At 32.2% G+C, this 72,089-nt stretch overlaps 1 protein-coding gene across 1 annotated transcript; it reads right to left on the reverse strand.

Moving 5' to 3' along the window:
- Window positions 1–27,349: 27,349 nt before the first annotated feature.
- LOC129940643 (angiotensin-converting enzyme-like) lies at window positions 27,350–29,760 on the reverse strand. Its single transcript, XM_056049034.1, has 6 exons — window positions 29,588–29,760; window positions 28,983–29,523; window positions 28,260–28,924; window positions 27,971–28,188; window positions 27,768–27,896; window positions 27,350–27,704 (listed from the first exon to the last, which is right to left on the reverse strand). The coding sequence occupies exons 1-6, from the start codon at window positions 29,639–29,641 to the stop codon at window positions 27,527–27,529; spliced, it is 1,785 nt and encodes a 594-aa protein (XP_055905009.1). The 5' UTR covers window positions 29,642–29,760; the 3' UTR covers window positions 27,350–27,526.
- Between the last annotated feature and the right edge of the window lie 42,329 nt (window positions 29,761–72,089).

Below are 72,089 nucleotides of genomic sequence, written 5' to 3' on the forward strand. Positions count from 1 at the left end.
AAAAGTTTTAGTATTGTTTTTTTATGGTTTTTATTTTTTGTAAAAAAACTGTCAATTCGAATTTTTCTCAAAATTTTGACGAATGGTGAAGACAATATTTCTTATTAGTTTAAATTAGCTGGAAATTTTTGAAAAGATATTTGAGTCGAAAATCAATTTTTACCAACTTTTGTTAAATTTTTTTTTAAGTTTTTATTTTTTGTAAAAAAACTGTCAGTTCGATTTTCCTCAAAACTTTACTGACTGTTGAAAAAAATATTTTTTAAAAGATGAGAGTAGTTTTAAGCCAATATCGCAAGGTGTTGAAAAGATATTTCAGTCGAAAATCAATTTTTACCAACTTTGATTTTTTTTGTTTAAGTTTTTAGTTTTTATAAAAAAAATTATCAATTCGATTTTTTTAAAAAATCTTACCAGATGTTAAAAACGTTATTTTTCGTAGCACACAATTTTTTTGGAGATAAAATCAATTTTCAATTCAATTTTCTCAAAAACTGAAAGACATAAAATCATCTAGTTTTCAGTTTTTGAGCAAAAAATAAGAGTAATAAATTCTGAAATAAAAACAGTGGTAGTTAATCTTTAAATATTGAAAAATTACACTTTAACCCTTTTTTTTTACTTTTTTTTGCACAATTTTTGACTTTAAAACTATTTTTTTTTTTTAAAACCATGCATTGATTTGACTTGATTTAAAAACAAGCTAATAGACAAAAATGTTGGCTTTGAAAAAAGGTATAATACTTAATTGTAAGTATTACCGTTATTTTTTAATTATTTTTTTCCATTTAATGTACATATTTTTTTAAATTGCACCTACCGCCTAAACGGGGGGAGAAAGACCCCCCCCCCTCCTGTAGTAAAAAATGCTTATTTTTAACTGTTCTATATACAAATCCGTCATCAAACTTTGTCGCCAAAGTTATCGTACTCTCCCCAATATCGCTTATAAGAACTTGGCCTGTCGCAACTCACAACATGGTGAAACTTGCATCGTGATATGGGCCTGCGCATAAACAAAATCCAAATGACCCAGGAGCTGAAACCAAACGACAATAACTCCAGCGTCCTGTGAACGCTAAATGGATTTTGCAACGATTGGAAGCTGGTCTCAATTTTGGCCGAAAAATCAGGTATAGCGATGAAGCCCATTTTGAAATAAATGGGTATGTGAGCAAAATTGCCGGATTTTGGACAACATAAAAGCACGCGAGATTCACGAGGTAACAAGGATTTTAGTCCGGAAGCGTCATCGGGCCGTAATGAGGCGATTGCTATAGTTCGATGATCACCAACTTCTTGGTGCCCGAATTGGAGTTATGAACATTGAAGGAATTGATATTCTATGCGAGCGGTTTCGTGGCATGATTAACTCGAGCCGAGACGACGTAAATTGGCTACCAAGATCGTGTGATTTAACCCCTACCGATTTTTTTCTTGTAAGGCTTTCTTAAGTCGCAAGTCTATGCAAGTAAACCACAAACCTCTCGATTCCATCGGTCAAATTCAACCTATAAAACAAAATAATAGCTGTTTGGTAAAGAACATATTAAAAAAGCATAAATTACTATAATATTGCTCTAGCAACAAAATAAAATACCTTGTTAAATTTTCCCTTTTACCCATTACCAAAAATATTACGTACATATTAAAAAGAAGATATTAAATTTTTATCAATGGATACTGTGAAGTCAAAAAATTTAAGAATTGTACTCAATTTTAAGAAACTTCATAAGCCCCATTTCGAATATTAATTGCTGACAAAACTTCTGAGAAAGAACATAATTTTACACCAAATTACCTCCAAACCCATACTATAAATTTAAAATGTTTTTAAAACTTCACCTGGCGCAATTTTGCTTCTTTTTTGTTTCTTATTGTTGAAATATTAATAATTTTTGTTTGAAAGTTAGGGATTATCATGAAAATGGTAGGGTAGTTAAGTTAAGAAAAATTGTTCTGTTTTATATAATTTTCTCCATTGTTGTTAAAATCGTGAAGAAATATTTTTTCAACCTTTAAACAGTTTATTAATTTATATGTCCAAAGTTTCACTTTTATCATTTGTTATGATTTCAGGAATAAAGGTATGATATTTTCAATTTTAACATAAAAATATATACGAAACAAGTAAATTCGTTGTTCGTCGAAGACAATAGAACCAATTTTTGGAACAAAGTACAAAAATGGAACCATGGAATGGAAGAAATGATTTTATAACAGAATTTGTATGACTTTGTGCATTTGAAGGAAATGCGTTCAGTTATTATCTTAGTTAATTAATAAACACAATTTTAAATACATTTCTGTTCTTGAATATAAACAAACATGTTTAAAAATTGTATTCTGTATTTAATTAATATTTGTATACGGGTCACTTATTTTCATTTGAATGTAATTAAAAAACAATTGGAAAAATGTATCGAAAACTGTATTTTAAAATGTCAAAACCATTGTTAAACAATTAACCATTCATTTAGTTCCAAAAGAATAAATATGTTACATTGTAATACAAATAAAAGCAACTTGTATAGCTAGTTTTTATAGTTTGCAGGCTAATACGTAGATAGCGATAAAAGTAGTAAAGGATTACATTTTTAGTTATCCCCAACCTTCAAAAGATACGTACATAAATTTTACAGCTGTCGCATGATAGGTTCACCAGGAAAACCAACCAACTTTAGTAAGAAAACTGCCTCCTGATGGGTTTTAAAGTCCTTTTTGCATTTTTTGATTAAGACAAAAGTTATTTGAGGTCCATTGTTTTACTATTTCTTGAGATATGGGCGACGAAGGAAGATATGAACGTACGGACGTTAGAACAAACGTGTGCACAATCACACACAGACATTGCAAAGATGTTCAAATGGTAGACATGTGCATTCAAGAGGACACAAGAGTCCATAGGTTTTTTCAAAACCCTCCTCTATCTATCAACTCCTACTCTCACCTCCCCGCTGAGAACATAGAATGCCTTGTACCTCAGGGGGCAGCCATCGAGAGGGGGGTGGGGTGAGGTGTTTTCATTGAGGCACCTCTCCTTATCCAGACGGCAGCGGATGAATTCTCGAGATAGAATCAACGCTGGCGTCTACAGTTCCAGTAAGGTTGAACTACTTAGTGAACACCTTATAGGGCTTCTTCGACATATTCCGAGCCCAGGCCTGTAAGGAGCGGTTTATCCGGCTCCCCTTCCTTGGAGTTATACGACTAATCTGGCCCACCAGGATGGGGGTTGTGCCATCGGGGTGACTTCCTGGCCACGTAGAAAATACCTTAGTTGCGAAGCACCAACAAGCCTCGGATGCAGACGGATTCACTCACGCAAACGAAATAAGGACAACGAACTTTGCATCTGTACCTGGAATGTTATGCCCCTTAATAGACCACGTGCAGCCGAACAACTAGCGGAAGCCCTAAACTGCTGCAAAGCAGATATAACCACCATCTAATAAGTGCGATGGGATGGACCGTGCAAACGCAAACTAAAAGACTACGATATATACAACGGCGACTGCTACCGCGAACAAAGAGAGCGTCTATTTAGGTGTGGATTTGTTGTTGGAACTAGACTCAGGCAAAAAGTCTTCAGTTTCATCAGTGTGAGCGAGCGCATCACGACAATCGGCATCAAGGCTAAATTCGCCAACATAAGCCTAATATGTGCGCATGCCCCAACAGAGGAGAAAGATGAAGACAGCAAAGACATATTCTTCGAGCTCTTGGACAAGACATATGAGCAGTGCCCTGGCTATGAGAATCAAATTGTCTTAGGAGATTTTAATGTCAAGCAGCCTGCACGACACCACCTCCTTAAACGAATTCATACTGATCGATTTCTATGCGCGGCGAGACGTTCTGGTAGCAGTTTACACATCTTGATATCCACAAGGGGACATGGAAATCTCCTGATCAATCAACCGTCAACCAGATTGACCACATTGTGATCGACGAACCACACTTCTCCAATATGCTGGATATCCGAACTTTCCGAGAGGCCAACATTGACTCGGACCACTATACCTCGTTGTAGCCAAGGTACGGCTACGGATATCCCGATCCAAGCCAAAACAAGGAAGTACTGTGAGAAGATTTGATGTTAGACGTCTACAATCGCAAGAGACTACCATGTCCTTTTCCGATCGAGTCTCTAATAACCTCTTAAGGAGTCGTATGCTGCCTGCATTAAGCTATGAAAACCAGTTGCAACATTGCCTTGCAGCCATCAGAGATGCCGCCTCTGAAGTTCTAGGTTTCACACGGCCACCACAGTGAAACCCCTGATTGGACGGCGAATGCCGGCAAGCGCACGAAGCGAAACAACAGGCATACAAAACGGCGCTGCACAAAAGGATTAGAGCTGCTCGCGAACTTTACGAGCAGAAGATGAGAGAGGAACACTGGCTTTTTAGATTTAAAAAAAGAGAGCATGAGAAGCTCGTGATCGAATAGATAGATTGATGTCACAACAGGAATGAGTTTCGTAAATTTTACCAAAAGGTAAATAAACCTCCCAAGGGTACCAGCCACGAACCGAAGCCTGTAAAGACGACCAGGGAAACATTCTAGCAGAACCGCAGTCGGTGCTGAAAATATGGAAAGATCACTTCTCCAAATTATATAACGGCGATGACGAACCGAATTCCGCTGTAAAGAAGATAGGCAGTGCAGATCAAAAGTTCCGCCTACCTGAACTCGATGAAGTGAAGATAGCTATATCTTAACTGAAGTCAAACAAAGCTACTGGCGCTGACGTCATCGCTGCCGAACTATTCAAAGCAGCAGGCGATGACTTGGTACGGAGCATGCACCAACTCATCTGCAAAATATGGTTGGAAGAGAGCATGCACGATGAGTGGACTCTCAGCATAGTTTACCCAATACATAAAAAACGAGACCCTCTTATTTGCGCCAACAACAGAGGCATTAGTCTCCTTAATATTGTCTGAAACCGTTCGTCAACAACCTGATAGGTCTTTATCAGTGTGGCTTCAGACCAGGAAAGTCCACTATTGACCAAATATTCACACTATAGCAGATCTTGGAAAAAACCCAGGAACTTCAAATCGATTTCAAAGCCGCGTATGACGGTATCCATAGGGAAGAGCTCTACAGAGCAATGTCTATTTTTGGTATCCCTGTTAAACTTATCCATTTGTGCAGAATGACGATGGAGAATGCACGCTGCTCTTTCAAGGTCGGAAAAGATCTTACCGATGCATTTGATGTCAAAAAGGTTTTAGACAAGGCGATGCACTGTCATGCGACTTCTTCAATATCGTTCTGCAAACTCAACCGTCAACACTAGAGGCACCATCCAAAGGTCCATCCAATTACTCGGATACGCAGATGATATTGTAATAATTGGAAGTTTAAAGCGTGATGTCAGTGAAGCGTTTTTGAGCATTGCGACGGAAGCGAAGAATGAGGGCAAGACCAAGTATATGCTGTCATCAAAAAAGGACACTGAACAACGACGTTTTGGACAAAACGTAACCATGGACAGCTATAACTTTGAAATAGTTAAGGACTTTGTCTACCTAGGCACCGCTATTAACACAGAAAACGACACCAGCGCTGAAATCAAGCAAAGAATAACGCTTGCAAATCGCTTCCTTGCTCTTAGAAGGCAATTAGGAGCATCTAAAATCACCATCTATAAGACACTCATCATCCCGGTTCTCATTTACGGCGCTAAGGCCTGGACACTGTCAAAGAGAGATAAGAGCATCTTAGGATGCTTGGAGAGAAAAATTCTTCGGGTGATTTGTGGTCCCGTACGCATAGATGGAGAATGGAGGAGAAGATATAACGACGAACTGTACGGGCTGTACAGCGACACTGATCTAGTTAGCAGAATTAAAGTATAACGGCTTAGATGGCTAGGTCATGTATGGGAGAGGACCTCAACCAACTTGGCGTTCGAAACTGGAGACAGCTAGCTAGGGACCGAGCTGGCTGGAGACGCATGTTGGTTGAGGCCCATGTCCGCCCCGGACTGTAGCGCCACCTTCAGTAAGTTTGGTTAACCTTAAATATCAACGAAAAATAACGTTTTTAACATCTGGTAAGATTTTGAGAAAAATCGATTTGATTGCTTTTTTTTATAAAAAATAAAAACCTAAACAAAAAAAATAAAAGTTATTACAAATTGATTTTCGACACAAATATCTTTTCAAACATTTGAGTTTTTGGATTTTAAACTACTTTTATCTTTTAAAAAATATTTTTGTCAATATTCACTAAAATTTTGAGAAAAATCTAACTGTTAATTTATTTACAAACAATAAAAACAAATCAATTCTAGGACTTTCTAAAATTTACTTTCGACTTAAACAACTTTTCCAATAAAAACATTGTCTTCAAACTTTTTTTATTTCACAAAAAATATTGTTTTCCATATTCAGTAGTTGTTTTTTATGAAAAACCAACATCCCGTGTTTTATAAAAATATAAAATCTACAAACAGTTTTACGCAAATTTAGTAAAAATTGATGTTCGGTTCTTGATTACTCTCAAATTAATTTCATTCATCCAATTTGCTAAAATTTAACAAAACCAGATTTTCAAACTTAACTATTTCTTGATAATTATGAAAAATAATGTTAGTAATTTTAAAATTTTTTAGTATAATTTAACTGACAACTTTTTTAACAACACACGAAAACCTACAAACTTATAAGAAAGACAAATCGATAGACGGGATGGGAAGTTATCAGTGTGGGTCGCATCCACTACTCTTTTTTTTTTATTTTTTAGACCTCAAAAAAGTTCTCGCTGGAAAGGAATGTAATTGCAATACTTAAGGCTAAGAAAAAAAAGCGTAGCATAAAAACATTAGCTGAACAGTACGAGCCTTCCCGCCATTTTATCGTATGTAAGTGACACTTCCAATAAAAAAGGCAAATTAATTATTGATATTAGATAGTGAAGACTATTGTAATATCTTTAAATAATTATAATTCGTAACTAACAATACTGACTATGGGTACATGTTGTTTAAAGGACGAGCAGTATGCTTTTGATTTGTCGTTTACTATAGAATTTATTTTGGCGCTTAATATAATTTGGAGGGAAGGGCTCGATTACATAGGCCAATCATTTCATTATATCTTATGGGAAGCCCTTTGATTTGACAGCTTTCAAATTTGTGGATTACTTGAAGTTTCATAAAATTACATGAATATTTATTATTTGCGATTGAAGTATCGCCAACAGTTGAACAACATCTTAGAATTATTAAAAAATACAATCGACCGATTGATAAAATATAAAAAAATTTAAAGGTCATAAACATTACTGATGTTGTAAGCGCTTTCGTTTCTATGTTAGACTACGAATTTTTCAACTCAATAAATGATGTTAATAACTTTGAAAAAAAAGTACAAATTTTGATTTGTTCGTTTTTGATCTTTAGTATACTTCTAACTTGAGTCTCCAAGTCAACTATTGAATTAAAATAGTGTCAAAGCCATAAACTTCTCGAAAATGAATCAGAACTTCTGAATTTTATGCATAAGATCTCTTTCCGGTTTTACACAACGGAATCAGAAACAAAAGACAAATATTTTTTAGACGGTACGCAAAAGAGATAAGTGTTTATTGTTTTCACGCCTTTCCTATCGTTTAACAAAGGACTTTAAATAGAAAAGACTTAAAGCAGGTCTTTTAATGCTCTTTATAAAGTAAATTGCGTTTCTAAATAAACATTTATATATACATTTTATCAAGTGCAGCCCTAGACTTGATCTCTTCATTAAATCCATTTTAATTTCAAAGTAATTTCTCTCTTCATCTTCTCTATAACACTTAAAATAGACATAATAAAACAGAAATTAAAATATACTTAAAAAAAAGCTTAACGTCTGAAAAGACTTGAAAGAGGAATTTCCTGATGGTGATAGGCCTTCGGTGTTCGCCAATTTGATATCATCCCTAAAGATTAAATTGTCAGTTTATTAAGCAAAGAAAACTCATTAATCAAGTTTTCTTTTTTTAATGAAAATGAGTTGTCGTATATCTGCAGTAAAAATGGCTGGGGATATCGGCGAGATGCCGTTATACCCTGAAGTGGTTATATCTTTTTCTGGTTTTGAGTTCCCACGTCACTAAAAACCCATCAAACTATGCATAATTAATGTCCTTTAAAGGTTTATAGGTATTCGATTTGCTAAATGAACAGTTTTAACTTAATAATGATGATATAAGAGTAATAATTTATGCGGTTGCGGCGCGTAGTCAAGAACGGTGGCAAGAACAAGGACTTCGCAGTGTTATTCATATTGAAATGAAGAGTAGGAATATTTCACTATAATACTCGTAGTAGCCGTATATGTATGAACATATTTTAAATATTCACAAGTTATTTTAGTTTAATAAATTAAATGACAGGCTAAGCAATAACTTTTATGAAGGGTTTTAAATAAGGGATGAGTAAAGACGTCAAAGTCAATTAAATCAAGTGGTGTCGGAGGTATCAAGGATATTTGAAATTGTAATAATACATACAATAATAATTAGTAAAGGTGACTTTGTATGTTAAATAGAAGACATTTTTGAAGTACAAATTTAAACACAACATGTTGAATGTTGATATACCACTTTACATCAAATAGTTTTCATGTTGATAAAAAAAAACTCACTTTCACTTAAGCAATTGTTTCAGGAGGTGTCAATTATAGTTGAAAAATAGTGAATGATCATTTTATTTTAAGACCTTTAAAATCAAAACTCAAATCCATATCATTTCTCGGTTACTATAAGATAAATTTTAGCTTATGATTTATTGGAACATCGCGACGCCTTAAAATTCATACCTATTTTTTCTTCTTGAAAATGTATAAAATAAGTAACCCATACAGTTTTGTTCGGAACAGTTTACAGAACATTTTATTGAGATCAGTTCTTGGAATCTAGGAAAGCTACGGTTTTTTTTTTTGCACTAGGTAGCAACATGTCAACTGTATAAAAGTTGATGTTATTATCAGCAAGAGTTACATTTGACTCATGATAGTAATTCAATACCAACCGAAGTGATTTTGAGGAAACAAAATTTTAAAAATCAGTTCGGAACATAAAGCCAATACTTTGTGTCTGTCACGTCTCAATTTGACAACACGTGAAATTTCTAAGATATTGAATATTTTTCAACAAACTGTGGCATAGAATTTGAAAAAAAATATCGTGATACCGGGACTACAAGCAGAAATAATGTTCAGGGAGGCCAAAAAAGTTCGTTCTTTCTTCTGTGGACCTTAAAAACGATCTGTGTCAAGCTATAGGCAAAGTAATTTCGTCAAACTTTGTGAGAAAAAAGATTTTGAAAGCTGGAGGATGGGGGGATCCTTGTACGAAGAGAACCCAAAAAAGACTAAGCTCTGATTTCCTTTTGCGGATGCCTCCCAAAACTTAAGGTGCGGGGATGCTTCTCTGGAGATGAAAAAGGTAGAATGAGCTTTCAGAATCCAAAGTCAATGCAAAAGATTATCTCCGTCCTGTAAAAACGTATTGGAGCCAACTGTGCTAGAGCTTTTTGTGAACACTTGCAATTTAATTTTTCAACAGGACAATGCTCTTTGTCATATAGCCAAAATTGTAAGTATGGACTTGTTTTTATTGTAAAATCAAAATCAAATGGGGTGGCGCAACAGTCCGTTGTGAACCAGGGCCTAGTGACTTACAACTCTCAACCATTCCTGTGTGCGAGTACTGTTGTCAGGAATGGAAGGGACCTACAATTTAAGGCCGAATCCGAACGGCTAGTTTTGAGAAAGCACTTTTTCATGACAAGAATTACTCTTGAAGGAATTGTCAATTCCTCGCAAGAGGCAGTACTCGCGAAAATTATTTTTTTAAATTATGGTGGCACAGGCAGGGATTGAACCCAAGACCTCTTGCATGACAGTCCAACGCACTAACCATCATGCTACGGGTACTACTACTACTACTACTATTGTAACCATGACTAATATTAAGCTTTAACAAAAGACAAAGCTTTTATAATTAAAATAGTATTTGGATTTTTGTATTTCTAAGGTTAAAAGTACTTCGAAGGAAATAATATCGATGTATACTAAGTTGGCCTCCCTACAGTTCAGATCGCAATCCAATTGAGAATATTTGGTCTATAATGAAACTTAAGGTTGCGAAAAGCGTTCAGACTCAGAGTCAGTTGATGAATTAGAAAACTACTTACCCGGACCTGGAACACAATACCTGCATCCACATGGAAAAACCTATCTCATTCAATGCAAATGTGTAGCCGAAATAAAAGCAATATGAGGTCCAACAAAGTAGTAATTAGATATAACATATTTCTGAGAAGCAATAAAAATAAAAAAAACTGCACAAATAAAGTATTTTACGTCAAAACCTAGCTATAAGCCATAATTTGATGGCAAGTTCTTACACTTGTTAACCCTAACATTGCATTGTTTTGTCCGTTTATATATTGCTTTTTTGAGTAATATAAAAATCAATACCCTATGCATATAAGATAAACCACAGCCACCACGATACTCTCACAAGGAGGCCATCCCAACATATGTTCCTGCAATTAACAAGGGGGCTTCAACATATATCGTCGTACCACATTATTTCATCAGTAGTATGACAAATTAGTCTTTGATGAAGTGACATCTAGGGAAGATAACAATATAAGTTTTTTAATTCCACTTCCGACTTTTTTAAACTTATTTTAAATATCGATGACACTTAGTCATTCCATTTGTATATTTACTTATTGGGTTTGTATAATTTTTATCAGTAAGTCAAATCCTGCCCCAGAGGAAGGACGACAGTCCTGTATTTACCATCTTTTGTAAAATTTAATCTTAGGAAGAAAGTAAACCGTAGCGTCTTGCGGACGCTTACAAGTTGCGAATTTTCTACGTGCAGTTCTAAGCTATTCTTTTTTCAATAACTATGAATTGATAAGTATCATTCATCATCGAGCTGCACTGATTTTTGCTTGCTCCCCAGGAGCCCCCACGTGGAGGTTCACTTCTTCCTTTCAGATTACAGACAAGGATATAACATTCCTGCATCTACACGGAAGTCAGTTTGACTCCCAACAGCATTCTGAACATCGGGTTGGTAGTTTTAAAGATCTTGGAGTTCTTTTTAACTCTAAAGAAAAGAAAAAATTTGGTTGAAGCCATAATCTTAAGTTTTTGAAAAGATATTTGAGTCGAAAATCAATTTTTACCACCATTTTTAATAATGTTTTTTTTTAATTTTTTTATTTTCTATAAAAAAGCTTTCAATTAGATTTTTCTCAAAATCATACCACATGTCAAAAACGTTATTCTTAGTTGCACAAAAAGCTATTTTAGAGATAAAATCATTTTGTGCTCGTAAAATATTCGAAATAAAAATATTTTTTTAAGTTTTTTTTTTTAAATTAATTCAAATTTTTGCCAAAAATATATTTGTTTGGTGTTACATTACAATATAGGTATAATATTGGTTATGGTTCATGAGATACTTAGGGTTATTCAAAATTTACACCTTTTTTAAATTGCTAGATTAGATTAGATTTTAGATTAGGATAGACTTTATTAATGTAATAATTCAGGTTTATAATTATAATATTTAGAAGTCTTTTAGGACCTGGTTTTGAAACCGTCGTCGGCCAGATTGACAGATAATCGAATAAATATTGTATTTAATTTAATTTATAAATTCTTTTCATAGCTCGCATATAGTAATAAAAAGTGCATTTAAAACATTATAAAGTAGATGATGAATTTACGACAATCAAAAGCAATCCGTTCTGATTCTATTTCTATAAGTCATCGCAGTTCGAATAAATGTATGAAGCGTGTTCTAGCCCAACATGCCATTTAAAATCTCTATTACTTCTTCAACATCCAATCGATTTCTGCCAAAAACGTTGCGTCAAATTTATTGTAAAATTGGACATGATCCTAGAAAATGAGCAATATTTTCTCTTTTGTGGGTGTTGAAGAGATCACATTCAAGAGGGAAGTCTGGCCTATGAGTAATAAAGTTCAGAGTCAGGATTTCCCCCTGGCTCGTAAAATCGTAGATATCATATCCGTGGAGTGCTTGTCGTGAAAATAATTTGATTTACCTAGGACAGAGTTGAGTCTGCTGTAGTATTCTCTATAATGTGAATCCTCGGCCTGATTAGTGAAGTTCTCCCAATATTTTGTGTCGAGCTTCGATAAAAGACAGTAAAACTGTCGTTTTAAAAGTGTTATATCTTGCAAATCAAAATCAAACGCTTCACCCACAGAATCCGACAAGCTTATCCACGATTGTACGAAATTCAGGTTATTTGAAACAAAATGCCTCAAAACTTTGCTTTCCAGCCTTGACACATCCATTTGAAGTATTTTTACAACATAATAAAAATGGGTCCTAAGTGTGTCGATAAACATCGGTGGAATTCCAGTTTCAATATGCAGCATGTAGTTCGGCGTAGTTGAAGGAAGAGCAAAAATTCGTTTTAAAAAGAACCGTAGTAGTTTTTCGACATCCTCATACTCTGCATGGCCCCCTTCTTGCGCGCAGTACATCATAATAGACTTTGATACGGCTTGAAATAATTTATAATTGTCGGAGTGGTAATAGTCTTATTTATTCTTTTCACGATATGCATATGGCTGCCTTTGCCTCCTGTAGTTTTGCTTTCACTTGTTTTTGTGTACACATGTTACTCGATATTATCATCCCCAAATCCTTGATTTCTTTCACGATACTGACTTCTTCTCCTTTGTATTTCCCCCTATCTCCCCCTACCTTTTCTAAAAATCATAATTTTTGATTTGCTGAGATTGACTGCTAGGTTCCAAGTATTACAGTATTCATCCAATCTAGAGATCATTTTGAGGAACTCGACAATATCATATACAAAAAGTATAAAATAGAAGGGTACTCAACGAACATCCTTACTTTAGATAGGATTTCACCGTCCCACACAGTAATAGTATCGTTTTCATACAACGCCTTCAAAATAAAAATAATTTTGGAAGAGAAACCATAACTGGCAAGTTTTAGAAACAAAGTTTTTCTGTCGATTTTGTCGATAATAAAAAACATTCCGTATTTAGCAATGATTCAAAGTAGTTTTTTAAATCCACAGCATTAAGTTTGTTTCCAGTTGAAGACTTAGCTCCATTTATAAACTTTATTGCCTTCCTAAACTCTGTGGCAGATCTAGCTTCGGATAATAAATTTACCAGACTTTTACCATAATCTTCCTTTTTTCTCGAGCACAATGCTTTATATTTTTTTTTCTATTTGTTTCAACGTACCATCTTTTAAAGATAATATTATTTTGAACTCGAAATAAAGTGAGAAACGAAAACGAACGATTTCTAGCGATTTCACATTCCTCGTCAAACCATTTTTCATTGTGAATTTTGGGCTTTCAAGAAGTGTGGTTGCTGTGGGCAAGCTTTTTTCATAACTGCCTGCAATTCCTCCATACATGGAACCGGGGAAACTTTTTTCAGATGAATTAGTTCATCATTCAGATTTTGTTAGTACTTTGAAGCAAATTATCCCTCCATTTCAGCCTTTGTTGTAATTTTAGTTTGGCATAGGTACACTGAGCGGCTATATTATTGCTTAAAGTAATAAGTTGCTATAGTAAACCACTAACTCAATTTTGTTGATAGTCTTTCTGCATCTTTCTTAATTATTATCTGTACAACAAAATTTATTCAAAGTCCATATCTCTACTTATACCATCTTCAAGTAATAATACGGTCAAGGATCTTTTCTTACAAACTTGCAAGTGTTTCATTACGTGCCCAAAATAAAAACAACTTCGTTCAATATCTTCTTATTTCTAGGTACCTAGGTAAGGTAGGGCAATCCATTTAACTTTGCACAAGTCTAATTTTTAAATAATCCATTATACCGGTGCTGCAGCCATCCAATCCAAAAATCGCACCTAACCCAAACGTTAAATTTCTGTTAATTATTGTTGTAAAAGTGAACCTCATCATTGAAGATGAGTTTTGGATTAAAATCTGGACACTTTAATAATTAAGTCTTTATATTGATCCTACACATAACTAACTTTTCGCAAAAGCTCAATTCCGTCCACCATTTTTATTGGCATTGATTTAGATGGTTCTTTACAAACTTTGCTCTGAATGCTTAATTGTCATCGTTTTATTAATGAATCTCAATGCGTTCTTAAAGCATGCATGGTTAAGTTTGTTACTTGTCAAACGCTGACAGGTGACCAAATAGCGAAATTTCTTCCAATGCTTGCCTAAATTAATATTTTTTTAAAGTAATAATAAGGATTAAAATACAGGTCCACCTTTTCTCAGGTACCTACGAAAGTTTCTAATTATTATTTAAAATCAACACAGTTCTGAAACATCCTCAATCTCTTCTTGAAGCAGCAAACATAATGTACAATTCTAATGTTGGCTTCTTACATGAATTTAAATTGCCAAATTTTTCTACTGTCTATTTTATATTTTATTTTTGTTATTGATATATTTTTCGAGAATTTTTGTTCTTTTTATTTTTGAGTCTGATTCACAGCCATTTGTTCTCCTTTATCGAAGATCTTTGTCAGCTTAAAGCTGTCTGTGCTCTGCTCCTTTCAAAAGAATCGAATATGTTTTTCCTTTTTCAGTTTGTTCATTGTGTTCTTTTGGGCTTTTGAAATTGAAAAGTAAATGAATGTACTCGTATATCTAGACATACCCACATTTAATATTTTCCTCCCAATTTATCGGTGATTTATATGCTGTTTATAACGATGAACTTATTTTCAAAAAAAAATAAGAAAAGAAAACATGTCTGGAGAGTTTTATTTGTCATGATAATTATAATTATCAACACATTAAAAAATTGTTTTTATTTTTTGTATTTTAATGGTAAATAAGGCAACATATTAGTGCTATCAGAATTGTCTACGAGGTCTATTAAGATAATAATTATTTATCCTTTAAAGAATAGGATTGTAAATTTATTGATTTAATACATTCGATGACAGTTTTGCTAAAATTTGTTTGAAAAAAGGTCTTTAAGAATGCTTTAACATCTAAACAAAAGAAGTATAGTCATTTCAGTGAAATAAGATAAGTTTCTTAGTATAGGAGCTTCCAAACTTTGATATCGCGGCCTTATTAAAACTGGCAAATAAGATGTCATTTGATGAATCTGTTTTGAGAAATGACCATGAACATATTCATATTCCATAAAAAGCTCTTGTTATCGGTCCGATATTTAAAATTGGAAATTTTGTTATCTACGTTCGAAAGCCCTTAGTAAAGAGTGATTTTTTTGAGGTTAGGATTTTCATGCATTAGTATTTGACAGATCACGCGGGATTTCAGACATGGTGTCAAAGAGAAAGATGCTCAGTATGCTTTGACATTTTATCATGAATAGACTTACTAACGAGCAACGCTTGCAAATCATTGAATTTTATTACCAAAATCAGTGTTCGGTTCGAAATGTGTTTCGCGCTTTACGTCCGATTTATGGTCTACATAATCGACCAAGTGAGCAAACAATTAATGCGATTGTGACCAAGTTACACTCAGTTTACTTTATTGGACATTAAACCAACCACACGAATGCGTACAGTGCGTACAGAAGAGAATATTGCGTCTGTTTCTGAGAGTGTTGCTGAAGACCGTGAAATGTCGATTCGTCGCCGTTCGCAGCAATTAGGTTTGTGTTATTCGACCACATGGAAGATTTTACGCAAAGATCTTGGTGTAAAACCGTATAAAATACAGCTCGTGCAAGAACTGAAGCCGAACGATCTGCCACAAAGTCGAATTTTCAGTGAATGGGCCCTAGAAAAGTTGGCAGAAAATCCGCTTTTTTATCGACAAATTTTGTTCAGCGATGAGGCTCATTTCTGATTGAATGGCTACGTAAATAAGCAAAATTGACGCATTTGGAGTGAAGAGCAACCAGAAGCCGTTCAAAAACTGCCCATGCATCCCGAAAAATGCACTGTTTGGTGTGGTTTGTACGCTGGTGGAATCATTGGACCGTATTTTTTCAAAGATGCTGTTGGACGCAACGTTACAGTGAATGGCGATCGCTATCGTTCAATGCTAACAAACTTTTTGTTGCCAAAAATGGAAGAACTGAACTTGGTTGACATGTGGTTTCAACAAGATGGCGCTACATGCCACACAGCTCGCGATTCTATGGCCATTTTGAGGGAAAACTTCGGAGAACAATTCATCTCAAGGAATGGACCGGTAAGTTGGCCACCAAGATCATGCGATTTGACGCCTTTAGACTATTTTTTGTGGGGCTACGTCAAGTCTAAAGTCTACACAAATAAGCCAGCAACTATTCCAGCTTTGGAAGACAACATTTCCGAAGAAATTCGTGCTATTCCGGCCGAAATGCTCGAAAAAGTTATCCAAAATTGGACTTTCCGAATGGACCACCTAAGACGCAGCCGCGGTCAACATTTAAATGAAATTATCTTCAAAAAGTAAATGTCATGGACCAATCTAACGTTTCAAATAAAGAATCGATGAGATTTTGCAAATTGTATGCGTTTTTTTTTTTAAAAAAGTTCTCAAGCTCTTAAAAAATCACCGTTTATGTATCATAGATTTTTAGGAAGATGTCTATAGGTTTGGGATACTTATTTTCGTTGGCTATATCCAATGTCTCAAGAACCAGCATATATGTTAACTTCAAATACATTTTGTTTTACAGATAATAACACCGAAAGATGCAGCAAGCACCTTCAAATAAATTGAGCTGGTGATTTCTTTGCTATCACAATTTAAAAAAAATGTAAACATTTAGAATGACCCCAAATGTTTCACGAACCAATAACGTAAGCCACTATTGTTACATTTCATGGTAAACAATGTGACGTGATAAAAAAAAAGAAAAAGAGGCTGGGATGCGACCCACATTGACTTTTCTATCGATTTTTATTTCATAAAACTATTACCAAATAGTGATAACAATATTTTGAGTGAGATTAATTATTTGAAGTCATTATCTTTCTTTGAAATAATAATACTTGAGCTAAAAACCATTTCTTATCAATTTTGTAGGTTTATCGTGTTTTCTTAAAAAAGTTGGCAATTAAATTTTTCGAAAAGACTTAATAACCAACAATATTTTGCAGATGATGCAATAGTTTGATTTCAAAATCTTGTTTTGTTAGCGAGGTTTTAAGTCGAAAACCAATTTTTAACAATTTTAGTAGTATGTTTTGAATGTTTTTATTTCTTACTACACCCCACAACTTTCGACTGTTTTTGCCCAATCAAGCAACTGTAAGAAAAAACCGCATCGTCTTTTTTGTATGTAATTACGTAAGTTATAATGTGCAACTACAAGGTACAACTTGGTCTTCTTTCCCCCTGTCTCCGCTCTTTAATTTGTTTGTTCACTTAAAACAAGGAGGAATTTTTAAGGAGTGCTCTAATACACCAAAATTAAGTTTTTGTAGGCACATTTTGTATATACATTTCCGGGACTATTTGACCATCAAGAACTTGTGATTTGTGAGTTCTTTGCTTACGCTATATAATCAATTTAAGACTTTTTAAAGATGGAATTGGTGAGATTATCGAGGACAAATATCCGAAAATTATGGAATTGGAAATGGAAAACACAGATTCTGCTGTTACCTTATAGCCGTGGCGGCTTACAAGAAATTAAACTTCAATTTATATATCTTCATAAAATAAACTCTCCGATAAACCTACCTACCTCTAATAATCTCTTGCTATCCATCCAACTATTAAATTATATTGAATTCTCTAACCCCATGAGTTTTTGTGCTACGAAGGTCGGTCGGTTCTCCGAGTAAAGCTGGTGGTAGCAATTGAATCATGATGTGAGTATATTGATGGAAAAACACTTTTTGTTTTTTTCGCAAACTCTGAAAAAATATATAAATAAAATAATGTTTTCCGTTCCCGCATTGCATTCAAAGTTTTAAAAAGTTGTGAAAATTTGCTGTTTTCATTATTTAAAAAAAATATACAAAATGTACTTTTATGAAAACGCAATAGTTCCTTATGATGAGTTTAAGGCATGAAGAAAACAAAAAACAAGAATTTAATAAATTGTTATAGTTAAACGTTCGAGCAAATGAGTTTAATATTACAATTTTTTTTTACAAAAATGACCGATTTTCCAATTTTTTCACATTTGCTTACTCAAATAACTAAAATTAGAACAAAAAACAAACAATTTTATTTAATAGTTTGCACTTTAAAGTCCGATTTTGGAAAAAATTCAGGCATAATAGACCGTGACAGAAGGGGGGTTTTTATCAAGCCATCTCTTGCTTCTACCTAGTTCTCTGATGTATCTACTTTCATGAACTATCATTGCAAGAAGCAAATTTTCGGGAAGGGCGAAAAATGCGTTCTTTTCAATCACACGGTCAATGACTTGCAGCTAGTTTTGAGATAGATACATAGTAATATTCTGATGGTTTCAAAAACAATTTTCGGACCATCTGTAAACTTTTGGAAGGGTCTAATTTTTGAACCACAGAGGTATATAGCACTTTAAAATAAATTTTGTTAATTGCTTAACCTCTTCAGGGGGTATTTCCATGCTTACATACAGTCGGAGTACTCGATTAGCCGCAGTCAAACAACTTGAATTGTTAAAGGAGGCCAGGATCACGGGACGCCAAATCTTCTGAAATAGTACCTGTATTGATGGCAGCAGAAATGTCAAGTAGGTACATTTGATCTTCGCTCAGGACTTTTCTGTCTATAATAGGTATGGGGTAATCCACAGGCTCAAATTGAACCGGCCGGCGCGGCGGTAGTTTTTTTACAGCCAACCAGTTTTTTCCCAATTGGTCCACTAAAAAATTTTGGCCCTGTTATAATTCTATCCAAGTGGTGAAAAAGGTGCCGAAACTGTAGCTCATTGAAGTGCAGCAGACAAAAAACCAACTGCACTGGTCTCCAATTCAATCTGATGAATGACACCTTTTTTCCAAAATGTATTAATCACCGTTCCATCACTCCCAATTACATCAAGTTCTTCAAGGAAAATCCCTTGCTTAGCCAAATAGGCAACTATGTCTTTAGAAAGTCCTGAAGTGGGAGAAACATGGCCAATATATTTTGATCCTGAATGAGAGAATAGTGGTCGTCTTTCTCAGTTTTTTGAACGCTTTTGAACTAATTTCTTTTATTACTTTTGTTTCATCTTTTCTCCCATCAAAGCACAATCAATGTAATGCTTCCTCAATCGATTCACACTGCAAAAAATTTCTGTTTTGAGTTTTTCCTCTGCGTATTTTATTTTTGTCAATAACTTGGGAAGTGTCGGTGTCATTAATGATACCAAAATCTTGAAAAACAGATGACGCGATAGCGGCCGTGGCTCGATCAGAGACTCCGAAAAGATTACTAGCTAGAAATGTTGATTAGAGATTGATCCTCAACTGCCATGGTTTTTATTTTTGATAACTTGGTGCCGCACTGGAGGGTTTAATAAGTAAAGGTCATCATCACTATCAGAATCTTTGTCCATTTTTATAAACCGTACGTGTTCGACAGATTCCTTCTACGGCGTGTTCCCTGCAAGTTCAACGATCCAATCTACTGATTTCAATTTTTTTTTTAAGTTTTCTCATAAGCTTAATTCAACATTAGAACCTATTGCGTGTTGATAACAGTGAATTTTATTAATAAAGAGTCAAATACGAGAAAATTTTCGCAACTTTTTAAAAGTTTGAATGGAATAGAAATCTTTTTCAGACATTTACTCAGATAGGTAATAAACAACTTTTGTGAAGTATTCCGAATCAAATAAAAAAATTGTTTTTTCAGCCCACCTTAATATGCATATTGATGACAGATTAACATTTAATTTAATTTTACTTGTAATTTATTGAAATATGACTGAGCACCTGAATGTAATAAGTAATTTCCATTTAAAATAAATTACTAATCTCTAAAAATTAATAAATATCGCTGTATTAAAAGAATAAAGTGGTAGCCACATTTAATTTTAATTGAATGTAATTATTTTTGCGTAATAATACACACAGGTCTATAAGAAGGTGCTAATAAGAGTCAATTATCCACCAAGGTTCTAATCATATTTCCTAAGTGAGAAAATAAGGTTTTATCTAGCGAAAAAATACATACATGTGACTTATTGATCTATTAGTTAATAACAGTTAAATAATAACATGTATAAAAAAAATATATAGTGAGGTGTTTTTTAAAAAATCTATAACTTAAAAGGTGAACTATTGATATAATGGATTCAAGATTTACGCTTGTGAATTTAAATTATTTACAAAAATTACTTCAAAACCTGACAATTTGGTCTTGAGAGAGATCTTCATTGGTTTAAAAATAAAAGTACAATGCAGAAATTTATTTTTAGACCTAACAAATGTAAGACTTTTTTCTGCAATATTGAAAAAAGATATTGTATATGCTAATCCTATTTTACTAGTTAAAAACTTTTATAATATAATGAACTTTTCTAAGCATTTAAAAATTTTAATAATCTGTATAATAATTGTATTTTATTTAAATCATATCAAATTAACAATAAACTTTTTCCAGCTAGTGACTTACAACTCTCTATCATTCTTTTGTCCGAGCCATGTAAGGAATAGAGAGGACCAACAGTGTCGAATCGGAATGGCTAATTTGAGAAAGCATTTTTTATGACAAGACTAATTACTCTTGGAGGATTTGTCAATTCCCCGCAAGATGCAGTAACCATGCAAAAACTTTAGGTGGCACAGGCAGGGATTGAACGCAAGAGCTCTGGTAGATAATAATTAACTTACTCGCAGTTAACAAAAACCTTATAGCTAATGTTCAATATCGGTAGGTCCAGAATCTAAGCCGTTAGTAGTTGATCATTTACTACCACAACACAATGTACACAATATATCACATACACAAATAAAGGATTTTTGTTATAACAATTTTTGCAACAGCAAAAAGAGACATGCAAGCTTTGAAACTGCTCGCGAAAGAAAAGAGTATTTTAAACTTAACAAATTAAGTTATTGTAATTGGCCCGATTTTCTCAAATTGAAAATGTTGACATTTCTAGACATATCAAGGTCCCTAGAGTACGTGCGTTCGAACGTTCACATAGTCGTCCATAGCTCAAGAACTAGAAGAAATATCGACTTTCAATAAATTTTGTTATACAGGAACAATGCAAAAAGATTCAGAAAGGACTCTAAAAAAATTGTATGGGTAGTTTTTTTACCATAGCAATTTAAAATCCAAAAAGAGGCTGGGATGCGACCCACACTGATAACTTCCCATCCCGTCTGTCGATTTATATTGCTTAAAAGTTTGTCTATACGTACTGATATTAATTTTTACCAAATTTGCGTACTATTTTTTGTAGATTTTATTTTTTGTGAAAAAACGGACTGTTGGATTTTTATATAAAAATTACTGAGTATCGAAAACAATATTTTCTGTGAAATAAAATAAGTTTGAAGCCAATATTTTTAATTTTTAAGAAGCTATTTGAGTCGAAAGTAAATTTTTACCAAATTTGAGTACTGCTTTTTTTAGAGTTTTATTTTTTGTAAAAAAACTGTCAATTCGATTTTTTTTTTTAAATTTTATCGAATGTTGAAAACAATATTTCTTATAAGTAAAAATTAGTAAGAAGCTATTATATAAAATTTTTGAAAAAATATTTGAGTCGATAATCATTTTTTACCAACTTTTGTTAATTTTTGTTCGGTTTTTAATTTTTTGTACAAAAATTGTCAATTTGATTTTTTTCAAAATTTTACTGAATGTTGACAACAATATTTTTTGAAAGATAAAAGTTAATTAAAGCCAATATCTCAAAGTTTTCAAAAGATATTTGAGTCGAAAATCAATTTTTACCAACTTTTATTATTTTATTTTTGGGTTTTTATTTTTTGCAAGAAAGTTGTCAATTCAATTTTTCTCAAAATTTGTCCTAATGTTGAAAACAATATTTCTTATAAGTAAAAATTAGTAAGAAGCTAGTATCTCAAATTTTTGAAAGGATATTTAAGTCGAACATCAATTTTTTTCAACTTTTATTAATTTTTTTTAAAGGTTTTATATTTGTAAAAAAACTGTCAATTCGATTTTTCTCAAAATTTTATCAGATGTCAAAAACATTATTCTACGGTGCACGAAATTGTTTTGCAGATAAATTCATATTTTGGTCGTTAAATCATGGAGGTGACAAATTTTTTTGTCAGTTTTTTTTTGATTTATAAAAAAACCGTTAAATGGTGTTTTTTTTACAATTTATTATATAAAATTTAATTTCAGTCTTTAGCGTTTTTGGTTCGTAAGATATTTAAGTTGAACCAAAATGTTCACCTTTTTTCAAACTGCTATTTTCTGAATCTTTCTGCCTTATTATCTGTATAACAAAATTTATTTGAAATCGATATCTCTTCTAGTTCTTGAGCTATGGAGAACGAAAAAAACGTCGCGAACGTACGGACGTACGGACGTACGAACGTACGTACACTCGCACACACAGACATCTTTCTGAAAATCTTTTATTTCGACTCTAGGGACCTTGAAACGTCGAGAAATTTCAAAATTTTCAGTTTTACAAATCGGACCCATTACAATAACTTCCTATGGGAATTCATAATGCTAAAGACTTGAATTAAATATTATATGATTGAAGAAATGCTACATTGGTAAAAATTGTTTTTCCAATAAAAATCTCATTAGAAAAAATAGATTTTGAAATCAAACTTTTGTACGATTGGTTGAATATGTTGGTGATTTGGAAATTTTTAAGAATAATTTAATTCACAACTTTTTTTGACAAATACAAAAACCTAAAAAAAAACCTTCTGAGCAAGACAAATCGACAGAAGGGATGGAAAGAAGTGTGGGTAGCACCCCAGCCTTTTTTTTAACTATTTTATTTCAAGTTGATGTACGTATCTTTTGAATTTGAGATATGAAAAAGGTATCCCGAACGTGCATATATCTCTTAGAACCCTTAGATTCTAGGTACTTTGAAACGTATTGAATTTTTTCCATTTTTACTTAAAAAAATTGCACCGATAACAATAAATTTGTTGTTTTCTATTGTTTAAATTTTGTATTAAAGTTATTTTATTAAATAAAAACAATGTTACATTAATTGTTGTTCATAGATTAATTGGTATTTATATTTATCTAACAAGCTTACAAGCCCAACATGATTGGTCGCAAATTGTTATACGTTTGAGAGCCAAGTTAAATGAAATATGGATTCTAAGAATTCTCTTTTATGGAAATTGAATACAAAATTTATCACCTTAAAGCTAAAATTAGTTTAACTATACTCTTATCAAGAAATTTAATAATTTATTGTTATGTTGAATTAAAAACGTCTTTCGTAGGTATGATATCCACATACTGCTTTGTTTAAAAATACTTTTCAATGATATCAGGTTAAACCATGTAACGAATGATCTGAGATGCACTTCAACAATTTATTTTATATTAAAAAGTTTATTACAGACACATAATTATTATAACTTGTGTTTGTGTATTTAGAAAAACGTTGAAATAAAGCATATACATATTTTTACTTAGGTATAAAATAACTGGTTAATGCTGTTTTCCCATGAAAAGTTCTACATGCAATAATTGTAATATGTAGACAATTGTGCGAAGCTATGGAGTGAACAATTAACTCATTCTCACGAACCCCTTTACATATTACATATTAATCAAGCTGGTTTCAAATTTATATTGTTAATAAAGGGTATTGACTTTTTCAGCTCAAATATCAAAGCTTTGAATTTATTTTGTGTTGATTTTTGACAAATTAATTTGTTTTTCTTGATTAAAAACACATCATGGTTTTTATTAAATTATCTTTTTGCTAAAAACCAATTTCAAACTTTAATCCAAGTTAAAAAAGAAATTACTAATTACAATTATTTAAATAAGTTGTCTTAATTTTATTGCGTTTAAATTTTTTAACACAAACAAAACGCTACTTTTTTGAAAGGAAGAAGTTGTTTTGAATTTGAATCACGTTTTAAAATGTTTCTATTACATATGATTTTTAAAATATGCAACTTTAACAAAGCTTAAGACAGCCAAAAATTTTGATTTTAAGGCTAAAATTGTTTGATTATATTGTGAAGAAAAAATCTCTGTTTTCGGTATATATTTTAAGACATTTCAGTATCGGACTTATTTTTTTAAACTATTTGTATTTATTTGGCTCTAGATGAAGTTTTGAGCAAACCACGAATTTAATGCTTTCAAAGTTTTTTTAAAAAACGCATTTTAAAGTTATGTTTTAATGTTGATTGTAAATTCAATCTTTGATTTTAAGATTCCGAAGTACCTTGGTTTTTATTTTTGTGTCACATGAATAGGGTCAAGATTTAAATTTAAACGATACATTTAAGAACTATACGAGCTATACAGCGTGCGACTTGCCGCGACTAGTAAAAAACTGAGTGCTCAAGAGTTAAGATGGCTTGGGTAAGTTAAGCAAAGAATAATGAATCTTCAGCTCGTAGATTCTTAAACCCCAAACCAGAGGGAATACAAAGCAGAGGCATTTACTAATTTTTGTATACCTACATTTTTTTAATATTTATGAATTTATTTATATATTTATTTATTAACTTCCCATAGGAAGTTATTGTAATGGGTACGATTTGTCAAATTGAAAATTTTGACATTTCTCGTCGTTTCAAGGTCTCTAGGATCGAAATAAAAGATTTTTAGAAAGATGTCTGTGCGTTCGTGTGTAAGTACGGTCGTACGTCTGTACGTTCGCGTAGTTTTTTCGTCGTCCATAACTCAAGAACCAGAGGAGATATCGATTTCAAATAAATTTTGTTGTACAGATAATAAGGCAGAAAGATGCAGAAAGGGCTCTCAAAAAAATTGGGTTGGTAGTTTTTTTACTATAGCATTTTAAAAAAAAGTTAAACATTTTGGGTAACCCTAAATATCTAACATACAAAAACGCTAAAGGCTTTGCAATATTTTTCAACTCAAAGTTGGTAAATATTGAATTTCGACTCGAATAATGTTGTCAACAATCTGAAAACTTTTAAAAGAAAATTTAACAAAAGTTTGTAAAAATTGATTTTTGACTCAAATATTTGCTTTAAACTACCTTTATCGTTCAAAAATATTGTTGTCAACACTCAGTGAAATTTTGAGGAAAATCGGATTGGCAAAAAATAAAAACTACAGAACTATACAGAAAACAAAACTTTTTACGAATTTCAGTGGTCTTCAAGCCACAGCCAAGTTTTTAAAGATATGAAAGATACTCTTGCCAAACATTCAATCCTTCACGTTTTTGATCCAAAGAAACAAATTTTTATTCAGACTGATGCTTCCAAAAATGGGTTAGGATGTTGTCTTTTTCAAGAAGGTAAGCCGGTAGCATACGCTTCTAAAAGCTTGACTGACACTGAAACAAGGTACTCAAAAATAGAAAAAGAATTATTGGCTGTTGTCTACGCCGCCTGTGAGAAATTCAAAAATTATATTTATGGTTCTTATACGTGGCAGATTTGTTATCACGTAATTTTATATAGTATAGTTGATATAGAATCATCATTAAAGGACCTCATATACAGTATCAATATGAGTGATCCTAAAAGAAAAATTTTCGAAGAAGAAACCCGAAATGATGTTGTGTTACAGACTCTTGTACATCTGTACGAAGATGGTTGGCCAGCAGATAAGCAACGGGTTCCAGAAAATGCAAGGTTCTTTTGGCAGTTTTAAGACAAAATCTTTGTAGAAGACGGCCTAGTTTTTATGAAAATGGAGTTCTGGTCCAAACAATTTAATCAAAGGTATGCTAGATGTACTTCACACGTCTCACATGGGAATAACAAAGACACTGAATAAAGCTAAGAACACTCTTTTTTGGCCTTTGGTTGGAATGGATTACTATTCCAAGTGGATTGGACTTCACAAAATCGCAGACAAAACTGCATCAAGCATAATTAAAATTTTAAACAAAATTTTTTTCCATTCATGGTATTCCACAGAACATTGTCTCCGACAATCAACCCTTCGATTCATATGAACTCCGAAATCTTGCGAACAATTCAAATTTTGATTTTATATACAGTAGTCCAAGATATCCAAGATCTAATGGTCTTGCTGAGAAAGCAGTCCATATCGCAATATCAATACATACAAAAATCAGCCAATCCGAAGGTAGTTTAGAAGAAGCTCTTTTAGAGTATAGGAGTACGCCAATTTCAGGAATTGGGTATTCACCAGCAGAAATGGTCATGAATCGTAAATTAAGAACGTGGATACCAATAAAAGATGAACCCCTTGAACCGAAAATTCCAAATAACTTTAAGGCGGTATTAGAAAGACGTCAAGAAAGAATTTTAAAACATAATAATCCAGTTAAACCGCGTCGTGAAACACATTTTGAGAAAGGAGAAAACGTAGTATATAGAAATAATGGAAAGTGGGAACCAGGTAGAATAGTATCCAAACATGATAGTCCGTGGGCATACTTACTCCAAAATGAAAATAATATAGTCATTCGTAGAAATACATTACACTTACGTAGGTCAATGCATTCTCCACAAATAAGACTACTCGAGGCGGAACAGAGGACGCCTGTTGTCTCTGGAAATAATGATAACCCTTCTCTTGAATTGTCAGACACTTATCACCCTTACTCATCTCCATTACCTGATAGCAACAATGTCGAACAAGATGTCGAGTCAGTGCGGCAACCGGACCGAGAGTATACCACAAGATCTGGTCGAATAAGTCGGAAACCAGACTTTTATATACCTCAATAAAATTAAATTTTAATACATGAAAGTTTGAATTGTTCTATAATACATCATAAATTATAATATAATGAAATTATTATAACTAATGTATTATTTGTTCCATTGTAAATTAAAAAAAGGAAGATGATGTATAATGTCCCATCTCTAAACATACTTGTCTAACCAACAATTATCTCAAAATGAACATTAAAATGAATGACTAAGCATAACATAATCGGCTAGCGTGGTGGTCTCGCTCTTTGATAGTTTTTCTTGGTCTTCCAGTTCACTTTGTAAGCTCAAATAAAGAACACTGGAATCTTAATAAAAGTCTTTCAATAATATAACAGTCTTACGACTCAAAAATCTTTTAAAAATTATAAATGTTGTCTACCAACTCATTTTATTTACAGAAAATATTGTTTTACATATTAAGTAGTTTTTTTTTATAAAAATCCAACAGTCCATTTTTTCTTAAAAAAAAAAAATCTGCATAAAATTGAACGTAAATTTGGCAAAAATTGATGATTGGTTCTTGATATCTCTCAAATTAATTTCATTCCTTTATTTATCTAATTTGTACAAATTTAAGAAATGCTAATAAAATTGGTTTTCAAACTAAACTATTTCTTAATATGAAAAATATTGTTGATTATTTTAAAATTTGTAAGAATAAATTAATTGACAACTTTTCTAACCCAACACAAAAACCTCCAAACTTTTCAGCAAGACAAATTCACAGATGGGTTGGGAAGTTATCAGTGTGGGTGGTGTGCTTACAACTCAATCAGAACTTTTCCATCCAGCCTTTATATTGGCTTCTTTGTTCTTCTCCTCCAATAGTTTCTTCAAAGGTTTGTAGAAATCCAAGATACCATTGGCTTGCACTGTTGGATTTTCAGGGAAGAGTGTTCCATAGACGACATAAAATGGTTTTGAATATCCCAATTTCATCGTTTTTCTAAAGGAAAAATATAAAGTAAATATAAATATTAATACGAATTTAAAAAAAAAAAAAACATACTTCAAAGCGTTTCCAACTTCCTTGCTTCCATTCAAATCACACAAATGCAATGGCTCCTTTGGATATTTCCCAGCAAGTTCGCATAGTTTTTCATAAATTTGGAAAGCCATAATTTGACTTGTAAAATCACTAGAATTGTATTGCATTGATAAAATAATTAATTTTGTCTCAAATGTAATATTTTTAATTTAATTTCCACTCACATTGTCATGTCATTCTCTCTTATTTCATCGTAAAAGTACAGCGGTAAATCAAAAGTATCAGTGTGATGGCCCTTTGGAGGACTTACCCCGGCATATTTCTCCATTAGCTTCCAATAGTGGTCATTGAGTTCGGCCTTAGTTATATTTCCTGACAACAAATCAGCCATAACTTTGGAGTGAACGAAGTCTTGAGGAAGGTTTAGTAACGCTAAAATACCCTTAAAGTAAAGACATTTATTAGAACATGATATAATTGCGGGGGAAATATTTGATATTAGTTCGTACTTACACTTCTTGCTAACCGATTCATTTCAACTTTATCATTTATCATATCTTTGATCATTCCAATTGATTTCAGATTGCTAGTAGTTGACGCTGATAAATGCAATGCATACGCAATTGCTGTACCCAAATGATTTGGATGATTGAAATAATATGCTGGAAGACCAGTCATTTCCTTTGCATAAAGGATGTATGCCATAGAATCGTAAAGAGTTATAAACCCAGAGTAGTCCATTTCCTCACAATATTCCAAAAATATATTTGTAGTCCAAGGCCAAGAACTGACAGAGCATTTTTCGTTGTTAGATTCTATAATGCGATCTCCCCACAATTTTTCTGGGAATTTCTCAAAGCCCATATCTACAAACATTTCTTCAACAATTTTAACTAGAGGCGTAGCTTCAAATTCGTCTATTTCGACGTCAGGAAGTTCGTCATAAGGGAACATTTCTTCAATGATACTATTGTTTGAGGCAAGGTGATCATGAATTTGTTCATAGAGGTGAATAGGAAGTAGTCCTTCGGGGGTGATATAAGATTCACCGTATTTTTTTCCAACTAGATTCCGAATAAAAGCATGGAGTTCCGAATAAAGGGGCCTAACTTCGTTCATTAAACTCTCCATATCAGTGAGATTGTATCCCCGCATCCAAAACTCCAAAGGTGTTTTTCCTTTTAAAAATAAAAAAAAAACAATAAGAGAGAACAGCAGCTGAACCAAAAATCTTACCAGTTTTCTCAGCCGCTGCCTTACATGCCTCCACAGTTAAATCAAGGTCTGCTGCAGCCTTTTCACCAATCAGCTTCCTCCATTCACTCCAATAGTGTTGCAATTCTTCTGGATCATCAGTTGATTCCATAATACTAGCAACATCAGGATCAAATGCCAGTTTGTTTGTCTTGTCGTGGTAGTCAGGAATGATCTCTTCATCCTCCAGTTTCTTCATTTCTTCAACACTATCAAGTATTTCTAAAAATTGATCTCCAACAATTTTCAAGTCAGCTTCTTTAATCAATGTTTCGAAAGCAAACTTTAATTCTGGATCTTTGAAGTTTTTATAGTCGAATTTTTGAGCATCTTCGAAGATTTTCGTATAAACTATGGTATAATTTTTATACGATTCACGTTGATCGTAGGAATTGTCATGATCACGATAGTAACTATCACCGACTTGATCGAAAAACTTAAACAATTCATCACTTGTTTCTTTAAGAAAGACTTTTGCTTCTTCTTCGTTTGAATTGGAACTTATACTTTTCCCATTGCAAATCTTCAGGAAATAAAAAGAAAATATTTTTAATTCTATTTTATTTTGTTATAATCGTTAACCTTACCGCTAATGCAATGACTGTGAATAATGCTAAGTTAAGAAATATTCTTTCAATCATCGTTAATAAGTGTGATTAAAATGATAACTTGTTTTGCGTCTATATTTTGTTATTTATTTGTTGTTGAGTTTTTGTTTCAAGTTACAAACTAGCACCGAACGACTGAGCTTCGAAGTACTTCAAACTTGGTGTTTTATATTGAAATGAAATTGCGTTAGTTAACATTTTAATGCACATAAAAATGCAGTAGTTGAAAATTATAGGTAATCTAGAGTTACGATTTATATACGATTCACATTTAAAGTTACTGAGATATAAATAAAAATTCATAGACGTTGTAGATGCAGATGTTTAAATATAAACTTGCAAAATTGGTTTCCCGAGAAAAATCCCAATGTAATTATATGTTTTGGCATGTGTGGCTTGAGGGGTTTGTAAAGGGGGGTTATTTCTCCCCTTAGAGATTTGTAAAAGTTATAAAAAATGTATTGCATTTTACAATAAACGAGTTAGATTGAAGTTTTTTATATATAGTATCAACCTATTTTCAAAGCTTGGAAACACTGATTACAATTTTTGATTCTTTTTAACTTTCATTTCAAATGTAAATTACTTGTTATTCTTATTAAAAAAATAAACACTTCAACAACTTGTAACTGTAATTGTAAAAAGAAGCTGGGATGCGACCCACATTGATAAATTCCCATCCCGTCTGTCGTCCGTGTTTTGTTGAAAAAGTTGTCAGTTGAATTATGAATGAATAGAAATAAATAAGTTTGATTTCGGAATTCATTTTTGTTAACAAGATTTTCGTCGAAAATCAATGTTTACAAATTTTGGTAGCATTAATTAAAAATGTTTATTTCCTTATAAACAAATAAAAATTGTTCACGTCACATTGAACATCAATCTGACAGTTGGATTTTTATAAAAAAATTGCTGAATGTCAAAAACAATATTTTCTGAGAACAAACATTTGTTTGAAGTTAATATATTTATTTTATTAAAAGATAATTGAGTCGAAAATCAATTTTTACGAATTGTTTGTAATGCATTTTTAGGTTTTTATTTTTTGTTAAAAAACTGACGATTCTTCTAAAAAGTTAACTGCATATTTCAACAAGATCAAATTAGTTTGAAGTCAATATTTTTAAATTTTGAAAAGATTTTTACGTCAAAAATCAATTTTTACCAACTTTTATAATTTTTTTTTCAGGTTTTTAATTTATTTGATATTTTACTGAATGTTATCAACAATATTTTCTTAAAAGATAAAATTAGTTTTAAGCCAATATCTCAAAGTTTTGAAAAGATGTTAGAGTCAAAAATAAATTTTTACCAACTTTTATTAATTTTGTTTTAAGGTTTTATTTTTTGTACAAATAATGTCAATTTTATTTTTTTCAAAGATTTACTGAATGTTGACAACAATATTTCTTATTAGTTTAAATAAAATGGAAGTCAGAATCTAAAATTTTTGAAAAGATATTTGAGCCGAAAATCCAACTTTAACATCTTTTGTTAATGTTTTTTAGGTTTTTAAATTTTTTGTAAAAAAACGCCAATTTGATTTTTGCCAAAATTTTACCAGATGTCAAAAACGTTATTTTTCATTGCATAAAATTGTTTTAGAGATAAAATAATTTTTTGTTCGTAAAATTTTCGAGGTGACAAATATTTTTTTTCCAGTTTTTAACTTCCCATAGGAAGTTATTGTAATGGGTCCGGTTTGTCAAAATGAAAATTTGGACATTTCTCGTCGTTTCAAGGTCCCTAGAGTCGAAATAAAAGATTTTTAGAAAAATGTCTGTGCATGCGTGTGTACTTACGTTTGTACGTCCGTACGTCCGTACGTTCGCGACTTTTTTTTCGTTGTCCATAGCTCAAGAACCAGAAGAGAAATCGACTTCAAATAAATTTTGTTGTACAGATAATAAGGCAGAAAGATGCAGAAAAGGATCTCAAGAAAATTGCGTGGGTGGTTTTTTTACAATAGCAGTTTGAAAAAAGGTGAAAATTTTGGTTAACCCTAAATATGTTTCGAACCAAAACACGAGAGAGAATTAAATTTTATATAATAATAAAAAAATATATTTTTTGAAAAAAAACAATGAACCGTTTTTTTTTATAAATCAAAAAAACTGAAAAAAAATTTGTCACCTCCAATTTTGAAATCTGATAAAATTTTGAGAAAAATCGAATTGACAATTTTTTTTATAAAAAATAAAAATCTAAAAAAAAACATTACTCAAAGATGGTAAAAATTGAATATCGTTCCAAATATCTTTTCAAAACATTCAGTAAAATTTTGAAAAAAATCGAATTGACAGTTTTTTTACAAAAAAATAAAAACCGAAAAAAAATTAACAAAAATTGGTAAAAAACGATTTTCGACTCAAATGTATTAAATTTAATAGCTTCTTACTTATTTTACTTATAAGAAATTTTGTTTTCAATATTAGGACAACTTTTGAGAAAAATCGAATTCATAGTTTTTTTTACAAAAAATAAAAACCTAAAAAAATTTAACAAAAGTTGGTAAAAATTGATTTTCGATACAAATATCTTTTCAAAAATATTGTTTTCAAAATTCAATGATTTTTATATAAAAATCCAACAGTCCGTTTTTTTCATAAAAAATAAAATCTATAAAAAATAGTACGCAAATTTGGTAAAAATTGATACGAGTACATATAGACAAACTTTTAAGCAAGACAAATCGACAGACGGGATGGGAAGTTATCAGTGTGGGTCGCATCCCAGCCTTTTTTTTTTTATTAATGCCTCCAAAGTTTACTTAATTCTATAAAAAAAAAATTTGCTGTAAGGATATAAAGACAATTTTCAATGTTTTAAAATACATCTCAAAACATACGTGAGCAGTCATTCAAAAATAATCTTAAGAAACAATGGTCCTATCTTTGAGTCCTTTGATACTCTATGTAGCGTATTTTGTTATTTCTATGGTATCTTTTATTAGTCCAGGGAACTTAGACATTCACTTCGAAAAAAATCCTCCAATGCTAAATTTTGGTACAGAGCTTGTTTAAATATTCGTAACTCTCCTTAAAAAGGTAAAAAAGGTGAAGGTCAGCTTTATGCTCAAGTTTTATTACATCACTTTTCGCGCTTCAACAATTTTGTCGAACCTTAAAACCTTAAGCAACATTTGCGAAACAAATGCAGACAATAAAACGAACCCCAAAACGCTGCCGGGTTAGAAGAGACCGCTACCATGCCAATACAAGACTATCATTTTGTCGACGAGAACGAAACTAGGATAAGCAAAGTGAACATCCCTCTTGGGAAAGCTTTATGACTGTATTTTTTTTCTTGTGGTTTAAAACATTGGAAATTTGGTTAAACATAAAAACCTTGAAAGGAGCCCACACGAGAAAAACAACGAAATGAAGACCAAAACGCTGGTCAGTTAATTGAGACCAGGACGATGCTTATACGAATTAACATCTTTCGACGAAACCGAAACTAGGAAAAGTAAATTATACAAATATTTTCACATATGAAAAATGTTAATTTTAAGTTGATAGCGTCATGTGACTCATATTATTTGAGTTTAGTTTAATTACACCTTGAATGCCGAACGAATCAAACGCACAAAACATTTCTTCCGATGATTTAATTTCCCGGTATTTTATACTTTTTGGTATGAGATCTTTCTTAACGTTATGAGTGATCTTTGGATGGGTTTGGTTTTGTGGGCCCATTTCAGCCTATAGCTCAGATACACCTTCTTCCGGAAACAAAAACTCATCCCAAAATAATAATGAAATATAAGAATGGTTTGTTTATTTTAGATAAACTTAAGAAGTTATTAATAACCTTAACATGTTTAAAGTGCGAGCTTTAGGAATATAGGGAAGGTTTAAAGAGGAGATACCTGATCATACGCTGCCATTGAAGTTCCACATCCAAAGGACAAGGATGTGAATCAATAAATGAATATTGAAAGTTGAGGGTACTGTTGACAGCGAATTAGTTTAATGAGATAGAAGTGGCTTTCGAGAGATAGTTAATAAATAAGGAGAAGAGAATCGGAGACAAAACGGAGCCCTGGTGAACACTAGCATTTAGTTTATGAGTTTATTTGAGTTTTATTGAATGGTGAGAAAGGTAGTTTCAAAAGCCCCATTTTCGATAAGAGAGCTTATGCAAAACTCTATTAAATGGTTTTAAAATATCAAGTGCAATAATGATTCTTTCTCCAATTCGATGGAATGATTTGTTCCATTGTTCGATGGGATAAACTATCCAATCATCGGTGGCCCTATTGCTGCAAATACCGAACTATTTGTTATTAAGAAGCTTTCGTTCTTTGAGATGTTTTTTTCAGGTAATAATTTATGAATGTTTCCATGAGCTTGGAAAGAAGTGCGGAGTGCAATTGGAAACCGAGGATGTGGTGGTGTTTTTTTTTAACGTTTTCACAAATTAGCAGAAATGTTTACTAGTTTACTAACTTTAGGGCTTTGTAATTTTGTCTGCCGTGATTTCTAGTCATGTAAGATTTGGTTCGTCGAATATGAGCGTTGCAGGTCTTTCTGGCTTGTTTAAACTTATTTCGGTTTCGGAGTCTCGGTGTGTTTTATAACAACGCAAACTCACATCTTTGATGCTAATAACCTCTTTGCAGGTTGAATCAAACCAGGAGTTTTTTTTTTTGGGCTTGAATAATGTTACCCTATTCGGGATAAAATTTCTTATTCGATAAAAACATGGGTGGTTGAAATGCTTGTTGTAGTATGTAGGTATATTAAGATAATAAAATAAGTTGGGAGGTTTCAACCCTCTTCCATAATTAAGATACATTAAAGGGACGTTTAATGTCAGCGTGAAAATCTGAATTTTTGGGAATAGCACTACAGTGGCAATTTTGAAGGTTTTCATAGCCTAACGATTAGCACACTAATTATTTACTTTTCACCAACATTTCCAATAACTTTTTTAAAAGGTAAGAAAGACTGAGACTAACTACAGAAACCTTGATACATAAAATGTATTATGATCTTTAAAACTAAATTTAGTTACATGACTTCCAGCACGAATACGTTAATTCTCTTATTATCTACGAATATATTATTGTTAAAGTTATTAACATAGCATATTTGTGTTGACTACAACTCTGCAGCATTATGTTGACCTTTGAAGATCAAATTAGTTTTTTGAAATAATAGCATGACATTAAAATAATCAATTTCCCTAACAACCAACTTAACATCCCCAACCACAAACTTAATAAAATTTACATCCCGCGCCTGAGTTGTTAAATTTATTCAAACAATTTTGCTACCTATATATTTTCCTAGCCTTGTAAATTCAATATTTTAAATTATGACGGTGATTCACATTTCCACTAAAATATGGGTTTATTATAGTACATTTTTTTCCATACAAGCATATAGGGTTTTCTTTATAAATTTATTAAGAAGAAGCTTTATATAGTGCATCTTAAAACTTTTAACTTGTTTCTAATACTCTTTATAGGGTTAAGACAGGTTATGTAGATCGATATATAAAATGCATAACTGAATTACAAAAAAATTGAGTAAACATTAAGCTAGTTGTCTTTGGTTGTGAATTATTTATTATTCATTTTAACAAATTAATTATAACAACAATTCTAAACTAAATTTGTCTGTGGGATAGATATTGGCTATTTTTTTTCATAATAAGCACAGACTCAAGGGGATTTTGCTACCCTTACTATGCAGAGGCACAGTGTGAGCACTAGGAAGAGGAGAGAGGGTTTAAAAGGAGATGTCGGTGCACATTGGTTTTGAATTCCTGAATATTGCAATGACTAGGAAAGACAGAGTGTGGTGAGGCATTCCACATTCGACTGAAGAACGAATCTTTGACAGTACGGCCGAAATTGGGCTCGAGGGTATACTGATGAGCATTCCTAACAGAGTGAGTATTACGGTTGAACTGTTTAAGGAAAGGAATGCAACTGACTATTTCACTAGAACATAAACCATTAAAATAACGATAAAAAAAGTTAAGACAAGAGACCTTACAACGATGTTAAAGCGATGTAAATGAATGATGATGTTATCATGTATCAATTTAAATGCTCTACATTCAATACTATCCAAGAGGCTTAAGTAAGTTGCAGGAGCACCAGCCCAGAGATGGGAGTTATACTCAAGCCTTGTAAGTATATTAGTCTTGTAGATAACAGCCAGATCAGAAGAGGTGAAATATTTGTTTCATCGCCTAAGGAAACCCATACACCTTGCGTCATTTTTGGTGACATCGTGTATGTGATCATTCCACAAAAGGTGGTTGGTGACACACATACCAAGAATATCGAGGTAATCAGTCTGATTGAGTGCCATCCATGGACAATGGCAATGGCGGTATATCTCGCTTTAACGTACATCCTATTTTTTGTTTTGTTTTATTTATTATTATTTATATAAACTTAATATTGTTCTAAGTAGTCTTTAAGAGCTGTGTCTCTGCTTGATGAATAAATAAATAAATAAATAAATAAATAAATAAATAAACGATACAAGACAGCATTGCGTTCTGCCGGTCATTTAGAAGCTTTCGATCTTCAAGATATTTCTTGAGCTGATAACTAATCACCGTTTCAATGACCTTAGAAACAAGGGACGTAAGTGCAATCGGTAATTTAATGGTGAGGAAGATTCGCCTTCTTGGGGATGGGTTGTTTTGCCAGCGTTGGAGAACACCTCTTCTGGACCAGCGGATTTATGTGCATTTAGATCTCTAAGGACTCTAGGCACAGTATGAGTGCAAAAAAGAGGCTGGGACTCGACCCACACTGATAACTTCCAATCCCGTCTGTCGATTTTTCTTGCTTAAAAGTTTGTCTATTTGTACTCGTATCAATTTCTACCAAATTTGCGTAATATTTATTGTACATTTTATTTTTTATGAAAAAACGGCCTGTTGGATTTTTATATAAAAATTACTGAATATCGACAGAAATATTTTCTGTGAAATAAAATAGGTTTGAAGCCAATATTTTTAATGTTTGAAAAGCTATTTTAGTCGAAAGTAAATTTCTACCAAGTTTTAGTATTGGTTTTTTTTAGAGTTTTATTTTTTGTAAAAAAAACTGTCAATTCTATTTTTTTTTTCAAAATTTTACCGAATGTTAAAAACAATATTTCTTATAAGATAAAATTAGTTTAAAGCCAATATTTCAAATTTTTGAAAAGATATTTGAGCCGAAAATCAAATTTTACCAACTTTTGTTAAATTTTTATTAAGGTTTTTAATTTTGTGTGCAAAAACTGTCAATTCGATTTTTTTCAAAATTTTACTGAATATTGACAACAATATTTTTTGAAAGATAAAAGTAAATTAAAGTCAATATCTCAAAGTTTTGAAAAGATATTTGAGTCGAAAATCAATTTTTACCAACTTTTATTAATTTTTTTTTAGGATTTTATTGTTTGTAAGAAAACTGTCAATTCGATTTTTCTCAACATTTTTCAGAATGTTGAAAACAATATTTCTTATAAGATAAAATAAGTTTGAAGCCCAAATTTCAAGTTTTTGAAAAGATATTTGAATCGATATTCAATTTTTACAAACTTTGAGTATTGTTTTTTTTTTAGATTTTTATTTTTTTTAAAAAAAACTGTCAATTTGGTGTTTCTCAAAATGTTATCAGATGCCAAAAAGATTATTCTTCGTTGCACAAAATTGTTTTAGTCGTAAAATTTTGGAGGTGACACATTTTTTTCTTCAGTTTTTTTGATTTATACAAAAAACCGTTAAATGGATTTTTTTCAAAAAATATACTTCTTTGATATCACGTTATATTATATTATATAAAATTTAATTCAAGTCTCCAGTGTTTTCAGTTCGTAAGATGTTTAGGGTTAACCAAAATGTTCACCTTTTTTCAAACTGCTGTAAAAAAAACCATCCACTCAATTTTTTTGAGAGCCCTTTCTGCATCTTTCTGCCTTATTATCTGTATAACAAAATTTATTTGAAATCGATATCTCTTCTGGTTCTTGAGCTGTGGAGGACGAAAAAAACGTCGCGAACGTACGCATCTAGACATCTTTCTAAATATCTTTTATTTCGACTCTAGGGATCTTGAAACGTCGAGAAATGTCAAAATTTTCCATTTGACAAATCGGACCCATTACAATAACTTCCTATGGGAATTTAAAAAAGATTGGTCCTATAGAATCACTAACTCGCTCATGTTCAGGTGGAGTAATAACACTCACTGGCAGCATAGAATTGGCAAAGAGATTAGCTTTCTCTATTGACAACGAGCGTAGGAACCGATGAAGAGGAAGAATTCCTCGTTTTTTTTACAAATGACCAAATGTTTTTACTGCCTTTGGGGCATTGCAGAATTTTTTGCCGTAACTTTTAGTCATGATAAAATGTGGTCCGTCGAATATGGTCGTGGAAGCATAGTGACCAGTTAAAGAGCCTGAAGTAATTATTGAGACCGTTCCAGTTGGATTTCTCGTATTGCCAAACGGTTCTCTTAGGAGGTTTTTCTTTAACTGAAAAGTTTTGACACGAGAAATTTGCTGATATAACACAATTTCAAATGTGCCTAGGGAAGATAGAACACTAACAATGTACTTATCAGGGTCAGAGGTCAAGAGTGTTTTCTGCTCGACCTTCAACGTCCGATATTCCGATATTGGCCTGAATCTTGAAGACATGAAAAAGTGTGGACATTGAAATCGCACTCAACAACGGTTTCAGTGCGAGGATAGAACGAAACAATTCTTTGGTTGGAATCAGACAAAGCATCAAATTCACGAGAAGTTGATACTCTGTCTAAATTTGGGCTTCGATAAAGGAAGCAGTAATGAATGATTTGCTTATTTACGGAGAATTTAAACCACATATAATTAAAGAAGGGAATTGGTGCAAAGACCATATTGTGGTAAGAGCTGATAGCAAAATCATTCCTAATGCATATGGCGATTCCATGGTGGGAAAGGAATAAAGGCAACAAGCTATACCCATGAATAAAAAATTCAGCAGGATCGGAATCCTTACCTACTTTTGTTTCACTAAGTGCCACTTAGGCTATAATTACTCCGTACACTAACACAAATTTTTGCATGAATTTGATTTTTATTTTACACATATTGAATATCAATAAACTTTATTTATTATTAACAAATAATGTAAATATTATATAAAAAAAGTTAAACTAAAACAAATCTCATTTTCGTAACTATATGTACACTATTTTTATTTTTTTTAAGGGTTAAAACGTGAACATCGAAATAGTCATGATATTTTTAAATCCGTACCTCTTTTTAAACTATAAGACGGGTACAATTCAGGTCAAGTTCTTGTTGCAATAAGTTTGTTAATAAAATCTTTCCATTGTTGCTTAGATTGTTTTTTGGGAATAGAAAATTTCAATCGATATTTTGATATAAATCTTCAAACTCATTCACATACCATACATTTTCAGGAGCTTAGTTACAAGTTACAAAAGTCTTTTGAAAGTCAAAGGAATTGTTCAAATTAAAACAAGAGGAACACAACATACTTTGGTCTTTTGTTAACTTAATTCAATTTACCTAACAGACTTGCCTTTATATTCTCTCTCTCTCTTCAGCAGACACACAATCACTGTTTTAGAACTTCTTGAAAATTAAACGTATAGGTATTCAAGTCAGTTAGCTAAATCCCATCTGCATTTAAAATCAATTTTAATCTCGAAATATTCTGGACGAAAGTCCTTTTACAGAAATACAAACATAAATAAATAAATACATATTATTTAAATTGAAAACAGTCTGGAGAAGAAAAGTGTTTCAAATCCCAGTCGTATTATAGATATCCCTACTTAATAATATAACATTTTAAGACCATTTACAAGGCTTACGTAAACATAAGCCAATATAGTAGTTGGCAGACTTTTTGAGTTTTATTTGGAAATCGTTTACTTTAATTACTTACATACATCGTTTTAAATGAATTAATTTATTCCTTTGAATTATGTGCTTGGTAGGGGTCAATAACAGAAAATAATTATTTATTTACCATACATCATTTTCGAACAATACGTTTTTTAAGAAAACAAAATATTTACTAGCAATGTTTAGCAATCCCTGAGAGCGACTTGATACATTCTTAACTTTCCATAGAAAGTTATTGTAATCGGTCCGATTTTGAACGATTTGTACGTCCGTAAGTCCGTTCGCGATGTTTTTTTCGTCGTCCAAAGTTCAAAAACGAGTAGAGATATCGACTTCAAATAAATTTTTGTATACAGATAATAATGCAGTAAGATGCGGAAAGGAATCTCAAAAAAATTGCGTGAACGTTTTTTTTGGAAAATTTTCGTTAACCCAAAATATCTTAAGAACAAAAAACGATAGAGACTTAAATTGTTGAATTTTATATTAAATATTGTAACGTTATACCAACAAAATAAATTTTTGGGAAATATTAAAATTAACGGTTTTTTTATAAATAAAAAAAATGGAAACAAAATATTTGTCAATACTAACATTTTACGAACAGAACATGATTTTATCCCCGAAACAAATGTTTGCACTGATAAATATTGTTTTCAACATCTGGTAAAATTTTGGAAAAAATCGAGTTCACAGTTTAAAACAAAAAATTAAAAACTTAAAAAAATTTACTAAAGTTGTTAAAAATTGATTTTCGACTTAAATATCTTTTCAAAACTTTAAGTTTTTGGATTTAAACTAATTTTGTCTTTGAAGAACTAATGTTCTGAACATTTGATAAAATTTTGAAGAAATCAAATTGACAAAATATAAAAACCTAGAAAAATGTTTGAACGTTTTTAAGAATTGATCTCGATTCAAACATCTTTTGAAAAGTTAAAAATATTGAACCTAAATTTATCTTATAAGAAATATTGTTTTCAATATTCCATAATATTTTGAGAAGAATCGAATTCACAATTTTCTTACAAAAAACAATACTAAACTTGGTAAAATTTTACTTGCCACTCAAATCTTTTCAAAAATTAAGTTTATTTTATCACACGGAAAATATAGTTTTTGGCGTTCAGTAAATTTTTATAAAAATCCATTAGACTGTTTTTTAATTAAAAAAAAAATTAAAGCTACAAAAATAAGTACGGAAATTTGGTAAAAATTGATGTTCAGTTCTTTATATCTCGTGAACAATAGAAGATATTGACTGCAAACAAATTTCGTTTATCCAACTTTTATTGGTTTACGTAAGTGATAACCTTTAAAAAATTCTACTTAAATTAGTAAAAATTGGTAAACGACTCAAAATCTCATTAGCAAAAATAGATCTGATCATCAAGCAAAAATTAAATATAACAAAAGCCAAATTTGTATGACAAAATATTAGAAAAGGGGACAAAGTGCTGGAGCGTTGATGTCCATTCACTCTACATGACCTAGCAATCTAATCCGTTGGACTTTAATTCTGCTAACTAGGTCAGTGTCGCTGTACGGCCCGTACAGTTCGTCGTTAAATCTTCTCCTCCAATTTCCATCTATGCATACGGGACCAAAAATCATCCGAAGAATTTTTCTCTCGAAGCATCTCAAGATGCTTGCATCTTTCTTTGACAGAGTCCAGGCCTCAGCGCCATAAATGAGAACCGGGATGATGAGTGTCTTAGTGGTAGTGATTTTAGATGCTCGAGAGAGGACTTTACATCTCAATTGCTTTCTAAGTCCAAAGAAGCACCGATTTGCAAGAGTTATTCTTCGTTTGATTTCAGCGCTGGTTTCGTTGTCTGTGTTAATAGCCTAGATAGACAAAGTCCTTAAATACCTCAAAGTTATAGCTAACATCACGCTTTAATCTTCCAATTGTGTCAATATCATCTGCGTATGAAAGTAGTTTAATGGATCTTTTTAAGATTGTGCCTCTAGTGTTGTTGAGATTTGCACAATTCTTTCCAGAATGATATTATAGAAGTCGCATGACAGTGTATCGCCTTGTCTAAAACCTTTTTTGACATCAAATGCATCGGTGAGATCTTTTCGGACCTTGATAGAGCAGCGTGCATTTTCCATCGTTATTCTGCACAAACGGATAAGTTTGATAGGGATGCCAGAACCAGACATTGCTCTGTAGAGCTCTTCCCTATGGATGCTGTCATACGCGGTTTTAAAATCGATAAAGAGATGGTGGGTATCGATTTGAAGCTACTGGGATTTTTCCAAGATCTGCCGTAGTATGAAAATTTGGTCGATAGTGGACTTTCTTGGTCTGAAGCCACACTGATAAAAACCTATCAAGTTTTTGACGAACGGCTCCAGACATCGCAGTCTCTTGCGATTGTGGCCGTCCAACGTCGAAAATTCTAAAGGTACTTTCTTGTTTTGGCTTAGACCGGGATGTCCCTAGCAGTACTTTTGATACAACGAGGTAATGGTCCGAGTCAATGTTGGCCACTCGGAAAGTTCGAACATCGTGTATATTGGAGAAGTGTCGTGCGTCGATCGCGATGTGGTCAATATGGTTGACAGTTGATTGATCAGGACATTTACATGTCTTCTTGTGGATATTAAGATGTGTGAACTGTGTACTAGCTATCAGAACCGTTGAAGGTGGTGTCATGCAGGCTGTATCTCCCGATGGCGCCACTAAAGATGTCTTCTCTTCCTTGCTTGGCGTTAAAATCTCCTAAGATTATTTTATTGTCATATCAAGGGCACCCGTGTAGTACCCGTGGCATTATGGTTAGTTCGTTGGACTGTCATTCGAGATGTCTTATGTTTGATCCTTGCCTGTGTCACCTAAAGTTTTATTTGCGGGTAGTGCCTCTTGCGAGGAACTGACAAATTCTCCAAGAGTAATTCTTGTCATGAAAAAGTGCTTTCTCAAAAAAAGCCTTTTGGATTCGGCACATAAACTGTAGCTCCCCTCCATCCCTGCAATTACTGGCAAACAGGAATGGTTGAGAGTTGTAAGTCACTAGGCTTTGCTTCTCAACGGATGGTTGCGCAAACCTTATGTATTTATTTTATTTAGCCAGGGCACTGCTAATAAGTCTTGTCCAAAGCTCTCTGTTGGGGCATGCGCTCATATTAGGCTTATGTTTAGCCTTGATGCGGAACTCAAGACTTTTTGCCTGAGTCTAGTTCCAACAACCAAACCCAAATGGACGCCGTCTTTGTTCTCGGTAGCAGTCGCCGTAGTATAGGTGCAACGCAGTCATTTCTTTTACATTGGCCCGGTCTGCCTTGCAGCAGTTTAGGGCTTCCGCTTATTGTTCGGCTGCACGTGGTCTGTTAAGGGACCTATCATTCCGCGTACAGATCCTAAGTTCGTTGTCCTTATTTCGTTTGCGTGAGGTGTTAATGGTGAATCCATCCGTATCCGAGGCTTGTTTGTGCTTCGCAACTAAGGTATTTTGTATGTGTTCAGGAAGTCACCCCAACGGCACAACGCCCAAATTGGAGGCCCAGATCCTAAGTATAACTTCAAGGACGGGGAGCCGGATAAAACCGCTCTTTATAGGCCTTGGTTCCCCTCTCTCGTTTGCTGCCCCTTAACACCTTTCCACTGGGGTTAGAACCCAAGCCTCAGTTGATTTAGGTACTAGGAACCCGATATTTATCGTTGTGAGGTGAGAGTAGGAGTTGATATACAGAGATGGGTTATGAGAAATATCCTGTGGGCGCTTGTTCCTCGTGAATGCACATGTCTTACATTTGAATATCGTTAATGCCATGAAGTTTAAATTTCAAATCAATTAATTTATTATTTCTTATAGAATGTTTGTCAGCTGAGTGTTTTTACAAGTACAACTGCAAAGTACATTGTTTGTATTAGTATTTCTGGAAAGCTGTATCGGATTCGACTAAAAATTCCAGCAAGCGAAGACAGTTTTTTCTATAGTTTCGAAATGTGGAAGTTCCAATTTTACGCTGAGTCTTCCCAGAGGCCAAGATATTTGAATTCACTGACTCAACTACATCTTCTTGGTATAAAATTGGTAGCAGGATATTTGATTTAATAAATATGGCGTTTACCATAGTTTTTGCGAGTTCATCCAAGTCTCAATATTTTTAAAATCAGTACTCATTTGACGCTCGATTTCTGCAGATGAGTTTGTGAAATACAACTGCTTATGTCATCTGCAAATAGAACTTGGTGTCCATTGAGTGGGAGGTTTGCAAAGACCTGTACGTATACACAAAATAGCGTTGGTGCAAGAACTCTTCCTTGCGGTACTTCTACGTAACCGGTTGGTTTTCACTCGTACAATCATCTTTTTTTTTACTGAAAACACTCTAACAGGTTTAAACCAATTGAAAGATAAACCTCTTACGTCTAAGGAAAAGAGTTATCTCGACAAAATTGTATGTTCGACTGAGTCAAAAGCTTTAGACAGGTCTATAAAAAGTGCACAAACATTACTGCGGTTGTCTTTAAATTTTTGAAAGTGTGATACCAGCGCTTTACTTGTGCCTGACTTCATCCGGAAGCGTTATTGTTTAGAGGTTGAGAGATTATTACGCTAGATATATTTTACTAATGGTGTTCAACTTTTTCCATGGTTTTCGATATTGTAGGAAAAATTGAAATAGGGTGATAATTATTGAAGTCATCTATGTCACCACTTTTGAAGATACGTATAACCTTGGGTGGCCAATAGTAGCGAGACATTCATTAAGACCATTCGTTTTTTTTTTATTTATGTGATTGGGGTTGTTAACAAAAAGTGATCAAGGTTTGAATTTTTTCGTGAAGGTATTAATTTATTTATAAGAAAATATCCATGCATTCTGATAAGCTTAAAATAAAGAGCAAACAGGTGTTTAGGTATTTTTAAACTCTATTGGTGTTCTTGTATGCATTTACGATTCTATCGCGAGTTTTTTTTCTAAAGAATTCGATCAAGATCTTGGGTGGATTTGTTTGACTTGCGATACATTTCTTTTATGCAGCCTTGTGAAAAGTCTACATAAATATTGTTGGAAATTGATACGAATGCCGATTTACGATTTTCATTTATTTTTATCGAGATATCAGATAAACCGTAGCAATAGTTCAGTGAAGTTTGTTTATGTTTTATAACTCCCTGAGAGCGATTTGATAGATTTATATTTTTGCTTTTATTTTTAAAACTTCAAGTAACTTTAATAAGAGAAGCGATTTTGCGCGACTTTCCTGTGCATTTAAAAATGTTTCCTAAATGATTTATTAAATTATTAATCTTTAGTTTAGTCAAGTTAAAAGCCTGGATAATTCTCTATTAGTTGAGTCAGTTGTTATTAAAATTGTAAATTATATTAATATATGCATATAATTTACATTTTTGGTTCATTCATAATTTATTCAGATAAAATATAGACTAAACTCGTACAGACCTAAGAACACTTGTAAATACGGAACATATTCCGGTTATGTAAAATTATTATAGTGACGAACATGTTATTCAATGAACTTAATAATAATTAGACAGGTAGGCTTATTTAAGTAATAGAAAGATTTTGTGATGAGTAATATACGTATAATATGGTGCACTAGGGCGTATGTGGAACATTTGCTTTTTTTTAATTTGTTTTCTAAAGTTTTAATTACTGTGTTTTTAATTATTTATTAAGTTGCACTGAAAATGTATACATGATGTATATGTATAGCTCTTTTTGAAACAAAACACCGTTTCTATTGTAAAGCTTTGTTTAGAATTTGTGGCTCACTTAAAAAAGCAAAAATAAACAAAATATTTTTCATATGAATAAATAACAAATTTGAGAATGGGAGAAGATATAATATGGGACCGGATCTACTTAGTGCCCAGGAACGAGATTTAAAAAATGATTAGGAAGTATGGAGTTGTTCAATAGACGAGTATTTTGTATGTCATAAACAATGCAAGTTGACTAAAATAAGCGACCAAACACTAAATTCAAATTAAAAAAAAACTTAATGGTTTATATTTCATAATTCATATTTCTTAATGTTTCATCAAGAATTATGTATTGTTGTTGTTAATATGTTTTCATGAACGGCATAACACAAATACTACAGATGAATCTTCTTGATATTATTGTTTAAGAGGTATTAATCTCATCTGGTGCTACAACATCTTAAGATTTAATTCACCTTTTCAAAGTTGAAGCTATCGATTGTTCACTGGATCGATGTACAATTTTTAACTTCCCATAGGAAGTTATTGCAATGAGTCCGATTTGTCAAATTGAAAATTTTGACATTTCTCGACTTTTCAAGGTCCCTAGAGTCGAAATAAAAGATTTTTAGAAAGATGTCTGTGCGTGCGTGTTTACGTACGTTCTTACGTCCGTACGTCCGTATGTCCGTATGTTTGTACGTCCGTACGTTCGCGACGTTTTTTTCGTCCTCCATAGCTCAAGAACCAGAAGAGATATCAACTTCAAATAAATTTTGTTATACAGGCAATAAGGCAGAAAGATGCAGAGAGGGCTCTCAAGAAAATTGCGTGGGTGGTTTTATTACCATAGCAGTTTGAAAAAAAGGTGAAAATTTTGGTTAACCCTAAATATCTTACGAACCAAAAACGCTAAACGCTTGAATTGAATTGTATATAATATATTGTATTGTGATATCAAAGAATTATATTTTTTGAAAAAAATCCATTTAATGGTTTTTTTTATAAATCAATAAAACTGACAAAAAAATGTGTCACCTCAAAAATTTTACGACTTAAATATGATTTCATCTCTAAAACATTTTTGTGCAACGAAGAATAATGTTTTTGACATCTGATAAAATTTTGAGAAAATCGAATTGACAGTTTTTTTTATAAAAAATAAAAATCTAAAAAAACATTACTCAAAGTTAGTAAAAATTGAATATCGATTCAAATATCTTTTCAAAAACTTGAAATTTAGGTTTCACGCTTATTTTATCTTATAAGAAATATTGTTTTCAACATTGGCTTTAATTTACTTTCATCTTTTAAAGAATTTTGTTGTCAACATTAAGATAAAGCATGAAAAAAATCGAAGTGACAGTTTTTTTACAAAAAATTAAAAACCCCAAAAAAAAAATTAACAAAAGTTGGTAAAAAATGATTTTCGACTCAAATATCTTTTAAAAACTTTAAGATAATAGCTTCTTGCTTATTTTTTCTTATAAGAAATATTATTTTCAACATTACGACAAATTTTGAGAAAAATCGATTTGACACTTTTTTTTTCAAAAAATAAAAACCTAAAAAAAAATGTACAAAAGTTTGTAAAAATTGATTTTCGACTCCAATATCTCTTCAAAAATTTTAAATATTATCTTCAAACTAATTTTATCTTATAAGGAATATTGTTGTCAACATTCGATAAAATTTTGAAAAAAATCGAATCGATAGTTTTTTTACAAAAAATAATTGTTTTCGATATTCAGTAATTTTTATATAAAAATCCAACAAATCTACAGAAAATAGTACGCAAATTTGGTAAAAATTTATGTTCGGTTCTTGATATCTCGCAAATTAATTTCATTCATGCAATTTGTAAAAATTTAAGAAATGCTGCTTACTTACTTAAGGTCTCTATACAGTTTTATGTGAGCTTGGGCCTCACCTAACAATTTCCTCCATTTAGCTCGATCCCTAGCTAGATGTCTACAGTTTCGCGCTACAAGTTGGGTGAGGTCACTTTCCACTTTGGCGCGCCACCTGATCCGCGGTCGTCCTCTACTGCGCTGTCCTGTAAATGAGGAATCGAACACTTTTAAGCAAGACAAATCGACAGTCGAGATGGGGAGTTACATTAAACATTTATTTGACGTACATAATAAAAGCTTGAAGTTCAACAGTTTAAATGATTTAAAACACATTGTTAAAAATATGCGATCATCACAAGATTATTTAATTTAATATTTTAGTTCAATCATAAGATGCAAAGGGTGTCCCAAAATTAACGCAAGATTTGAATTAAATAGAAAACGACGTTTTTAGTCTTTTGATAGTTATATTTTTATTGACTCGTGAAGTACATAGGATAGGGTTATGTATGGAATAACACATCGGACAAATGGCCTATACGGCTTTGCATGCACATGCGCACTCTTTTGTTGAAATTTTCCATGACCATTCTGCATAAATGTGGCTGAATTTCGTTGATGCAGCGTTGAATCTCCTCCTTTAATGCACGGGTGGTTGTTTGCTTGTTGACATAGACTTGTGATTTCAAATAACCCCATAAAAAGAAGTCTAATGGTGTTAAATCACACGATCTAGGAGGCCAATTTTGATCACCGAAACGAGAGAGTACACGACCTGGAAATGTCTCATGCAGTAATTGAATTGTTTCACGGACTGTATGACATGTGGCACCGTTTTGTTGAAACCACATATTATACAATATCATCCAATTTTGGCAGAAAGAACTGTGTAATCATGTCGCGATATCGAGCACCAGTAACAGTCACTGCTTGACCAGCATCATTTTCAAAAAAATATGGCCCAATTATGCCTCCAATCCAAAATCCACACCATACAGTCACGCGTTGTGGATGCATTTGTTTTTCGACAATCACATGTGGGTTCCCCGAACCCCAAATGCGATTGACAAAGCCATCAAGATGAAAATGTGCTTCATCGTCCATTTGTCCATTTGTTGATGTTCAATAATCCATTCAACGAACTCTCTTCTCTTTTCATGGTCATTAGGCTTCAATTGTTGTGTTAATTGAATTTTGTAAGCATGAAGACACAGATCTTTGGTGAGTATACGCTGTAGAGAGGTTCTTGAAATTTGCAATTCTTGTCCACGACGTCGAATTGAGGTTCCTGGATTGTCAGCAACACTCTCACGTTCTGCTTCGACATTCACATTTGAACGGCTTGTTTTTGGACGACCAGTGTGTTTGGCGGATCCAACGGATCCAGTCTCCATGAATTTTTCAATAAATCTCTTCACAGTTGACGAAGTTAAAACACTATTCCGACCATATTTTGTATGAAATTTTCGAACTGCAGCCGCCAAGCTTTCACTATTTTTGAAATATTCTTTAATAATGAAGACACGTTGTTCTATCGTGTAACGCTCCATTTTTAATAACCCTATGCTGTTAGCTGTCAAATTGCTTTTTTTTCAGGGTTGCCGACACTTTACTGCACAAATGGCGGCAAATTCAAATCTTGCGTTAATTTTGGGACACCCTTTAAATCGTTCTTATTTTTCTTTGTTTTGGTTATCACTCAAGAAATGTTACATCTCTGTAGGCCATAATTTTCACAGTTGTATCCAAATACACACCTTTATTTAATGTCAAAATATAGAAATACTTTTTGCTTCTATAGGCAATAAATCATAACTTAATGTATGTTGCATGTAACGCTTAAATTCTTCCCTTTGAGTTGGAATAAAAATTCCCTTAAAAATAATTCCAACATTATGACTTGTTTCTATTATGCGTTCAAGGTACAAAGGTATTTCTCGTAAATTCAAATCATATACGAGTCAAATTAATAGCTTAAGTGTGATGTTGACATCCCCCTGAAGCTTTATAAAAAAAGAAAACATAAACCCACCTGATGGACACCGGGATCCAGGAAGTCACAAAATAATTATAATCCTTTGTTTTGCTAGATGTATAAAGGTACATGCTGTCAAATTCTGTGTTGAAAAATTATTTTTTTATTATGCTCATTACCCCTAAGAGCGGTGTCAAATTTTCTCCAAAACTCATCAATTAGCTCTTTATTGCCTGGGTTTTATGTTCGATCAGGATATACCCACAAACCACTAATCCCATCTCCATCTCCATCATCCAATGCTTTAGCTTTGAGCTAACAGGCTTCTTCAACTTTGAAACATTTCACTTTCGTCAGCTTCAAATCCTCCCCCAAATATAGTTCTCCTGATGACGGTGGCCATTTTTCGTGTCCTTTCCACAGCAAAACACATTTAAGCTTGTATAATTTGTAATTTTATACTTCTGCTATATTATGGAAGCCGTTATACATCAGGCTCTCATGTCCAAAGGACATTTTGCCGCTTAACATTTTTGTGATAATTATGCATGCGTACATATTATAATGTAGTATAATGAAAATGAACCACTATATCCCAGTTTGTTGGCCTATTTGGGCCCGAATGGTTTGAATATTTCACTTTTATCCATATAGACGGTATTTGTAGTTATAGAACATGCCTATGGCCATGGTCATCTGGTTTTGTGTTGTCATTAACGATTATAGAGGTTGATAAGTTAAAAATAGGTTCACATTTTATAGCCTTTGGACTCGCGATGACAACGTTTTGAATCCATTGGGACTGTTGAATATCCTTCGAGTTTTAATATTTTAAGTTTTATCTTTTCAATCCGAAGTCGAACATCAGAAGATAGCTCAAGAAGAAATATGTGATCAAGGATTGATAAATAAAGAAAGTAAATCGATTTTTCGAAGGGTTGATAAAATGATGCTTTTAGCTTGCGACGATGGTGGACTTCATACTTATAACCTACATAAAGAAAAAGAGTTTAAATATAGCAGAGACGTATGACGTTTTGAAGTTATGTATAGCTAAGTATGAAGGATTCTCTAATTGAGAGCCTTTTAGTGCTTTTGGCCCTCGCCTTTTGTGATTGTTGTTAAAATGTATATTTTATCTGTCATTGGCATCAGTCATGAATTTTTATTACATAGAAAAGATTTTTGTTTGTTTATTTTATTGTTGTGTATAACACCATGTAAAATGGCCAATAACTTATTTATGAGACTTATAAAAAGGGACTTGATTCAATTGAATATATGCTCTAAAGGTTTTTATTATGCACTTCTAAGTTAAATGTCTGGGAATTGGGATTATAGGTCAAAGGACACATGTGAGTGTTTTAAGTTAAACATTACTTTTTAATTAGTTTTTCTTTAACTAAGTTAAGATATTATTTCTTCAACACTACACTATCTATAAGAATATTAAAAATGAACACAACTTCTAGGGCACATGGTAAGTTTTTATTTATATAAAATAATATTCAATAAAAGACCACTTTGTAGTCCAGCATTTACAATATGGATATTTTTGAAACGTTGAAAAACGAATGGTTAAAAATATGACGACTTTGAATTATATATGTATATTTCTAGTTCCCAAAAACAGAATCACGGAGAATTTTTGTTGTGTTTATAGAGAAAAAAGAAATTGCATACAGAAACTTTTGTTGAATAAAACAATTAATTAGTTTTGAATTTCCGGTTTCCGCTAAGCTCAAAAATATGGTCGTAAACCACTTTCAAAAGACTCGTTTTTTAATATTTTACAAATTGAGTTCGAAGGTTGAAAAGACACAAGGAACACACTTTTTTATACAACAAAATATAAGAAAATTAATGAAGAATTATTTACTGCATACCTAAAGGAGAAAATTAGATAATATATTTGCTTGTTTTTTTTTTGTTAATAGAACATTTTAATTTTAATTAAAATATAACAGCGTAAACTTTTAGTGAAAATTTTTGGTAAAATAGAGCTACAGAATAAAAAGAGGCTGGGATGCTACCCACAATGATAACTTTTCATCCAGTCTGCCCATTTGTCTGGCGTAAGAGTTTGTAGGGGTTCGTGTTTTGTAAAAAAGTTGTTGTTTAAAAATTACCAACAATATTTTGCATGTATTAAACTAAATTGATCTATTTTTTTTAACGAGATTTTTAGTCGAAACCAATTTTTACCAATTTTAGGACCATTTCTTAAAAGTTTTTGTTTATTATAAAAACAAATACAAATTGGATGGACGAAATCAATTTGAAGTCAATATCTTCCATTATTCACGAGCAATAAAGAACGGAACATCGATTTTTAAGAATTTTGCGTACTATATTTTGTAGATTTCAATTTTTTTATAAAAAAATTGTAATATTTTCTGTGAGATAAAATTAGTTTGAAGTCACTATTTTTAACTCCCCATTGTAAAATTGATAATTTTCACATTTCTCGACGTTTCAAGGTCCCTAAAGTCGAAATAAAAGATTTTTAGAGAGATGTCTGTGAGTGCGTACGTTCGCGAAGTTTTTTTCGTCGTCCATATCTCAAAAACCAATAGACTTCAAATAAATTTCGTTATACAGATAATAATTCAGAAAAATGAAGAAAGGGCTCTTATACTGAGTTTGTGGTTTTTCACCTTGAATATTTTACAAGCCAAAAATGATTTTATCTCTAAAATAATTTTGTGCAATAAGGGATAACGTTTTTCACATGTCGTAAAATTTTGAGAAAAATAGAATTTGCAGTTTTTTTTTATAAAAAATAAAAAGTTTAAGAAAACATATTACTAAAAAATTGGTACAAATTGAATTTCGATTGAAATGTCTTTTCAAAATTTGGGATTATAGGTTAGGTAAGGTTAGGTTATAGTGGCTGTCCAAGATGGAAACGGACACACTTAGGCCAGTTTAATGGCCCATTGTGATACCACATGAATCTTGAGGCTTCCTCCTAAGCTCAATGGAACCAGTTAGAGTCCCTTACGAAACGTGAGAGGCTGATTATACTGATATGATTTAGATCGTTTAGATCGTTAAAGAAGAATTCTCCTAGGTAATTCTTGCGTTTTCGAGCTAGAGCAGGGCATGTGCAGAGAAGATGAAGAACCGTTTCTTCCTCTTCCTCGTCCATATAGCTTCTGTAAAAGTCATTTGAGAATACGCCTAGTCTCGTGGCGTGCTTTCCTATTAGACAGTGTGTTCTGCTTAGAGAGAGCAAGCACCTTGAACGTTTTATATCCAGTGTTGGCCAGATGTTTTTTGTGGCTTGACACGTGGAGATGTTGTTCCACCTGGTGCCTGCCCTCTTCGCAGCGTCTTGCATTAGCAACAGTTTACAAGTAGCGATTGGTATGCCAGTACTTGCCAAACGTGGTAGCATGGGCTGTACTGCACCGTTCCTGGCGAGTTCATCTGCCTTACAGCCTGGAATGTCTCTATGGCTCGGCACCCAGCAAAAGTGAATATTAAACTGTTGCGCCATCTCCATTAGAGATGATCGACAGTTATGGACTGTCATAGAGTTTGAAGAGACAAAGTCCAGTGATTTGATAGCGGCCTGGCTATCAGAGAAAATATGGATATTAGATGATGATATCACCTTTTCTTTGAGCTAAGACAAGACTTCTTTTATCGCCAAAAGTTCCGCCTGGAACACGCTACAATGATTGGGAAGGCGGAATGAGAGACTTAATTTCAGTCGTTCAGAGTACACACCTCCACCAACCCCTTCTTTGGTTTTTGAGCCATCTGTGTAAAAATGGATTGACTCATCCTCCAAGAATGTCCTATCCTCCCAAAAAGATCTGGTAGGTATAGAAATCTGGAAGTTTCTGTCGAATTGTAGTTGGGGGATGGTGTAGTCTGTATGCTTTGGAATTGATTCTAAGTACCTTAGAATTACGGAGTGGCCAATGCTGTTGTTAGTCCACTGCGACGAAACATTGAGGCGAATAGCAGAGCTTGCTGCTATTTGTTTGCTAAATATGTCAAGAGGTGTTAGGTAGAGCAAGATGTCCAGTGCCGCAGACGGGGTCGTGCGAAACGATCCGCTTATACATAGGCAGGCTGAACGTTGGACTTTATTTAAGTCATCCCTGTTTATACCTTTCTCTAAAGCAGTCCACTATACTGCCACACCGTACGTTAAAATCGATCTGATTACCGATGTGCCAATGCATGATTCTGGGTTGTAAGCCCCATTTATTACAAATAGCTTTTTTGCAAGAAAAGAGAGCTACATTAGCTTTTTTGACTCTTTCCTGTACTTTGCGTTTCCAATTTAGTTTTTGTCTAAAACAAGATCTAGGGATTTAGCCTCGTCTGAGAATTTTAATTGTATTATTTTAATATAGGGAGGGTTGACAAATAGATTTTTGTTTTTCCTCAAAAATAAGACCATATCGGTATTGTGTGGGTTAACACCCAGTCCACACCGATCAGCCTAAAGTATTAATCTGTCCAAGGCATTTTGTAAGAGTTCTTATAGGATGTTAAGATGCTTTCCTAAAACTGCTATAGCAACTTCGTCCGCAGAGGCTATCACTCTTAAACCCTCCGCATCCAGGCTAGTTAGGATCTCATTCACCACTAGGTTCCAGAGGAGAGGGGATAGAACACCACCTTGCGGTGTCCCTCTACTAACGAATCGTCTGCTAGAAGAGTTGCCCAGTTTTGAGTTAATTATTCTGCTAGTAAGCATTAAATGAATTAACTCCCGAAGCGAACTCTCTACATTTAGAGATGTTAGTGCAGATGTGATTGCAGATGTGTCCACGTTGTTAAAGGCACCTTCGATGTCAAGGAAAGCAACCATAGTGAACTCTTTATGATGGAGGGAATATTCGATGGTGCGAACTTAAGTGTGTAACGCTGTTTCCACCGATTTACCTTTACAGTATGTGGGATTATAACGTTAAACTAATTTTGTTTAAAAAAAAAATACTAAAACTTAGTTCAAATTTACTTTCGATTTAAGATATCTTTTCAAAAATTAAAAATATTAGCTTCAAACTTATTTTTAACTCACAGAATTATTGTTTTCGACATTCAATAATTTTTTTATAAAAATCCAACAGTTAGTTTTTTTATATAAAATTAAAATCTTTCATTTCATTCATCCAATTTGTATTTGTTTATACGAGAATAAGAAATAAAAACTTTTAAGAAATGCTATTTAAATTGGTTTTCGACTAAAAATCTAGAAAGCAAAAATACATTTTGAAATCCCAATATTATATGCAAAATATTGCTGGTTATTTTAAAATTTGTAAAAATAATTCAACTGACAACATGATACCCGTGGCATGATGGTTAGTGCGTTGGACTGTCATGCTAGAGGTCTTGGGTTCGATCCCTGCCTATGCCATCTAAAGTCTTTTCACGGGTACTGCCTCTTGCGAGGAATTGACAAATTCTCCAAGAGTAACTATTGTCATGAAAAAGTGCTTTCTCAAAATTAGCCGTTCGGAGTCGGCATATAAACTGTAGGTCCCCTCCATTCCTGACAACAGTACTCGCACACAGGAATGGTTGAGAGTTTGTAAGTCACTAGGCCTTGGTTCTCAACGGACTGTCGCGCCACCCAATTTATTTTATTATTTATAACTTTTTTTAACACAACACGAAAACCTACAAAGACAAATCGACAGACGGACAGTTATCAGTGTGGGTCGCATCCCAACCTCTTTTCTGATATATAATGTACTGTTGCCATTTCATGCCAACATTCTGACCATAGCCGACGCTTGAAATCTTCAAGAAGCTTTAGTTCTTGAGTTAATTGCAACTTGTAAGCGTTAAAATGCAACTCTGTTCAACAACAACGAGCGTGAGCGATGCAATTGACGAGCACTACAACGAGTTGAGGTGGACGGCTCAATATAGCAAACAGCAGCAATATTTTCTGCAGTACGCTGCATGGTGCTTTCACATCTCCAATAGACCCGATTTGCTCAAATTTTTGCACAATTTGAACGGTATGCATTTTCAATTGAACACTAGTTTTCATAATATGCCTAAATAACATTAAATCTATGTTCGATTGTGTATTTATCCCTGGTTCAAATTGAATTTGTCTGAAATTGAGAAAAGTCAAAAGAAATGCAAACTAAAGAATGACATTTAGTTGTGGTCCACTTTCAACTTCAGCCCTTAAAATTAAACCAAAATTTGTAAGTATTTTTAAACCAAATAAATGTTTGTGCATGTATTCAAAAGTATAATTTAAAATGTACTGTAAGAGATGGTAGTTGTCATTAGTATCATTTTTGTAGTTGAACTCTAAAATTTTGATTCCCAAAGGTGGTATTTATTCTTAACACCTATTGAATAGTTGAGAATTTGTATTGTTAAAATCAAAATTAATTAATATAATATACAATATAGATTGAATTAAGCATAAATATAGTTCCTGCAGTATTGAGTACATCTTAATAGATTATTTCATCAAAGAACAGCGATTATATTGATTTCTATTCATATGTTCAAATTTGCCGAAATATAACAGAAGATAATTGGAAGGATTACTCTTATACGGTTCTGTTTTACTCTACTTGCTCTAACGCAGTATTTATTTAATGTTACATTAAAGTTAGATTGTGTGTATTTTAATTAATTGGAATCTCAATTGTTCGTTATGTACAAAATAACTTTAGTGATTTCCATGACACAGAAGCAATATTTATGTTCATCTCTACGGTATTCAATATTGTTATGAACACTGCCCAGATTTTGACCCAAAACTTTATTTAATATTAAATGAAATTGTTTACTGAAACCCATTCCTATCATTCCTATATTGACAAAACTTCTCACCTAAATGTACTCAATTTCATGTTTATTGTAAAAGGGATTTGAATGCCCCATTGAGGTGTTAATTCTGGGAAATAATGCGAACTGCTTGAGGATATGAAATGATAGAACTCAAAATAATATAAAATATAAGCTCAAGTTGTTCTTTACGGGTGATGAATCATTGACGGGTTATGAATCATTGACTACAAAATTCAATCAAATAAAACACAATTGAATTTGTAAATTTTCACACTTACCTACTAAAACGTTTTTCAAAACATAATTCTTTTTACAATTTTATTGCAAGGCAGAACATAATTAAATATGAAGTCGGAGCTATTTTTGTCCAGAATACTCAAGTTTTTAGTTCAAAAAAAATAAATTATGTGAAAGCAATAAGAACATGAATATTTGACATTGACATATACACGTGCGGTCAACGGGATCTCACCTTTGCACACAAAATAGATGTTCATATGAATATTGTCAAAATGTCTATTTCGTTTCATTAATTGCTTATGGTCATTCTTAAGAAATACACAAAAATTATACTATTTTATTGGCATCAGCTTATTTTTATGACATATTCGTTAAAGTACTCGTATATGGATAACATTTGGGAAACAATCAAGAATCAATTCCTAATAAAAAGGTCATTCATCTGATAGAATGTCTCAAATGTGTTGTTATTTATAAAATTTGTTTATTTACCTTTAAAGGTCACACATGATCCCCATAAAATGTCAACTGAATTATACATGGTATTTTTTTTACAAATGTCGAAAGGATAATTTCTGCTCCTGATGTATCGCAAAAAAAAGAAGATTATTCTTACTTACTAAGAAATTAGACCGATGACATCCATTTAGATAAAACCCCTTTTAAAAACCACAACAAACCTAACCTATTCACTCGTCAAAATTTAACCTTGGAAAACAGAGGATGTTGAATTTTATGTTTTCAAAGTAAGTATGTAGTAATGTCAATTAATTTTTAAAAATTTTTGAAATAGATGTAGAGACAAATTAACCTTAAAAAAAACATTAAAAGAAAAATGTGACTAATTTTACAGGGTGTCCCACAGTCATCGCTATAGAACACAGATATTAAGTTTCTGAGATTATACTTAGCTGGAAAAAACGAAGGAAGTAACTTTCTCGTTTTAGAATTTTCTCATAACGGTTTTTATGATATTTGAAAAACATTCTTAATCGGTTTTAAATTTTACAAATTTATTGTGTGGTCACTTGCGATTGCTGTAATACAACCTTTAAACGTTCCTACAGTGGTTCCCATGACGACACATGAAATATTAGATTTGATCAATGATTTTTCTTTAAGAAAATGACATTTAAACAACGTTTTTATTTTAAATAAGCCGAAATTACAGTTTCAGCTACTAAACAGCATTTAAATATTAAAAACTAAAGCAACTCTATAATTTAACATAAAATTAAATATATTTAGTACTTACTTGCCTATAGTTTCGATTCATCAAGTCAGAACTAATTTGTTTTGGTATTTTTCTTAAAGGCCCATCTTATAGTCCTAAATGTTTCTAAAGATCTTTTAAGCAACTCGACGTTTCATATATGTATGCTCGATTGTATTTAAGTTAGGTGACTTTTTGTGGTTTAAGCACCTTAGGGCATTTTTTCAGTTGTAGAAGATGTGTGTTTTGGGTAGTTATCCTGGTAGAAGATGAAATTGTCTTGTATTTCAAGTTCACTGATAGTGCGCCCGAATTGTTTTAAAAAAAATAGTGATTAGTTTGATACGTCGAACACCAGAACTTGCAAACACATCCCAGCCATGCTTTACAGAAGTACGAGTATGCTTATATGAGAAAATTCCATCTGTTCTTTTTCCGTACGTAACTAAAACTTTATTTACAATATTGTCATAAGTCAAACGGTTAACTAACAATATAAAAATACTTATAGTTCCACCTTATTCCAAGAAGACGTATTCTGTGTTATATGTTCATTAGAAAACTTAAGTCTTTCATTTCATTTCACTGATGTAGAGCTTTATTTTTCCCCCATATCGGTAAATTAAAAACTAATTTCCTGAGCTTACGAAGATAAGAAGAAATTTTAGTTGATGAGCTTGAAAAGTTCGTCTCAAGCTTCTTTCCTTTCCTTTTTTTGCTCACGTTATGATTAATGGAGTAATTGAATCGGGAAGGCTTGCAATGCACAATTTTGATATTTCTCTAACTGATTTACCGACCTGTCTATGCATAGATCTTTTTAACTTCACATAGGAAGTTATTGTAATGGGTCCGATTTCTCAAATTGAAAGTTTTGACATTTCTCGACGTTTCAAGGTCCCTAGAGTCGAAATAAAAGATTTTTAGAAAGATGTCTGTGTGTGCGTGTGTACGTACGTTTGTTCGTCCGTACGTCCGTACGTTCGCGACGTTTTTTTTCGTCCTCCATAGCTCAAGAACCAGAAGAGACTTGAAATATATTTTGCTATACAGATAATAAGGCAGAAAGATGCAGAAAGGGCTCTCAAGAAAATTGAGTGGGTGGTTTTTTTACCATAGCAGTTTGAAAAAAAGGTGAAAATTTTGGTTAACCCCAAATATCTTATGAACCAAAAACGCTAGAGACTTAAATTAAATTTTATATTATATATTGTAACGTGATACCAAACAAGTATATTATTTGAAAAAAAATCAATATAACGGTTTTTTTATAAATCAAAAAAAAAAACTGAAAACAAAAAATTTGTCACCTTCAAAATTTTACGACTAAAATACGATTTCATCTCCAAAACAATTTTGTGCAACGAAGACTAATGTTTTTGACATCTCATATAATTTTGAGAAAAATCGAATTGTAAGTTTTTTTATAAGAAATAAAAATCAAAAAAAAAAAAAAACATTACTCAAAGTTAGTAAACACTGAATATCGACTGAAATATCTTTTCAAAAACTTGAAATTTATTCTTTAAACTTATTTTAACTTACATATAAGAAATATTGTTTTTAACATTTTGAAAAATGTTGAAAAAAATCGAATTGACATTTTTTTTTCAAAAAATAAAAACCTAAAAAAAAGAGGCTGGGATGCGACCCACACTGATAACTTCCCATCCCGTCTATTGATTTGTCTTGCTTAAAAGTTTGGCTAAAGTTACTCGTATCAATTTTAACCAAATTTGCGTATTATTTTTTGTTGATCTTTATTTATAAAAAACCTGCTGTTGGATTTTTATATAAAAATTACTGAATATCGAAAAAAAATATTTTCTGTAAAATAAAAAAGTTTGAAGACAATATTTTTAATTTTCGTTAAGCTATTTGAGTCCTAAGTAAATTATTAAAAAGTTTTAGTATTGTTTTTCTTTAGAGTTTTATTTTTTGTTGAAAATGTTGAAATGAAATGTTGAAAACAATATTTCTTATAAGATAAAATTAGTTTGAAGCTAATATTTAAAATTTTTGAAGAGATATTTGAGTCGAAAATAAATTTTTACCAAGTTTTAGTATTGTTTTTTTAGAATTTTATTTTTTGTAAAAAACTGTGAATTCGATTTTTCTCAAAATTTGTAAGAAAATATTAGTTAGAAGCTACTATTTCAAAGTTTTTAAAAGATATTTGAGTCGAAAATCATTTGTTACCAAGTTTTGTTAATTTTTTTATTTTCTTGTAAAAAAACTGTCAATTCGATTTTTTTTTAAAACTTTAACTGATTTTTTGAAAGATTAAAGTAAATTAAAGCCAATAACTTAAAGTTTGGAAAAGTTATTTAAGTCGAAAATAAATTTATACCAACTTTTATACATTTTTTTTAGGTTTATATTTTTTTTTTAAAAAAACTGTCAATTAGATTTTTCTCAAAATTTTATCAGATGAAAAAACATTTTTCTTCGTTGCACAAAATTATTTTGAAGATAAAATCATATTTCAGTCGTAAAATTTTCGAGGTAACAAATTTTTTTTTCAGTTTTATTGATTTATTAAAAAAACCGTTATATTTATCTTTTTTTAAAAATATAGTTGATCGGTTTCACGTTACAATATATTATATAAAATTTAATTCAAGTCTCTAGCGTTTTTAGTTCGTAAGATATTTAGGGTAAACCAAAATTTTCTCCTTTTTTTCAAACTGCTATGGTAAAAAAACCACCCACGCAATTTTCTTGAGAGCCCTTTCTGCATCTTTCTGCCTTATTATCTGTATAGCAAAATATAGTTGAAGTCTCTTCTGGTTCTTGAGCTATGGAGGACGAAAAAACGTCGCGAACGTACGGACGTACGGACGAACAAACGCACGTACACACTCACGCACAGACATCTTTCTAAAAATCTTTTATTTCGACTCTAGGGACCTTGAAACGTCGAGAAATGTCAAAATTTTCAATTTGACAAATCGGACCCATTAAAATAACTTCCTATGGGAAGTTAAAAATGTTTAAAAGTTGGTAAAAAATGATTTTTGACTCAAATATCTTTTCAAAAATTGTAGATATTGACTTCAAATTTATTTTATTTCACAGAAAATATTGTTTTCGATATTCAGTAATTTTTATAATAAAATCCAGCAGTCCGTTTTTTCATATAAAATACAATCTACAAAAAATAGAAAGCAAATTTGGTAAAAATTGATACGAGTACATATAGACAAAATTTTAAGCAAGACAAATCGACAGACGGGGTGGGAAGTTAAAGTTAGTGATAGTGATAGTGATGGGATGCGACCCACACTTCCCATCCCGTCTGTCGATTAGTCTTGCTGAAAAGGTTTGTAAACTTTCGCGTAATGTTAAAATAGTTTAATTAAATTATTCTAAAAAAATTAAAAGTAACCAACAATATTTTGGATATGCTGAAATAGTTTTATTTAAAAATCTATTTTTGTTAACGAGATTTTTAGTCGTTAACCAATTTTAACCAATTTTAGTGGCATTTTTTAAATGTTTTTATTTCTAATATAAACAAATACAAATTAAATGAATGAAATTAATTAAATTTAATTAATCTCTTTTATGCACAAGATATTGAGAACGAAACATCATTGTTTAGAAATTTTCCGTACTATTTTATTATTTTATGAAAAAACGGACTGTTGAATTTTAATACGATGACATATTAATGAATGGCGAAAACAATATTTAGTGTGAAATAAAATAAGTTTGAAGCCGATATTTTTAATTTTTGAAAGGCTATTTGAGTCGAAAATCAATTTTCAACAACTGTTATTAATTTTTGTTTAGGTTTTTATTTAAAAAAAATGCCAATTCGATTTTTCTCAAAAATTTTCTAGGTGTTGAAAACGTTATTCTTCGTTCCCTTTGTTTAATTTTTTGATTCATTAAAAAAAAAGTTGAAAAAAAATTTCAATATACAATATATAATATAAAATTTAATTCAAGTCTCAAGCGTTATTTGTTCCAGAGATATTCAGGACTAATCAAAATTTTCTTCTATTTTTTAAAGTGATATGGTAAAAAAACACACCACTCAATTTTTTGTTGAGAATCCTTTCTGCATTATTATCTCTATAACAAAATTTATTTGAAGTTGATATCCATTCTGGATCTTGAGCAACGGACTACGAAGAAAACATCGCCAACGTACAGACGTACGAACTTAAGTACGCACGCACGCACAGACATCTATCTAAAAATCTTTTATTTTGACTCTAGTTACCTTGAAACGTCGAAAAATGTCAAATTTTTAATTCGAAATACCGAATACAATAACTTCCTATGGAAAAAAATTGAAATTAGGAAATATTAAATGTTTGATATAAAACATCCTTAAACATCAGATAGTACCGAGGTTAGTTGGCGGGAATATAATCCTCAAAAACAATACCCAAACTTTTCTGTGATTTACTTTTATTTTCATTATTTTTTCTTGTAAGAACATAAGTACATGTTTATTTATTATTTTCTAGTATATCCATATCCTTGAATTCCAAACCACTACAGAGGTCAGCAACAGCATGTCAAATAATTTATTTTGTAAAGTGTGCCTTAGGTACATATAACTATAGAATGCATAGCAACGTTTGGTATGTAGACCAACATAGGTACCCATAACCTATAATTTAGGTAGTTGGTAAATTTTTGGGCAATATTTTATATAATTTTCAACTTAAACCCACAACTTTGTGTTTCGTTTATGGTTGTACAGATTTACCACAAGATTGAAAAATATATGTAAGTCATGCCACACACATCCGAATTCCAAAAAAAAAAACGGCACGAGCTATGATGTAGTTTAGACTTGCTGTTGTTTCTTATTCTTGAAGAAAAAGTTTTTTTATCGGCTTATATATATTCGTATCCTTGTGTTTTGTAGAAGTGGTCGTAGAAAAGTACATGTATAATATAGAATATACCGAAAATACCACAACACAAAGAACATCATGATACTAGAGAGGTTTAGTTAGGAGAAGTGTTAAAATTGATTAGAAAGACTATCCAGCTGCTATAAGCAGACTATGGCTATACGAGCATATAATATTTTAGTTGAAATGGTTTCGGCTTCATCCTTAACATCAACTTGAAGACATGTGATGGATTAAAATTGTTTTGTCCTTGTATAGTCCTGATTTTGTATTTTCCTTTTCTCTTTTGCTTACTCATTTAATTTAACTTACAAGCTAATTTATTAGAGAAACTTCAAAGTTAAGTAAGTTTAGTGTCCATGGTAAGCCACACACGTTAACGAATCTGTCTAAAACTAAGTTTTGGTCCATGAAAAATAAAATTTTGTTTCCCATATCTATTAAAGAGAAAGTGTTTCACGTGTGTTATAAGAAACAAAGGCTCGAGCAGAAAAATAAAATGAAGGTACATTTGTTTTCAAATTGAAACTGTTCATGATGAAATGTGTATGCGCCACAGTGCTCTTTTGTTTTATTGACATTTTTAGACAAAATTTAAAATGTTTATACCATGATTTGCTTATCTTGAATTAGATTGGAGTAAGGGTACACATTGGGTTTAAACTAATCTATCAAATCTACCTCAGACAAAAATTAAATTGTGATTTTATTTGAAATGCGAATCACTTTTAACACACCCCTAATCGACTCCGAATTTTGGTGATTGAAAAATGTAGGGTTAATAAATAGTTTTCACTTAACTTGATTCTTTGCGTGTTTGACTTTTTTTTTCAAATACACTCTCTTACGAAAAAAATGTTCAACTATGCTTTGATTCCACGTGGAAACATAAAGTATACTTTCGCACTTCTAATGATTTAATACGATCTCCAGAACCATACAAAAATCACAAGACGAGTTAACTTTTTGTTTGTTTTATTCTAAGGGGTTAAGACATAACTTTTTTTTAAACAGAATGAAGATTTTTTCCTTTTTAAAAATTAAATGAAAAGTGATAAAAAGAATGTATGTATATAACAAATGTAGGTGCATCTGCCCATTATTTAAAATCGATGGCTAAAATAGATGAAAACGGTTATCAGAATAATTTAAAAATCAAGTTCATCAATATGATGATTAATTTCATCGAAATGATGAACATTTTCTTAAATAAAATAACTAGATTCATTACATCGATTAATAAATACGATAAAATTAGATTCTATGAAATCATTAATGAATATGAAGAATATGTCCGTCGACATGATGGTGGAAATGCGAAGAAGTTTTTCATAAATATGATGAATTTCCTTCATAAATGTGATAATTATGTTCATCAATATAATGAAAAATGTATGAATGACCAATGCAATCTCCTATATATGAACGTAGACTGGACTTAGTCACCACGCACCGTGGAGAGATTTTTGCTGTACATAAATTACGACTGTCAAAAATACCATGTTTATTCAAGAGGACACAAGCGTCCACATGTCTCTAACTCTCACCTCCTTGTGGTGAACATTGAGTGCCCCAACTGCAGATTGGGTTCCAACCCCAGTATTTCCACTAAGACACCTCTCTTTTCAATCAGACGGCAGCGGAGGAATTCCCAAGATGGAATCAACGGTGGTGTCTACAGTTCCAGTTAAGTTGAACTACTTAGTAAAAACCTTATAGGGCTACTTTGCGGATTTTTTGTTGACAACCCACTCAAACGAATTATGGACAACAAACTTCGGAAATGGACGTGGAATGTTAGGTCCCCTAACAGACCATGTGCATGCATCAACGAGTGCCTCATGACTATAGGCATTCAGCCCCACGGAAGAAAAGGATGACAACACCAAGGATATGTTCTTTGAGCTCTTAGACAAAAAATTTGAGCAGTGTCCTAGCTACGATATAAAAATTGCCTGGTCTATTTTAATGCCAAGCTAGAAAGAAAAGACATCTTTGGTGATATCATCGGGAAAAACAGTCTGCACTACAACACATTTGATAACGAATTCAGGCTCATCGATTTTTCTACCGGGAGATACGTCATGGTAGCCAGTATGCGTTTTCTTTCCCTTAACATCCACAAATTAACTTGGAGCTCTCCAGATTAATATACTTTCAAAGAGATTGAACATATTGCGATCGACGCTAGAAACTTTTACAGCACTATGGATGTCCAAACCACTACTTCGTTTTAGGTAGCACTTTCCAAACCCAAGGCAAAACAGGGAGATGCTGGGAAAAGATACAACTTCAAACAGCTACAATCGCTAGAGATTGTCAAATTCTTCTCTGACCGAGTCACAACCTTTCAACCTTAGTATTGTTTGTCCGATTAGGAAAAAAGAGACCCTCTAAACTTCACCAACTATAGAGGCATCAGTCTACTTAACATCGCATACGAAATCTTCTCTATCCTAATATGTGAACGTCTAAGGCCCATCGTCAACAACCTGAGAGGTCCTTATCAGAGTGGTTTTAGACCAGAAAAGTCCACAGTTGATCAAATATTCACATTATGGTAGCTCTTAAAAAAAAAAAAAAAAGAGGCAGGGATGCGACCCACACTGATAACTTCCCATCCCGTCTGTCGATTTGTCTTGCTTAAAAGTTTGTCTATATGTACTAGTATCAATTTTACCAAATTTGCGTACTATTTTTTATAGATTTTATTTTTTATGAAAAACGGACTGTTGGATTTTTATATATAGAAATCACTGAATATCGAAAACAATATTTTCTGTAAAATAAAATAAGTTTGAAGCCAATATTTTAAATTTTTGAAAAGCTAATTGAGTCGAAAGTAAATTTTTACCAAGTTTTAGTATTGTTTTTTTTTAGAGTTTTATTTTTTGTAAAAAAACCGTCAATTCGATTTTCTTCAAAATTCTATCGAATATTGAAAACAATATTTTCTATAAGATAAAATTAGTTTGAAGCCAATATTTCATAGTTTTGAAAAGATATTTGAGTCGAAAATCAATTTTTACCAACTTTTGTTAAATTTTTTTAGGTTTTTAGTTTTTGCAAAAAAAAACTGTCTTTTCTCAAAATTTTACTGAATGTTGAAAACAATATTTTTATAAGATAAAATAAGCTTGAAGCCTAAATTTCAAGTTTTTGAAAAGATATTTGAATCGATATTCAATTTATACGAACTTTGAGTAATGTTTTTTTTAGATTATTATTTTTATAAAAAGAACTGTCAATTAGATTTTTCTCAAAATGTTATCAGATTTCAAAAACATTATTCTCCGTTGCTCAAAATTGTTTTGGAGATGAAATCATATGTTAGTCGTTAAAATTAGGAGGTGACAAATTTTTTTTTTCAGTTTTTTTGATTTAAAAAAAGAAACGTTATATAGATTTTTTTTCAAAAAATATATTTCTTTGAGATTACGTTACAGTTTATTATATAAAATTTAATTCAAGTCTCTAGCTTTTTTGGTTCGTAAGATATTTAGGGTTTACCAAAATTTTCACCTTTTTTTTAAACTGCTATGGTAAAAAAACCACCCACGCAATTTTGTTGAGAGCCCTTTATGCATCTTTCTGCCTTATTATCTGTATAACAAAATTTATTTGAAGTCGATATCTCTTCTGGTTCTTGAGCTATGGACGACGAAAAAAACGTCGCGAACGTACGGACGTACGAACGTACGTACACACGCACGCACAGACGTCTTTCTAAAAATCTTTTAGTTCGACTCTAGGGACCTTGAAACGTCGTGAAATGTGAAAATTTTCAATTTGACAAATCGGACCCATTACAATAACTTCCTATGGGAAGTTAATAAAGATGAAAAACAAAATTAGTTAAATGTGTACTAAGAAATTGACTGGACAAATACATAAATCCTTTTTATCAAAATTTTAGAAAGGTATGTAGATATATAATTTTATTTTCAAAAAGATTTTACAAAAAATGACTATTGCTAGTTTAAAATTAATTTTGGCAATAATTTAAAAACTATATAAGCTTATAAGTGTTGTGAAAATTCATTTATAATAAGATTGCGATATTTAATTGACGCTTTTAAAAAGTAATATGAGTTTGAGTAGCAGTAGCAAGAAATTTTCTCCTGTACGTTTTGAATACTGGGCAGGTTTCAATAAAGTGCATGTTATTTTCCGATTCATCCATATTACAAATTGCACATATGCCATCAGTATCTCCTTGGAAGGCTCTTCCATTGATATTAAGGAGCCCGCAGAGTGCTTTAAAAATTATGGAAATCATATCACGTGAATTGGAGTCATCAAAGTAGTTCGGTATGCCAGAATACATCAAGTTGCAATATTCATCGTGATATTGAGACTGTGTCGCACTAACTGTAAATTCAGTCTAGTGTTTTTATTTCATTTTCAGTAATTTTCAATATTCCAATGAATACAGTAAGTCTTAAAACCCTCAATTAGCTGTTGCAAATTGGAAGGATTATCTGACAACAGTACAATATCGTCCACATATAAAAGGGCGTTAATTTGAAGATCGTCTTAAATACCGATTGGAAGTTCCGCATAAAGATCATTTAAAAACAGAACGAAAAGAAGAGAGCTTAGCATACATCCTTGACGAACACCTTTCTTCGTGGGGAAGAAGTCTGACAAACACGAACCATCCCGAACAGCTGCAGTAGTATCCTTATAAAGAGACTTTATAGTATCCAGTATCTTTGTAGATATTCCCGCAGTCCATTGCTTATAATTAAGAGCATTCCTGTCAATGCTATCAAAAGCAGCTTTAAGATCGATGAAAAAAGCGTAGACTTTCTTCTTTTGGCAAAATTGAAGTTGAATTATGCATGAAAGATCATAAACTTGGTCCACAGTAGAATAATTGGTTCTATATGCAGCTTGAAATTCATTGATGATGTTGTTTTTTTCTAACCAAGCTGACAGTCTGTTCAAGAGAACTGTAGTAAACAGCTTATAGATCGTATCCAGAAACGATAGTCCTCTATAGTTTGAGACAACATTTGTATCTCCTTTCTTGAACAGTGGGTATATAATGGATTTTCTGAAAGATGATGGTAGCGTTGCAGTTTCAAAAATCTCAGTGAATAACTTCTGTATTTCTTCAATAAGAGATGGACATACATTTTTATAAAATTCATACGGTATTCCATCAAAACCAGGAGTTTTCAAATCTTTTGATGAAGATATAGCAGAATATATCGCGTGCAGTTCAATGGGGTAATCTAACTCTTGAACATGTCGCTGAGGAAGAGAATCATTTGATTGGTCATGTAAGCTTTCAAAATGCATTTTATATGCAATTACTTTTATTGATGTTGTGGTTTTAATCGACTGTCCGCGTTTTTGCTTAGCAATCTTCCACCACTCTCGGGCTGAATGAACATATTTAAGACTCCTAGTAAGGTTAACGAAATAAGCTTGTTTTTAGTTTTACATAAAATCCTATATATTTTGTTGGCATCATAGTAGTTTCTACCACATGTTTCTAGGTTCAGTTTTCTGAAGGATTTAAGGTGCTTAAGAGCATTTTTCCTGGCCATAAAAGAAGCTAAATCAAACCAAGTTTTTTTGGCTCAAACTTAACATTTTGTTGCATTGGAGCACCATTTGCTTCATAAATACAGCTTTTGATTGTTTTGCATCGTTCTTCAATTCAATCTGTCGGTATTATGATGGAGAGTACAAGTGATCAGCTTATTTTTATAAGCAACACCTCTTTGGTCATACCATTTTATTCTAGAGAAACTTCTTTGGTTGGTATTTTCTGTTGTTACTGAAGATTTTAGAGAGCAAATTAATGGCATGTGATATGAGAAGGTTACACAATCTACACTAAAATCTTCAACCAAATTAGTGATTGCGTATGAAGAGCAACAGTAGTCACTCACTGAAGAACCTTTACTGCTTACAAAAGTCACTAAACCCTCTGCCATTAAGAATAAATGCACCAATATCATCAGGAAATTCAATAAATTTGGCGCACTAACTTTGACAGGTAGAATCTTTTGAATATCTTCTTTCCATAATCGACGATGTAGGAATCAAGTTGCAGTCCACTAGATGACTAATTCAAACATTTACTGCTGTGTATCTTCAATAATTTTACGAATTACATTTAAGGGCGTTGAAAAACTTTTTGAAACATTAGCGTACACCATTATCTTTCACATGGCTCTAAAGAAAAAAAGTCTAAATATGTATGTTAGATCGCAAGATTCCGGGGCAAATTGTGATCTCCTATTTTATTAGCTCTTAAATAGGGCATATTATTTAAAAAACTTTTGGAATCTTTAAATACTGTCATATGTAGTGTGAATAGTCCAAATTGAATACCACACATTGCTGGACAACAGAGTTCCAAACAAATCTAGTAACTACAACTATCACATTTTAGGCCTTGAAATATATAAGCACAAGGTAAAGATGTATAAGCATTGTGTTATATTAAAGTTGTCAGCTTCCTTTACTTATCCTTATTAATGAACATTTTAGAGCGATGCCCAAAAAACTCCACTTCATATTAAGCATCTGCTTGAATCGTTAGCACATAACATTATACTTTGAAGTTTTCTTGAATTCCTATATATTTAAATTTTTGAGTTGATGGACCATAGTAATATAACCTTCAATGAATTTAAATGTTCATGTCCGATTAAGAAAGGAATAGATTAAATTCAGTTCATTGATTTTTGTTTATCAAATATGTGCCTAAAATGTTGTCTATTTTTATTATATCGAAGTTTCTGTATTGCTTTGTTAAATTAACTTATAGCATTATACATACATATTTAAAAAAAAAAAACAAAATTTTCATTGGGATTATAAATTTAAGAAACTCCTTTACAACGAAATACAACCATAATAAAAAAAAAATTATTTCTTTTTTGAGAAAAAATATTCAATCAAATTGAATTGCTCTAATGTGATCTTAGATTAATTTAAAATTTAATTTCACTTTTCATGCCATATGATTTTCAAAAATTAAACACGTGCGTAGATGTATGCTTATCTGAAATATTCATCATCAGTATTATATCGACTTTATCCCTCTGTGGACTTGAATAAAAAGTTCGTCTGTAAATTTAGAATCAACTAAAAAAACAACTCCACGTTTTTAAATTTGTATACCACACAAATTTGATTATACCTTCTTTAAGCTTCCTTATCCTTATATACGAAATGTTTACTTATATACTTCTTGGTTATTTCCTTTTGCTTGTACTCTTTGCTGTTTGACGACAAAATAATTCACGTGCCTAACACCATGGCAATGCACGAAAGACTATATAACCTCGTTAGCTGACATATTAAAAAAAATGTTACAATATTAAAAAAAAAATGTCCGAGCCATCTCTTGGTAAACAACAATGTTTTAAAAAATTTTAAAAATCCCTTTGGAAACCTTTGGGGAATTCGGACGCCGTTTGGTTGTTTTTGAAAATTTTTATTTGTTTGCAATAATCCAAATTATCATTTAAAGGAATTTTGAATAGTATTCAATCAAAAATAAAGCTAAAGCTGTTATTTGTTGAGATATTTAGGTAGGTAAACCAAGAAGATTAATGGTGAATGTATATAAATAGCCGTTTTAGACCAAGTTAAACCTAAGTAAATAAAACGCCTACACAAAAAATCTTATAATAAATTGAAACATTGTAACTAAATTTAAGGAATTATAAAGAGAAGCAACATCTCTTTGTCTGTAATCATATCTACAGCTTTGGCCAAAATAATAGCAACAATATTCAGTTTCTAGTAATTATGTCCTTTGCATTTGCATAAGGGTATTTTTTTTTATAAATTTAATGCGGATACTCAAGGGGATATTAATATGACTACCCTTATAATGATTAAACACAGTTATAGCAAGTAGGAATGGAGGTTAGGATTAGAAATGAGATACCGATGCACATTAGTTTAGAATGTCTACACATTGTTACGAGTGGGGAATATTGAGTCTAGTAAAGCATTCCACATTCGTGTAGTGCGACTAAAGAAAGAATCTCTGTATTACATTACGACCGAAATTGTGCTCAAGGGTAAACTGATGAGCATTTCTAGAAGAACGCATATTACGATTCAATTGTTTGATAAGAGGAATGCAACTGGCTATTTCGCTAGAGTTTTGTTTGTGAAAATAGCGATTAAATAGACCACGGTCACCTACCATTCTAAGAGTTTTCTTTTGAATTCTGTCCAAGAGACTCAAATGGGTTATAGGGCCACCTGCTGTCAAGATCAGAATTGATTGAGCTTATCATACGCTGCCGTTGGTAGTCCACATGAGAAAGACAAGGATGGAAATGATAAAACGAATATGAAAAGCTGAGGGTACTGTCAACAGAAAAACAATTTAGAGGGTTAGAAGTTCCAGACAAAATATCATTTATAAAAATAAGGAAGAGTGTCGGAGACAAAACGGAGCACTGGGGGACACCAGCAAATATTTTGTGGATTTTAGATTTGAACCCGCCCAATACTAATTGAATTCATGAAAGGAAAAAGAAATAAAAAAGTAACAATTTAATATTTAATTACGTTATTTTGTTAGTTTGTGATTTTTAAAAAAGTATTCTTGCTTTTCAAAATTGTTTAGGCCATTAGATCCAATACCATATTTTAGTAGTAACGGAGACGGGCGTGCAATGAAATTTAGGCCTAGTTAAAGAGAATAACAATTATTATGTTCCTTACAAAAATCAAAGCTTCTTTAAACAGTAATCCTTCTAAAAATACCATTTTTTGCATACCAGTTATTGCACTTTCTATCAAGATTGTACGTTGGGCTAATTGCCTTAAGTAGGTTAGCGCTCCCCAGAAAAGGGAAAAAAATAAGAAGGGTATAGTAAAGTTGATTAGCATTTAGGTTCAGTCAGGGAGCCCTAATGAGCCATCCTGATTTCTATGAAAGGATTAAACAATAAACATGTCTCTAGGTGGAAGGATAAGACGTCGCATAAGTCGTCAAATAAGGGAATTTACAAATCTTTTCTTTTGACTTTTGGCTAGGCTTGTGTATTCGCAAAGAATACACAAGCTTCCTCGTCCTTTCATCTTCTACGTTAATTAAATGAGCCGATACACATTCTATTCATATGTTCACCCAATAAGTTGTGAGCCGTTAGGATACCTATTAGTAACACAGAAAAAAAAAAAGTTGTCATATTAACAATCGTCGATAGTCAACCTGAAATTTGGCCAAATTGTCGTATTGACTACCAAAATAGTCAATATGACAACCTTATTTTTAAAAATTGACTACTGGATAGTCAATAGAACAATTTTCGATTGTCAATTTTGGGTAGTCAATATGACAACTGCGGTAGTCAATAGAACAACTTCGGTAGTCAATACGACAATTTGGTTGTCAAATTGACTATCAAAATTGACTTTCGAGAATTGTTATATTGACTACCGCAATTGTCATATTGACTACTGCAGTTGTCACATTGACTACCGCAGTTGTCATATTGACTACCGTGGTTGTCATATTGACTACCAAAATTGACTATCGAGAATTGTTATATTGACTACCGCAATTGTCTTATTGACTCCCGCAGTTGTCATATTGACTACCGCAATTGTCCTATTGACTACCGCAGTTGTCCTATTGACTACCGCAGTTGTCATATTGACTACCGTGGTTGTCATTATGACTACCAAAATTGACTATCGAGAATTGTTAAATTGACTACCGCAGTTGTCTTATTGACTACCGCAGTTGTCATATTGACTACCAAACTTGACTACCGCAATTGTCCAATTGACTACCGCAGTTGTCCTATTGACTACCGCAGTTGTCATATTGACTACCGTGGTTGTCATTATGACTACCAAAATTGACTATCGAGAATTGTTAAATTGACTACCGCAGTTGTCTTATTGACTCCCGCAGTTGTCATATTGACTACCGCAATTGTCCTATTGACTACCGCAGTTGTC

This window comes from Eupeodes corollae, chromosome 1, assembly GCF_945859685.1.
Source record: "Eupeodes corollae chromosome 1, idEupCoro1.1, whole genome shotgun sequence".
NCBI lineage: Eukaryota > Metazoa > Arthropoda > Insecta > Diptera > Syrphidae > Eupeodes > Eupeodes corollae.

What these genes read in the sequence shown, in the direction of transcription:
- LOC129940643 (XM_056049034.1), bottom strand. Translation starts at nt 29,641, where the DNA reads ATGATTGAAAGAATATTTCTTAACTTAGCATTATTCACAGTCATTGCA. An exon ending in TGAATCGGTTAGCAAGAAGT is followed by an intron (nt 28,189 to 28,259) that starts GTAAGTACGAAC and finishes CTTTACTTTAAG; the next exon opens with GGTATTTTAGCGTTACTAAA. An exon ending in AGAGAGAATGACATGACAAT is followed by an intron (nt 27,897 to 27,970) that starts GTGAGTGGAAAT and finishes ATACAATTCTAG; the next exon opens with TGATTTTACAAGTCAAATTA.